Here is a 71,643-nt window from a genome sequence, read left to right on the forward strand (position 1 = left end):
GAATGGAATGAAAACCTCTTCAATTAAGTGGATAATTCACAACCTTTGTGACTAGTAAAACCTTACGATCAATTGATAAAACATGAGCAACCCTTTCAGGCCATAACTTAAGTCTCTTAAGCCAAATCCACAATTCTGCAGATGCCACTTTTTTCAGTATGAATTCAGTTTGTTTTATCATACACATGCACGCGTGCTCAGCCGCTTCAGTCCTGTCCGACACTGTGTGATCCCATGGACTGTAGCTCACCAGGCTCCTCTGTCCTTAGGATTTTCCAGGCAAGAATACCAGAGTGGGTTGCCATACCCTTTCCTAGGGAATCTTCCCACCTGGGACTGAACCCACATCTCCTATGTCTCCTTCATTGGCAGGTGGTTCTTTACCACTAGTGCCACCTGGGAACCCCTTATAGTACATGAAAACAAATATTTAAAAATCTTCAGAATACTATCTAGTTATTCTGAACATTTGCAAAAATATTTGTGAGGAAAGTTAAAATCTAAAGACAAAAACTGCAATTTATTTTGCTGTGTAACAGAAAGAAATGTTTATGCTTTTAATGGCTTGATTTTTGAATCAAGTAAGTTTTGAAACATAGTTTGAATGCTCTCAGAAGTCAGAATGAAGTCTGTGGTGTAGTACTGTACTAATGCTAATTTGTTATCTTTGATAATTGTGATATGATTATGCAAGATGTTAACATTAGGGAAAGTTGGGTGAACAGTGGTGTCAAGAACTATCTGTGTTATTTTACAGTTCTTCTGTAAGTCTAAAATTATGTCACAGTTTTAAAAGTTTAAAGAAATGCATAGGAAGAGCACTCTGGTATATGTATACTTATACATCAAAAAGAGTTTCCATCTGTGGGAAATTACTTGGGTTTCCTCCTTTGTCTCTACAGAATAGTTCAGTTGCCATGTTCTTTCTATTTCTCAGTCTTGGGATAATTTCAGAGATAGTCTAAATGGATTTTATTGGGATACCAACTGAAATTTGGTGGAGGTATAAAAAATATCTATGGAAAAGGTTTTTTGAAATTTGTAACATTTCACTTTTATCCTCTTCTTCTGTAAGTTTTTATTTTTATAAATTTTGAATAGGTAACATATTTACAAGATTTAAAGTTTAAAAGTGCGAAAGTGTATACAGTGACGAGCTATCCTCTTACTCTTGTCTTACTGCAGGCTAATTTTCTCCCCAGATTCAACTAATAATAGTATTCTTCTGTATCCTTTAGATATATTTGTTAACACAAGCAGGAAAATGCATGTCTATTTCATAGAAAAGGATAGCTTCGTTTACTTTTCTGTATCTTTTATTTTTTAAATATATTTTGGAGATACAGAGTCCATATCCGTGCATAACAGCCTGCTTGACCCTTTCTGAGGTCTGCATTGTATCTCATTATATGAATATAAGCAGTTTATCTCACTGATCCCCTTGGTGGACATTTAGATACTTCCTAATGGCACCCCACTCCAGTACTCTTGCCTGGAAAATCCCGTGGATGGAGGAGCCTGGTAGGCTGCAGTCCATGGGGTCTCGAAGAGTCGGACACGACTGAGCAACTTCACTTTCACTTTTCACTTTCATGCATTGGAGAAGGAAATGGCAACCCACTCCAGTGTTCTTGCCTGGAGAGTCCCAGGGACGGGGGAGCCTGGTGGGCTGCCGTCTATGGGGTTGCACAGAGTCGGACATGACTGAAGTGACTTAGCATTATAATCTGGAAGAGCATTATTATATGAACTTTTTGATAGGCAGTTATACACACAGTACAAAATGCAAAAGAACAAAAGTAGATGGTAATTCATATTCCTCTCCCCAGAGGTAACGTCTGCTACTTGCTTCTTGAGTATCGGCAGTATTTCTGGCCACTTTAACCCAGGTTTTTCACAATCTTTAACCAATGGGTTGGTACTTCCTTCCTGCCTTGTCCTCCTCTCTTTCTTCTCCTCTTCTCCTTTTTCTTCTTTGAAATTTCTATTTTAACATCATCCTTGATTACTCTAAGATGGCAAAATCAATGAAGGTGTTACTATATATATGTGCAGCCTTAAAACAAAACTTTTTTTACAATCTATCCAGTGAAGTGTATCCAGCTATTATTAACAGGCAGAGTGTTCCAGACCTGGAAATAAACTATTTCTTAGAAGTCTTTTCTCAAATAATCATTGTGTCACCTTTCTACATGTGCTGTTTCCATGCATCCCAATCATGAGGGCACGCTCATATTAACAGCTCTTCACTGAGTTCCCAAGGAAGGGAGGAATGCTACCAGGGCAAAGACTAATAGAGTTTTGCCAAGAAAATGCACTGGTCATAGCAAACACCCTCTTCCAACAACACAAGAGAAGACTACACATGGACATCACCAGACAGTCAACACCGAAATCAGATTGATTGTATTCTTTGCAGCCAAAGATGGAGAAGCTCTATACAGTCAGCAAAAACAAGACCAGGAGCTGACTGTGGCTCAGATCACGAACTCCTTATTACCAAATTCAGACTTAAATTGAAGAAAGTGGGGAAAACCGCTAGACCATTCAGGTATGACCTAAATCAAATCCCTTATGATTATACAGTGGAAGTGAGAAATAGATTTAAGGGCCTAGATCTGATAGACAGAGTGCCTGATGATCTATGGAATGAGGTTCATGACATTGTACAGGAGACAGGGATCAAGACCATCCCCATGGAAAAGAAACGCAAAAAGGCAAAATGACTGTCTGGGGAGGTCTTACAAATAGCTGTGAAAAGAAGAGAGGTGAAAAGCAAAGGAGAAAAGGAAAGATATAAGCATCTGAATGCAGAGTTCCAAAGAACAGCAAGAAGAGATAAGAAAGCCTTCTTCAGCAATCAGTGCAAAGAAATAGAGGAAAAGAACAGAATGGGAAAGACTAGAGATCTCTTCAAGAAAATTAGAGATACCAAGGGAACATTTCATGCAAAGATGGGCTCGATAAAGGACAGAAATGATATGGACCTAACAGAAGCAGAAGATATTAAGAAGAGGTGGCAAGAATACACGGAAGAACTGTACAAAAAAGATCTTCAAGACCCAGATAATCATGATGATGTGATCACTAATCTAGAGCCAGACATCTTGGAAAGTAAAGTCAAGTGGGCCTTAGAAAGCATCACTATGAACAAAGCTAGTGGAGGTGATGGAATTCCAGTTGAGCTGTTTCAAATCCTGAAAGATGATGCGGTGAAAGTGCTGCACTCAATATGCCAGCAAAGTTGGAAAACTCAGCAGTGGCCACAGGACTAGAAAAGGTCAGTTTTCATTCCAATCCCAAAGAAACTCAATGCCAAAGAATGCTCAAACTACCACACAATTGCACTCATCTCACATGCTAGTAAAGTAATGCGCAAAATTCTCCAAGCCTGGCTTCAGCAATACATGAACCGTGAACTCCCTGATGTTCAAGCTGGTTTTAGAAAAGGCAGAGGAACCAGAGATCAAATTGCCAACATTTGTTGGATCATCGAAAAAGCAAAAGAGTTCCAGGAAAACATCTATTTCTGCTTTATTGACTATGCCAAAGCCTTTGACTGTGTGGATCACAAGAAACTGTGGAAAATTCTGAAAGAGATGGGAATACAGACCACCTGACCTGCCTCTTGAGAAATCTGTATGCAGGTCAGGAAGCAACAGTTAGAACTGGACATGGAACAACAGACTGGTTCCAAATAGGAAAAGGAGTATGTCAAGGTTGTATATTGTCACCCTGCTTATTTAACTTCTATGCAGAGTAACACTGGACTGGAAGAAACACAAGCTGGAATCAAGACTGCTGGGAAAATATCAATCACCTCAGATATGCAGATGACACCACCCTTATGGCAGAAAGTGAAGAGGAACTCAAAAGCCTCTTGCTGAAAGTGAAAGAGGAGAGTGAAAAAGTTGGCTTAAAGCTCAACATTCAGAAAACAAAGATCATGGCATCCGGTCCCATCACTTCATGGGAAATAGATGGGGAAACAGTGTAAACAGTGTCAGTCTTTATTTTGGGGGCTCCAAAATCACTGCAGATGGTGACTGCAGCCATGAAATTAAAAGACGCTTACTCCTTGGAAGAAATGTTATGACCAACCTAGATAGTATATTCAAAAGCAGAGACATTACTTTGTGGACTAAGGTCCGTCTAGTCAAGGCTATGGGTTTTCCAGTGGTCATGTATGGATGTGAGAGTTGGACTGTGAAGAAGGCTGAGCGCCAAAGAATTGATGCGTTTGAACTGTGGTGTTGGTGAAGACTCTTGAGAGTCCCTTGGACTGCAAGGAGATCCAACCAGTCCATTCTGAAGGAGATCAACCCTGGGATTTCTTTGGAAGGAATGATGCTAAAGCTGAAGCTCCAGTACTTTGGCCACCTCATGAGAAGAGTTGACTCATTGGAAAAGATTCTGATGCTGGGATGGATTGGGGGCAGGAGGAGAAGGGGACGACAGAGGATGAGATGGCTGGATGGCATCACCGACTCGATGGATGTGAGTCTGAGTGAACTCCAGGAGATGGTGATGAACAGGGAGTCCTGGCGTGCTGCTATTCATGGGGTCGCAAAGAGTCGGACACAACTGAGCAACTGAACTGAACCATCGTTTTCAACATTGAAGTGCTGACCAAAAAAACAGCAGCTTTTACAAGACTCTGGAGCAATTCTGGAAAAACTACAGGTGATAAATCAGGCCCATTCACTCCTGGACTCCCTTTCTTGTTGGCAGGTGCTGACCTGAACGAGATAAGGGAGTCAATCTTGGTTACTCTGGGGAGCAACAAAGATGGTTGGGGTGAAAATGATATCCTGTGAGTGCCCAGATCTTCTGAATTTGTGGTTAAGTTGTAGAAATGATATATGATAAGGTGGCCTAAAAAGACCGAACAGTTGATAAAAATAATGGCAAAGTGACTGAAAATTAAACATGGATATATTATAACAGCCATAGAGAGGTGACAGTGGAAAATATAATTTTTAGTAGTGAGGAACCTCAGTACAATCATGAAGTACTCAAAAGTACCCCAAGGATCAGTATAAATATTGACACACTTGGGAAAGGAGAGAGGGCAAACACAGAGGTATGACAATTTTCACTCCCATGTCAGAATATAATTTAGGAAAAGAACTTCCACCTGCTTCATGTTAACAATAAACAACTTGCCCAGAGACCAATTTTCCTTTTCTAAACAAGTCTCCTCTGTTATACATATATTTTAAAAATTATTAACCTTAGTATCACTTGGATATGCACATATGCACTCATGCAATGATACAGTCATCTAAGGTTAAATAACAATACTTAAAGCTTTAAAACTCCAGCTCTTGAAACAACTTTATCAAGTATATCATCATTTGATGTTTATGTATATAATGGCTCATCAGGTAAAGAATCTGCCTGCAATGCAGGCCAGGAGATGCAGGTTTGATCCCTGGGTTGGGAAGATCACCTAGAGGAAGAAATGGCAACCCACTCCAGTATTCTTGCCTGGGAAATCCCAGGGACAGAGGAGCCTGGAGGGCTACAGTCCATGGAATGGCAGAGAGTTGGACATGACTGAGCGATAAGCATGCACATGCTTTTTTATCTTGAGTATTCTGAATAAAGTGTTCATGCATAAATGAGAATACATGTATAAAACCATGCATAGATATTATATAGGAACTATGAATTTCATTTTTTATTTCTCTCTATGTTGGGAGACCATTCTCCATGGGTTTCTCAGGATTCTGCACATCCTAAGAGCAGAAGCAATGACTTCCTTTGTTCTGAGCTATCTTTCAAAGATGTCTGTACAGTGAACAACCAGGAAATAGAAACTGTTTCTCCCTCCAGAGCAAAGGATGTGTTTTATTTACTGCCCATCATGATAATGTCCCCCTCCAGTATAAAGGTTAGATGGTCTTACTGCTGATTCTGAAATATCTGTGTTCTTTAAACTCAGGTGTCCTCTCTGGTAAGTGCAGTCCACTATGTGGGCACTGTAGGTGCATCCTGACCCTCTTAGTGTCACTCTGTAGAAACTGGCACACAGGAGACTGATGAAGTGCTGGGTTGCTGGGAAGACTACTGACTCTGACCCAAGCATCTTATGTTTCCTCCCAACGTCCATAAAACTGGGGATGACTAGCTTGTTGGCTGAAATTAGAGTAAAATCTTAGATTCTTCACAGTTCTTGGTTCTCTGAATTTTGATATTTTTTAAAGTTCGCAGAGAAATATTGATTCGTCTCAATAAACTATTAGTCCAAGTTTCCAAAGACAATCTACAATTTTAGACAAATATATTAAGTGGGCATTAAAGTCCAATGCTGATTTTAAATTTTTATCAGAGAGCTGTCATAAATTATAGGCTTATACATAAAAGGTAGTGGAGAAACTCCATAATAAATTACAGTATTGTCTAAGATTTTTGAGACTAATTTCTAAAGATACCAGTCATTCAAATAAAAACTCAATCCAGTTGTATGTCTATGTACATGTTTATATGTTTTAAGCAATAATAATTTATAGGGCAAGTGTTTAGAATTTTGGAACTTTAATTTAGCATTTTGTAAAATGTTGAATTTCTCACATGAAATAAAATGCTATGTTTGCATTTTTATTTCTCACAAAGCAAAACCAGGAGAAATACAGCTACCTTCCATATCCAGAATATATGAAATAAATTAGTAAACTATTTGAATAGTATTATATAAATCTGGCTTATAGTTTACTGTTTATTTACCTTTATTCATGTATTTTAAAAGTAACATGAAAACCGTAAATCTTTGTTAAAAGGATTTTTCAAAGTCTTTTCAGTTGGAAGCTGTATCTTTATAATTCATCATCTTACAAATGAAAGGGGTCTCCTGAATTTGTTTAATCTTTTCCTTCCCTTTTAATAACTATTCACTGTTGGCCTGTGGTCACTCTGCTATATTTTACATTATAAATTCTATCTCTATTTTTTACAGTATAAATAAGAGAGACAACAGTTCATTCAATGAAGTTAAATTTTCCTTTTTCTCATCTAAAAATGTTTTGAGAGTATTTATAGTAGAAAATGATAGTGTTTAAATTTGTATTATTAATAAATTATATTAAATTAGTATTAAAATATATAAATTATATATAAATTATTATTAAATTTGGATAAAAATTTAGTTATCTTTATACATTTATATGTTTTAAATTTTATTTTGGTTAGAGTTTTAACTCTCATCTAAATTAAAATTTTCCACTTGGAAGTTACCTTTTCCTAGAAAAAAGACCTTTTAAGTTTCAGTTTTCTGAAGACTGATGTTAACTTACTTGATTCCTTCCTATAAACTCTAGAGTGTAATTTTATTGCCAGGCACTTGCAGAGTGACAACCCAGCATTTATCTTTCTTCACAGCTTAGAGAATTTCCCATCAGGCTTAATGTTTCACTCTTTTTGGAGAATCTTCATGATCCTTTCCCTTAGACTCATAAGTCTTAGTGGTCTGTCACCAATTATAGGAGGCCCATTGAATTTGAGAAATTTAACTCGACTTCCTTTTCTAATTTCTTCCATGCTTGAGTCATCCTATATAATGCAAAGACTTCTACCGAGGGAGGCTCTTGTTCTCTGTCTCTTGTGCCATATCTACACTGGTCCTCCAGGACAGAAATCTTTTGCTGCTTCAGAAAGGCTACGGTGCCTTTCAGAGTCCTACATCTTCCTGGGTACATAAGAACTTTCATATAGGAAAAAAATCCACAGCATATGACAAAAGGAACTGGTGAACTCTTAGGCAAACTGAAATGATGCAGCAAGCAGCCCTCTAAGAACAATGAAAAGAAAGGATGGCAATACATTCATTAAAAAGAAAAAGCACTTTCTTCAAGTGGCCTTGAGTAGCCCGTGAGGCTCCTCTGTCCATAGGATTTTCCCTGACAAGAATACTGGAGTGAGTTACTATTCCTCCAGGGGATCTTCCCCATCCAGAATCGAACCTGCTTTGCAGGAAGATTCTTTACTGGTGAGCCACTACGAACGTCCCACAAAGACTGTCACTTCTGCATTTATCCTCTGGGAGGCAGCAGTTCCCCAAATAGGAGGAAAGAAACCAGGGGGAAGGTGAGGGCCACTTGTGCTCTTTAATTTGTTTCTCATTTTTCCTGGCCATGAGGGAAAACTTGCTTCTTACTGGGGCTGAACTCTCACAAAGAATCCTCACTCACTTGAATAAGATTTAAGCTGAATCACCTTTCAAATTTAGAACCACTTGTTCAGAAAGTACAGACTACTGTGAGTCAGCTGCTCAGATGAGTCTCCACCTATTTTATGGCTCTACCTTTTGTAGCATCTCTAGAGTAACAGCAACAACAAATACCATACTTACTGAATTTTCTTACCCGCTACAGTTCCTCAGCAGTGTATCATTATTAAAAAGTTGTTCATATATTTATCACATTTGTGAATGAATTTATGAAAATCAAATCTATGGGCATAAAAAGTGGTCATGATATATATTGAGTAAAAAATAGAGATTATATGTTATATTTACAAGATAATTTCCATTTTGGATTACCCATACCTTCAGGTAGTTGGAGAAAATATTTCTGAAAAGTCATAACCAAAATTTCAACAGTAGTTTCCTTTGGCTGATGAGATTGAAAGCAGTCAAAGTGTTAGTCACTTAGTCGTGTCTGACTCTGCCACCCCATGAACTGTAGCCTGCCAGGCTCCCCTGTCCATGAAATTCTCCAGGCAAGAATACTGGAGTGGGTTGCCATTCCTTTCTCCAGGGAATCTCTCCGATCCAGGGATCAAAACCGGGTCTCCTGCATTGCAGGCAGATTCTTTATCATCTGAGTCACTAGAGGAAGTCTGATGAGATGACAGGAGTTTTTATTTCTTGCTTACCTTATTCTGTATTTTCTACATTTTCCACACTGAAGTATGTTCTATAAAATAGTATATAAAAAGAAAAAATACAGATGTCAGGAACCTTAGAGAAAAATTAATAGTGAATTTCAACATTTATATGAATATTTGCATGTGAATAGCCTCCATCCTAGTCCTACATTTTCCTGTCTTATGTTCTGGTTTTTATTGGTAAATATTTACCTAGAACTAGCACATAGAACTTCGGTACAGTTGTTTAGGGCTTCCCTGATGACTCAACTGGTAGAAAATCTGCCTACAATTCAGGAGACACAGGAGACAATCCCTGGGTCAGGAAGATTCCCTGGAGAAGGAAATGGCAACTCACTCCAGTATTGTTGCCTGAAAAATCCCATGAACAGAGGAGCCTGGTGGGCTATAGTTTATGGGATTGCAAAGAATCGATACAACAGAGCACAAAGCAAAAGCTGTTTTGAGGTGAATAAGATTTTGGAATGAGGGTATAGATGTTCAAAACAGAGATGGAATGCGGGAGAGAGGTATCTGCTCATTATTAGTCTTTCAGGGCAGCTGAGCAAATGTCACTGCCTACCTCTTTCTCCTCTTGGTCCATAGGTACTAGATTGCCTCATTACAGAATTCTAGAATCTTGGAGGACAGTGAGCCATCCATGTCACTCTGCCCTGCCCGCCTACCCAGCTCAGAGACCCTTCCCAGAATACCTGTAACTTCTGACCTCTTCTTCAGCACCTCTGGAAATATGGAGCTCAGTACTTTAGCCTGAAATACTCTTTCCCTTGGTCTGCCTGGGACACTTCTATGCATCATTCAATATTCAAATCAGGTGTGCAGTTTCTGTGAGGCCCAGTCATTGGTCTTCTAAGTGTGGATTCTGAGGTCAGAAAGACAGTTCAATCCTGCCTCGCCTCCTAACACTTGCTATGTGATTTTAGCCATCTTATCTCACCCCTCTGGGGTTTTCTTACTTGTAAAATGGGGTTCACAGATTGAAAATGCGTATGGGCTCTTCAGATGTGTCCAGAACATAGCAAGCAAGTAATAAATGGCAACTGCTGCCATTAACATCAGTGGTTTCAACCCTGACCTGCAGATTAAAATAACCTGCAAAGCTTTTAAAACATGATTTAATAGGTCTGGGATGATGCTCTAACAGAGTTTGTATTTTCCGAAAGTTGCCCAAGCCTGCCAGGTTGGGAACTGTTACAACAGCAGTTCTGAAAGTCTGTTGCCTGAACTGGAAGGGCCAGCATCTCCTGCGAACCTGTTAGAAACTCAAATTCCAGGGCCCCACCACACACCCACCTTGTAAGAAACTCTGGAGATGGGCCCCCGCAATTCAGGTTTTAACAAGCCTTCCAGGAGAGTCTGATACATGCTAACGTTTATGAACCACTGCACTAGTTGGAAGCAGAACCGCTGTGAGAACCACAGTATGAGGAATTTATCTTAGAAATTAGACTTTACACCATTGTGGGAGGGGCTAGGGAAGTAAGATCCAGGGAAAGGGCAAGAACTGTTTGTCTTGTTCAATGTGTATGTATTTTTAGGGCTTAATGCTGTGCCATACACAAGTTCAATTCAGGAAATGTTGACTGAACACTAAATTTCTTTACGGCAATGTGCCTGGGCCCTGGCAATACAATGCTGTATGAGGCATCTCAGGTTGCTTATAGCCTCTCAGACTCAACTCTTCCTTCCTGCTGTCACTGCCCCTTAAGCACACCTCTACCTACTGCTGTAATCTTTATGCTGATCTATATACACTTTTTAAAAGTTATAATTTACGTTTATTTGATAATGATGGGTGTGATAAAAGCTGTATACTTTTCGTATGTTTACTGACCTTTAAATTTTTTATTTATTTTAATTGGAGGCTAATTACTTTACAATATTGTGGTGGTTTTTTCCATACATTGACATGAATCACCCATGCAGGTACATGTGTCCCCCCATCCTGAACCTGCCTCCACCTCCTTCCCCACCCCATCCCCCTGGGTTGTCCCAGAGAACCAGCTTTGAGTGCCCTGCTTCATGCATCGAACTTGCACTGGTCATCTATTTTACATATGGTAACTATATATACACGTTTGTATGTCTATGTCCACCACTAAATTGATCTTCTTAGGGCAGGAACAAACTTTATTTATTCCTAGGAGATGCTTAAAGCCAGTTGTATTCTTGGGCCTGGCTCTGTGTTCCAAAGCCGTGCCGTGGGTTGTGTTCCCCTAGTGAAAAAAGATAGGAGGGAAAAGCCTGGTGTATGAGTCAAGGTTTGATCAGGAAAGCAGAACCACTGTGAAGATTACAGTACAAAGAATTAACCTTAGAAATCAGACTTTACACCATGGTGGGAGGGGCTAGGGAAGTAAGATCCAGGGAAAAGGAGTTGAAAGGTTACAAATCAGCCCTCCTCAGGCACTGGTACTTAAAAAAAAAAGACCTATCTTATATTGGAGCATAGTTGAGTAACAACTTTGTGTTAATTTCAGGTGTATAGCAAAGTGATTCAGTTATACATATATATATACCTATTTTAAAACTTCTTTTCCAACTTTGATTATTACAGAATATTAAGCAGAGTTCCTTGTTCTATACAGAGGCATTGGTGCTTTTAGAAACCAGAACTTTTAGGGAAATCTGGACAAACATATTCGGCTGCCAGAGGGACAGTGAGGGAGAATTGGTGAAGACATCTGTGGAAGGTTGTGGTCCTGGTGGGACTCGTGTGGCTAGAGGTCCACATGGCTGGTATTGCCCGGGGTGGGGGTGGGGGGGCGGTGTCACATTCAAAGCAGGGAAGATGAGACCAGCAGGAGTGAGCAGCATCTCTGCGTCTTACCCCACAACTTTTGGGAGTCGCAGCACTGCTTCATTTCATTTTCTCAATTACAAATGAATTTCTCCTCTGAACAACTCTAGCCTAGAGCCACATAGCAAAGGGTTTTTTTTTTCTTTTAATAATTCCTATTTAGCCCAGTTGACGCAGTACTAAGTCACTCAGCTGGCAAATATTACTCCACTAAAAAACTTGTATTAATGTTCTCTCCAGGAGCTAGTGTTTCATCCATTTTTAAACTGCCGTGATAGAATAGTGTTATTTCCAGACACAATAGAGTACCATCTCCAAACGTCATGTAGTTAAGATAAAAGGCAGGAGAGCTGTTATAACAAAGGTCTGTTGCTAGTTTCGGGTTTCTAGATCAGTAGTAGAAGTTAAGGTTATTTTCAGAGAATGATCTCTTCATGTTCTTTTTGATAAAAGGAGTCACGTCATTGCAGGTTCTCATAAGTTTTCTACAGGCTTAGTCCGTAAAACTAAGCTATCTAATGCTACCTCCCCATTTATATGACAGGTCCCACATGGATTATTTCAATCCTAGTTAGACTAGGAAACCGAGTCCAAAATGGCGGTGGCTAAAAGACAAGGAAGGGAAAAGCCCGTGAAAATAGAACAAAGGAAGGTCAAAGGAAGGTCCGAGGACCTGAGTGAGGACCTCAGGTAGAACAAACAGCACTCCTGCTAGCCCTATTTACATAGGGCAGGCCCAGGGGGAGGAAAAAACAAATAAAAAGAGGAGCCAAAGCACAGGCTTTCTCCCTCTCCCTCTCTCTCTCTCCCCCTCCCCACCTCCACCCCCACCGCAGGCTGGCGCGCTCTCCCACTCTCTCCTCTTTGTGTCTTTGAGTCGGCATGCCCTCAGCCTTGAGGATGGATTCTCTTGCTATTTTCTAAATAAAATAGAGCTGTAACACTGATTTGTCTAAGAGCTATAACACGGTCTGTCTAAGACCTGAGAGCTGTGACGTGCTGAGGGCTTTAATGTCCGTCGCTCCAAATCTTTATTGTGATGAGAAAGAACCGAGGGGCATATACTCGCCTGACAAATCTAAACTCCCACTTGGTAGCACAGGGAACTATACTCAATATCTCTTAATAATCTATAATGGAAAAGAATCTTAAAAAGAATACATCTACCTATCTATCTGTATATATACACGTAGGTATACACACATATGGGCTTCCCAGCTGGTGCTAGTGGTAAAGAACCTGCCTGCCAATGCAGATGTAAGAAATACAGGTTCAGTCCCTGAGTTGGGAAGATCCCCTGGAGGAGGGCATGGTAACCCACTCCAGTATTCTTGCCTGGAGAATTCCACGGACAAAGGAAACCGGTGGGCTACAATCATAGGGTCGCAAAGAGTCAGGCATGACTGGAGAGACTTTGCACTCGTATATACACATGTCAATCATTTGCTGTACAGTTGAAAGTAATGCAACATGTTAGGTCAACTATATTTCAATAAAACTTTTTTTTAAGAACCATCTCACTTGGGCTTCATTTTCTCTCTCCACTTTGGTCCTTCCACCTCTTCAACATCTTCCCATCACATTAGTCAAGTTCACTGCTCCCCAAAGATGCTGCTTGGATTAAATATCTGTTCCCTATGCTTTGTCTTGGTTTCCCAAAGGGATTGTAAGCTCTTCAAGGGAAAGCATTCATGTCTTTTGAAATGTATTTCTCTTCTTTTTGCTTTGAGGCTCCCATAGGCTGAACATGAAGTGAAGTGAAGTGAAGCGAAAGTCACTCAGTCACATCCAACTCTTTGCGACACTATGGACTTCTTCATGGAATTTTCCAGGCCAGAATACTAGAATGGGTAGCCTTTCCCTACTCCAGGGGATCTTCCCAACCCAGGGATCGAACCCAGGTCTCCCGCAGTGCAGACGGATGCTTTACTGGCTGAGCCACAAGGGAAGTAAAAGAATACTGGAGTGGGTAGCCTATTCCTTCTCCAGCAGCTCTTCCTGACCCAGGAATCGAACTGGGGTCTCCTGCATTACAGGCGGATTCTTTACCAACTGAGCTATCAGGGAAGCATATAGGCTGAATATGTGAACCCAACTCGACTAAAGATGAGTAGAAGCACCAATCACCACACACATGCTCCGAGCACTCAGGACACCTCAAACATGTGATGAGCTGCCAAGTATTTAAACTAAGACTGACAAAAAAGACACACCCACTTCTGCCATCTTGATGGCATCTTCATCTTACTCTGTAATTCTTTAAAAAGATTGCACAAGTTTCTTTTTGTTGACTGCCTCTTCAGTCTGGACAGTACAATGGAGGGAAATGTCTTAAATAAAAACTCAACATTTAAGATACAATAAAAATATTTCTTTTTCTCAGGACTGACTATGGTAAATAGCTAATGCCTGTGCTTGGCTCTATTCTAGTTTATCATGAGCAAGACTCAGAATAGCACCAGATATAATGAAATATTTCATAAGGGTTTTGGAGTGAAATCATAATCATCCCAGAGTCAGAAATTATCTTGATGTGTTTTTCGTAATGACAATATTGATAATACTGTAAAGCCCCGTGATAACACAGTGTGATAAAGTTCAAAGGTCTGAGTTTGAATACCAGCTCTGTCACATATTAACTCTGTGACTCTGGGAAGGGCTCTATGAGCTACAGCTTCCTCATTGTAGAGGAAAGGTGATCACGGAGACCTCAGAGTGGTGGTGAGGATTAAGTTACACCACGAAAGGAGGCTTCAATACGTGTTTGTTACAGAAAATCCTAAATCTCTTATCTTTTATTCTAATGGTTTTCTATTTCTTTTCTTTTACCCAGATCAGAAAGATAATTTTACATTTTCTTTCAACTTTTTTGAGACTCAGTATTTTTTGATAATGAGAAGTTGGTAGATATATTAACAAAAGACTTTTTTCTTTTTTGGTAATAATTTAGATCATAAAAAACTAATATAAGACAAAATCTCTCAGCATTGGGTTGGGAATCAGGAGGAGAAGGAAGAAAGAAAGGGAGAGAGTCCTTAGATCCATGGTGGAAACATGACCCACTACCCCTTGATTGAGCACCCATGACAAGGTCTCTGTGATAGGGAAGCCCCAGCTAAGGGATCCTGCCTCAGTGAACAAGAATGCTCCAGGGCTGCACTGTGAGCCCCTAGGGCAAAGCCCTAGTGCTGGCTCTCTGATCATCTTGACTTGGCTGCAGGTTGGTTGTGACTGAAAGGAGACCAGCGTGAATTAACCAGGAGGGGAACATAAGGATGGAACTTTATTTCACTCAGTCACAGAGGGATAAAATGACATTCTTCTCTATTTAAATTCTACCCCATCTTCTTGTCCTTCCACGCAGGGCTGCTGACAGAGGTTGTCGGGTCTATTGTGCCAACCGTGGAGATTCTGCCGGTAAATTGACCTCACCCTGAGGTGCTGGCTCTGCCCCTGCCTCTTGAGGTCGGCCCTTGTACTCGCAGGACCTTACGTGCCTCTGTAAGTATAGTAAAACTCTGTTAATCTGAGGTTATCGTTCAAAGGGAGGAAGGTGAAGCCACTAATTGACAAGATGAGACCTTTTCCTGAGATCACTGGTACTTTATTTGCAAGTACAGATAATATTTGGAATGAAATAAAAACTCAGTGGCTCAAATGCATCCAATAAATTGAAGAAACAGTGACGTGCATCCGCAGGTGAGTGTAGGTATCCAAAGCCCTATTTCCCTAGGCAAAAGCACAGCAGGGGTTGTGAAAGACATGCCTCCCTCACATTATCAGTAAATTAAAGATAATCATATTATTCTTTCCTGCAAAAGTCCATATACTTCAATGTTATAGCAAAAGAAAATGCAAGTATAAAGGCTAGAAAGAATTTCTCACAAAATCTCTGAACAAAATTTGCATCACATCTCATGATATTCCCTTATCAATTATTAAAAAAAGATTTCCTCAAGCAGGCCAGCCTTTGTATTACTTCTGCCTTCCATCCTTATCATTAAACTCAGAGCTATTGAACAGTAAGGGTTACTCACTCTAAAGCTGGCAACATACAAACAGAAAACTCCTATTTGAAAGCCCTATTGCAAAGCATAGTTAATGAGTAAACAGAAATTACTGACTTACAAGAAACACTCTCACCCAGAAAGAGAATTATCAGCATAGTTTTGTCACATGGGAGTAACTGAGATTACTAGCCCATTTTGGAAACAGAAAGTCAATTTATTTTCTCTGTCCTCCCTTTGGCCAATCTGTCTTTCTCTCTTGTTCCTCTTTGACCTCTGGAGGTTTTTATTATTTTTTTCCCTCCATTAAGAAGTTCAGCATTCAGTCTCTTAACTTCTCTTATTGCCACATATGGACCAGATGTTACAGTTTATTCAAATGTCAAGAATCTTTGTATGAAAATTGATGATGTACATTTTAAGGTACACATTCATTATCAGAAAAGCAACTGCAGTAGGCCACAGTATATTAGTTTGTCCATTTTCTGTGCTAGGTAAGAAAACTTGGGAGGAGAGCTCAGAAAGGAGTTAGAATTCTGCACAAAGTTTTATGTCATCCATAGAGATTGATGTTGTTCCCATGGGGAGTCTCACCATTTATTTCTCTCTAGGCTGTTCTGAATGTTCATGGGTTTTAGTGTATTATATGAGGATCTTTGGACAATGGGGACAGGGGTTGATGAGATGTTAAAGAAATAACCCTGGCTGCCTAAATTAAGAAAGAGCATCAATGAGATCAAAATCATGAGACTCTTCCATTTCCACAGTTGGATTCACTCCATTAACTGGCTTCCAGGGGCGACCAGGACATTTGGGGGAGGTTGTTTCTGGAAAATCCGAAATCAATTTAAATGCAAGGCTATTTGGCTCTATCTGGATGTCAGGGATCCAGTCATCATCACTCTCTGTGGGAGGTGGTAGTGTATTAGGCATCACAGTTGCAATGAGATCTGAGTCCTGAAAGCCAGGAAAGGTCACGGCTACACCTGGCTGGGCTGGGGAAGGGAGTGTTGTCTCCTCTGTCTTCTCTCGCATCTGTGCAGAGGATGTAGTGCTATCTTCATAAGAACTTGCCAAATAGTGTGTCCTCCAATCATACTGCTTTCCATGGTTTTTTCCTTTGTTTTTATGTTTTCCGTGGCCATGACCATGCTTATGTCCATGGCCAAGACCATGCTTATGTCCATGGCCAAGACCATGACCCCTATGGCGCCCATGACCTTGCTCATGCTCATGTTTATGGCCAGGGCCAAGGCCATGTAATTTTATTTGCTTTTCATGGTCCCAGCCATGCCCATGAGTGGGTCCTTGTTCTTTTCCTGAATCCTGCTCTTCATCTTGTACAGGTGACATGGTAGAGTGGGGTAGACTTACAGTTGTTTTTTCTTCAGGTTTCATCACTTGTACTGATCGGAAAGGTGAAAAACCCGGAGGCCTTTTCATGAGTAAGGTCTAAACAGGAAATATTAAAATGAATGCATTACTGTGAAAACCACACTATCAAAGAAGAAAGAAGGGATGGGGGCCTGACAATGTTATCTCAGTTTACGATGGGGAATGTCTTTGCCAGATTTTAAGTGCTATATACATTAATATTCCATAAAGGATGAAAATGAATAATTTTTTCCTCTTTTGATTGACTTAATAATTTAGAGATATTGATTCTTGTTCCTAATAATACTCTAAAATAGAGTTTTTAATCAGGAAAAACTGGATGGTTAACTACATAATCTTTAGGGTACTCTCTAAGCCTATGATTCTATAAGTCATGGCGCATTATTTATTAATTGATACTATTTCTATTAGCACATTACTGCTTTTTATCCAAAAAGATCTTAACTGGTTTTAAGAATGGAATATATAAGCAGCGTATATCCACAGTCACTCCGTTGAATTGAAACACAGGATATATATGTTCACAAGCTTGAAACACAGCCTTTGTATAATGTTTGTATTAAACTATATACATACCTACATATGGCAAAAACCTAAATGCAGAACAAAGGGAGCAGAGGCAACTTGTATTGAAGCTATGGATTTGTGGGTCATTTCTACCTACACACTTACTACCTGTGAGAATGTGGTGGCTGGAGGCAGTGTTTGGTGATTCAAAGAGCATGGTCTTTGAGGTCAAACAAGCCAGCGCCTAGTAGTTCTCAGTATGATGGTGAACAGAGTAGGCTCTGATTTTACCTAGATTTGTATCTGAGCACCACTAGCTTCATTTTCCTTGTATGTAAAATAGGAATGATAAAATCACCTGCCTCGTAGGGTTGTCAGGAGAAAAATATGTCTCAATGTCAAGTCCTCAGTACAGGGTCTAAGATGGAGGAAGCACTTGATGAAGTTATTATCCACTTTAGGACTTTAGCATCTTTGTAATTTTTAGTGTCTCAATCTTGAAAGTAGGGAAAGTACTACTTACCTCCCAGGGTTCTTCTAAGAAGTAAAAAAATGATGCGACCTAATGCTTCTCAAACTTGCATATGGGTATCACTTTCCTGGGGACTGTGTTAAAATATAGCTTTTGATTCAGGAAATGTAGAGTGGGGTGTGCGACCTATATTTTTCCCAAGCTCCTTGGATGTGCTTCCTTAAGAGAACCTGTGATCTCACGGGACACTGGCCTTGTCGGAGAAGTGATTAAGGGGACAGCTGCTCTCCCTTTCTAGCCATAAGAAGAGAGATCAGCACAGAAATGTGTGTTCTCCCCATTTAAAAAAGATAGTCCTCTCCAACTCATGTAAATAGGGGTTCATTTTCAACCTCCAAATATGATTTTCAGAATGAGCATAGCTAACCCAAACCAACTGCAATTAGAATCATACCCGTCCAGGTGATTGACAGTTGACAGTAGGGTAAACTTTTTCCTCCCAAGGCACCACATAAACATCAGCATCACAGTTTAGAATTAGCTATCCATGAAAATTGAAGGCAAAAGAGAAAACAGTGTTATTCATGGGATACATATATAAGCATAAAACATCATACAGATTTCCAGGGAATCAGTAAGACAGCTGCATTATACTCACACCATGTTTATTGATCTCACAACTCTTGGTCAGCTCTTCATTACTTCCCTTAGAACATGTGGTTTCCCTTGCTATGAACACAATAGAATACTTTTTTCCAGCTACCACCTGGAAAGTGAATTAGCACAAAATAGGAGCTTAATTAATGCTGTGTAATAAATCATACATTTTTATCATAAGGGCTTTTAGGGGAGAATCTTGATATTTTAATTATGTACTGAACGAAGGAGAGTTACCCTCAAAATGCACAAATATTTGATAACAAAACCTTGTATGCACATTAAAATATTTGGCAATTGGGCTTATTTCCTTTTTTAAATGGGAAAAGAAAACAATGCTATAATTTTAATTTTTCTATTTTCCTGAGTTTTATTGTTCAGCAACTGCAAGATTCACCAGAAATTCAAAGGCTCAAGTCATAATATGTAGAATCTAGGACAAGTAAGAAGAAAACTTAAATATTTCCTTTAAACACACCTTTTTGTTCTACCAAAGCTTGAATCAGAGAAAAGCCTCTTGATGAAAGTGAAAGAGGAGAGTGAAAAAGCTGGCTTAAAGCTCAACATTCAGAAAACTAAAATCATGGCATCTGGTCCCATCACTTCATGGCAAATAGATGGGGAAACAGTGGAAACAGTGTCAGACTTTATTTTGGGGGGCTCCAAAATCACTGCAGATGGTGATTGCAGCCATGAAATTTAAAGACGCTTACTCCTTGGAAGGAAAGTTATGACCAACCTAGATAGCATATTCAAAAGCAGAGACATTACTTTGACAACAAAGGTCCGTCTAGTCAAGGCTATGGTTTTCCCAGTAGTCATGTATGGATGTGAGAGTTGGACTGTGAAAAAAGCTGAGTGCTGAAGAATTGATGCTTTTGAACTGTGGTGTTGGAGAAGACACTTGAGAGTCCCTTGGACTGCAAGGAGATCCAACCAGTCCATTCTAAAGGAGATCAGTTCTGGGTGTTCTTTGGAAGGAATGATGCTAAAGCTGAAACTCCAATACTTTGGCCACCTCATGCGAAGAGTTGGCTCATTGGAAAAGACTCTGATGCTGGGAGGGATTGGGGGCAGGAGGAGAAGGGGACAACAGAGGATGAGATGGCTGGATGGCATCACCGACTCGATGGATGTGAGTTTGAGTGAACTCCAGGAGTTGGTGATGGACAGGGAGTCCTGGCGTGCTGCAATTCATGGGGTCGCAAAGAGTCAGACACGACTAAGCGACTGAACTGACCTGAACTGAACTGCTATAGAAATTATGTGGATTAAATTATGTGATTAGCAAAGTTCTTTGGATTTCTAGCTTGCTTCTCTGAGGGTTTTTTTTTTAATATTAAGAAACTATTTTAAGCTCTAGCAAGTTTTAATCATTATAAATACTGCCTTCTGTTAATATTTGTGGCCTAATTTTTTTCTTTTTGGTCTAGAATACGTGTACTGTATTTACTTAAAAAGTAAAAGTCATTGTGTGGTTTTTGCCAATACACTGACTTCAACAAAATTGCAAGCACAGTTTTTTTTAAAAAAGCTTACAGCCTTTATATACTTGAAAAATATACTTTATAAAATGTTTTAAAATTATATATATAAATTTAAAAGGTAGTTAACGTGGTTCAATTTTCAGGCTAAGTTATTCAGCATTTCATTCTAGGATTTAAATGTGTATATGCATAATATTATACAGTTATCAAAAAGAATATATTATACATACCTGTTTCCTGGAAGGTTGACCATTATTGAAAAAATTAAGTTATGGAGTGATAGTATAATTCCATAACATAAGTCTTCCCTTTTTCTTTGTGTTTTTTGAAAAGCATGGAGGAATTACAATGGGGGGAGGATGAGGAGAGCAGAGAACAGGAAGAGCTAAACTACTCCTCTACCTTTTCTGGCATCGTTTTCTAGGTAAGCACAGTAAAATTTATAAGACAAATTTGATAACTTGTAAAACTCCAGACGTGTATAAGCTGGCCAGGGAAGTCCAAAAAGTGTTTTAGAGTATATCCATTGGTGATCATGAATTTCGTTGCTTAGTTTGAGAGTATACTTTAATCCAGTTTTCTGACATTGTTGTTGTTATTTAGTCACTCAGTTGTGTCCAGCTCTATTGAAACCCCATGGATTGTAGCCCACCAGACTCCTCTGTCCATGGGATTTCCCAGGCAAGAATATTGGTGGGTTACCATTTCCTTCTCCAGGGGATCTTCCTGACCCAGGGATTGAACCCCAGTCTCCTGCACTGCAGGTGGACTCTTTACCTCTGAGCCACAGTTGATTAATATGATGTTGCCTAGGAAAGTTGACAATATATGACAAAACTCACAGCTGTTGGCTCAATTCTATTCAAGGTCTAGAGGGGAGGAATAAAGTAGACCTGGTCATGGCAACCCACTCCAGTGTTCTTTCCTGGAGGATCCCAGGGACGGGGGAGCCTTGTGGCTCCTGTCTATGGAGTCGCACAGAGTCGGACATGACTGAACTGACTTAGCAGCAGCAGTAATATCTTGTGTTCAAGAACCTCAAAATTGCATCTATATTGCTGTTCTTATCAGAAGTCTTCCCTGCTTAAGTCTATCCTGTCCAAGTTTTGTTTTTAAAGTATAGAATACTACTTAGTAATGTAAATTCCAATGCCTAAAACATTTAAACTAAATAAGCTAGAAAGGTATAAAAAACATTCATCAGTTCTTAGGATGATGAGGCCTTTCATAGATGAAAAGCAGAGGAAAGAACCTAAAGGAAGGGGGAAAATGTCAAAATCTAACTAGACAAAAATGAAAACTGACTCTCAAATGTCACAGTGAATAAGGTAAAAAGGTAAACTGGAAAAAATATGATGTAGGGTCAGTATTCTTATACACAGAAAGCCCAACACTAAGGAAATGAACCAAAGACATAACCAGCTCTTTTGGAGAAGTTAATAAGATAATTACTATAATGAGAAAATAGAGAAATTAAGGAAACAATTCCATTCACTATTGCAATGAAAAGAATAAAGTACTTAGGAATATATCTACCTAAAGAAACTAAAGACCTATATATAGAAAACTATAAAACACTGGTGAAAGAAATCAAAGAGGACACTAATAGATGGAGAAATATACCATGTTCATGGATCAGAAGAATCAATATAGTGAAAATGAATATACTACCCAAAGCAATGTATAGATTCAATGCAATCCTTATCAAGCTACCAATGGTATTTTTCACAGAGCTAGAACAAATAATTTCACAATTTGTATGGAAATACAAAAAACCTCGAATAGCCAAAGCAATCTTGAGAAAGAAGAATGGAACTGGAGGAATCAACCTGCCTGACTTCAGGCTCTACTACAAAGCCACAGTCATCAAGACAGTATGGTACTGGCACAAAGACAGAAATATAGATCAATGGAACAAAATAGAAAGCCCAGAGATAAGTCCACACACCTATGGACACCTTATCTTTGACAAAGGAGGCAAGAATATACAATGGAGTAAAGACAATCTCTTTAACAAGTGGTGCTGGGAAAACTGGTCAACCACTTGTAAAAGAATGAAACTAGAACACTTTCTAACACCATACACAAAAATAAACTCAAAATGGATTAAAGATCTAAACGTAAGGCCAGAAACTATAAAACCCCTAGTGGAGAACATAGGCAAAACACTCTCTGACATACATCACAGCAGGATCCTCTATGACCGACCTCCCAGGATACTGGAAATAAAAGCAAAAATAAACAAATGGGATGTAATTAAACTTAAAACCTTCTGCACAACAAAGGAAACTATAAGCAAGGTGAAAAGACAGCCTTCTGAGTGGGAGAAAATAATAGCAAATGAAGCAACTGACAAACAACTAATCTCAAAAATATATAAGCAACACTTACAGCTCAATTCCAGAAAAATAAAAGACCCAATCAAAAAATGGGCCAAAGAACTAAATAGACATTTCTCCAAAGAAGACATACAGATGGCTAACAAACACATGAAAAGATGCTCAACATCACTCATTACCAGAGAAATGCAAATCAAAACCACAATGAAGTACCATTTCATGCCAGTCAGAATGGCTGCAATCCAAAAGTCTACAAGCAATAAATGCTGAAGAGGGTGTGGAGAAAAGTGAACCCTTTTATACTGTTGGTGGGAATGCAAACTAGTACAGCCACATTGGAGAACAGTGTGGAGATTCCTTAAAAAAACTGGAAATAGAACTGCCTTATGACCCAGCAATCCCACTGCTGGGCACACACACAGAGGAAACCAGAATTGAAAGAGACACGTGTACCCCAATGTTCATTGCAGCACTGTTTATAATAGCCAGGACATGGAAGCAACCTAGATGTCCATCAGCAGACGAATGGATAAAGCTGTGGTACATATACACAATGGAGTATTACTTAGCTGTTAAAAAGAATACATTTGAATCAGTTCTAATGAGGTGGATGAAATTGGAGCCTATTATACAGAGTGAAGTAAGCCAGAAAGAAAAACACCAATACAGTATACTAACGCATACATATGCAATTTATAAAGATGGTAACGATAACCCTGTATGCGAGACAGCAAAAGAGACACAGATGTATAGAACAGTCTTTTGGACTCTGGGAGAGGGAGAGGGTGGGATGATTTGGGAGAATGGCATTGAAACATGTATAATATCATATATGAAATGAGTCGCCAGTCCAGGTTCAATGCATGATACTGGATGCTTGGGGCTGGTACACTGAGACGACCCAGAGGGATGGTATGGGGAGGGAGGAGGGAGGGGGGTTCAGGATGGGGAACACGTGTATACCTGTGGTGGATACATGTTGATGTATGGCAAAACCAATACAATATTGTAAAGTAATTAACCTCCAGTTAAAATAAATAAATTTATATTTAAAAAGATCATTACTCCTGAACAAGTTGACCTTCATTAATAACCAAGGATAAGCACATTTAAAAAACTATAGAATATCATGTTTAACCTTGCATCTTGTCAAGGATAAAAAACAGAGATGACACCTGGTCAGGTGCGGGAAACATGGAATCTCAGTCACTGCTGGTAGTATTTGAATAGGTCAAGTCAAGACCATCAGCCAGTGTCTTACATCCACATGGTGTGAATGAAAATTGACATAATTGCAAATCATTTGATGATCTGTCAATTTGTATCATAAATCTTAAACATCTACATATTCCTTGACCTTTCTAGGACTTTTTGTCAAAGGAAAATTCCTGAATGTGCACCCATAGATCCTTGAAGTGTATTTATCTGAGCAGAGGCAGGGAAGAACATTGACAGCAGCCATGGGGATAGGGCAAAATGAACGGTATATGACAGAAATCACAACCATTCACATGAGGAAACAAAGGATTTATGAAATGTTTGGTATCTGAAATATGAAACCAACCTGGAATGGACATGTACCCAAATAGGACTAAACATGCAAAGCCAAGGCAAGACTAAAATTGTAAAACAAATTAGCAATTTGGCAAATGGGTCACTAAGAGACTGGCTATTGCAAATTCATTATGGTAAGCTGATTTCCAATAAATCAGCGGCTTCCACTAGGGCTGCCTTGAGTGACCAAATCGCTCTCTTTAAATGCAAAAATAAGTAAAGCGTCACCTCTTAAAAGTAAATTTGAAATTCTCACAATATTCCAGATTAGTTTAGCAAGTAAAGGGATGTAGCTTATTCTATTGTGGCTTTCCTTGGACCCTTAGCATAAACACATCCATTCTAGTATGTTGACTAATTTACAGAAAGAACTGGGACTACCAAGAGGACTAGATATACACATTGAGAATGAGTGGTTCTCTCCTGACAGCAACTCTTTGACATGCATTATGTGGTGGAGTACTGGACTGTTCCTGCATCAGTAAGAATAAGGGAATTTTACAGAAAAACAGAGTGAGAAGAAAAGCTGACAAAGACAAGAGCAGCATGAATTGGTACTCCTTTCAAGTAAGTCTAACATGGGTTATGTGCTAGTGAAATCAGGGAGAGGATATGGCATCCAGAAATAAGTGTCTGAGTAGGAGAGAAATCATAGTGTCAGTTTTGATTTATTTTAATACGGTTCAGTTCTTCCTCCCCACCAGCATATAAAACTAATACAGGAAATAAGGAAGATTACAATAAACAGCCCACTGTGATATCAGCTAAAAGCTATGAATAATCTGAGACATTTCTTTTCAGTACTTTTTTCTGTACTTTTTAATAACATGATCGAGAACAGAATGTTTATTCAATTTTATGGCCTCTTTTTGCATAGTATAACACAAGCATTTTCTACATCAAGAACTCCTCACAAAGATGGTTTAAAATTGCTGCTTTATACTGCATTGTAAGGATATGCTAGATACAATTTGATCATTTCTATATTATTGATCATTTTGAGAGTTTACCATTTTATTTTTTGCTTTTACAGTTAAAGCTGCGATGAATATTATTGTATTTAAAGACTTTTCTATTTTATATTTCTAGAAATTAAATTAATGAGCCAGAATTATGAACTTTTAAAGTGAGATTTTCTTTGTAGACTATAAAAATCATATTTTGTGTGTGTTAACCGCTTAGTCATGTCTGACTTTTTGCCACCCCATGGACTGTAGCCCGCCAGGCTCCTCTGTCCATGGAATTCTCCAGGCAAGAATACTAGAGTGGGTTGCCATTCCCTTCTCCAGGGGACTTTCCCAACCCAGGGATTGAACCTAGGTCTCCAGCATTTCAGGCAGATTCTTTATCATCTCAGCCATCAGGGAAGCCTATAAAAATCATGTATGTTTGCTATAGTAGTTTTATCCCTTTGGTCATGTTGCACAGCTTGTGGGATCTTAGTTCCCTGACCAGAGTTTGAACCATGCCCTCAGTAGTGACAGTGTGAAGTCCTAACCACTAGACTGCCAGGAAATTCCCAGTTTGGCTCCTTTCGATGACTTTTCTTTAGCTTGTATTTAGGAAAGCCAGTTCTGAGGTTCCATAATAGGAATCTGTCCATAAATACATTGGTCATATGCTGTTGGAGTTTGAAGGGATTTGGGCTTTTCTGATCCAGCCACAAAGGTTTCATGAGTCTGAATAACTGCCCAGGGTCACCCAGAATGTGAGTGGCAGATGCTGTTGCAGAGCTAGGCCCTCTGACCTCCAAACAAGGATACTCCTTCACCTCTACTGACAGGCATGGAAGGAGAGATGAATTTCTAGAAGGTACAATTGTAGAGGGGAAGGCACCGCAGGCAGGGAAAAAATGAGACGGAGATGAGTATGCAAAGAAAGTTTGGGCAATGACTGGCTGATGTGGCTGAGCCCAAGGCACTGAGTGATGTTATAATGAGAGATGGGTCTACAGAGGCAGAGGATAAGTCTTGTTTTTCCCAGCTCTCAATTTTCTTAATTATACAAGTTGCTAGTACTTATATGTCACTTTAGATTTTGAGAAGTGATTGACATATGTTATTTTTTTGACCCTTCCTATAGTCCTTTATGGGCTTCCCTTGTAGCTCAGTGAGTAAAGAAACTGCCTGCAGGGCAGGAGACCCGGGTTCAATCCCTGGGTTGGAAAGATCCCCTGGAGAAGGAAATGGCAACCCACTCCAGTATCCTTCCTTGAAAAATCTCATGGACAGAGGAGCCTGGAGGGCTGCAGTCCATGGGGTCACAAAGAGTCAGGCACTACTGAGCAACTAACACTTACTATAGTCCTTTATGGCTAGAAAATGGAGACAGTGCTTTAAATGACTTGTCCAAGATCACACATCAAGCATGCTGTGAGGTTGGGACTTGAAATTCAAGTCTACCAAATTCCATTTGTGAGGTATACTGTTTCCCAATCCAGAGCCAAGATCAGTGGCAACATTAGTAAACAATTTGCAATCACTATAATTTATAGACTATCACTATAATTTACAGACCTGTACTGTTGCTTTTTTCACAGTGTCAATCTTGAAATAGAAGGTTCCATTATTCTCTGCATTAAGCTTTGCAATGGAATGGTTCAGAGGCTCCTCCAGTTCTGGACTGTCAACAGGTATAGGTTTGGGGCAGCCAACACAAAGCTTGGTGGGTGGTTGTACAAAATCCTCCCCTGAAAGAGGCAGATTTCACGTCAGTGTGTGCCCTGAAGTAGCAATCTAGCCTAGTACCTTTTCCACATGGGATCCAGCATCCTCTGACAGAGGGCCACGTGGCAGCCCAAGATCCAGCAGTGGAGGTGGTCTGTCAGACCTCCAACTGCCTATCTCTCCTCTTTTCCTCTTCTAAAAGCCAAGTGTGTTTAGGGAAACTTTCAATCAGAAGGTGACTCAATCAATATGCTGCCCTTTTCTAAAGTTTTTGCATTTTTGATGGAAACTGTAAAAAGCAATGTTTAACATAAAGGAATGATTTTCTAGTGGGAAAATGTTAAATCCTGTGATTCTGGTGAGCAGGAAACTTCAGCAATGCTTCATATTGTGCAATGTACACAACTATCTTCCAAGTATGAGAAAAGCCAACTCTTGGTATAAGAATATTCAAGATGAGTCCAGATGTTCAAGCTGGATTTTAAAAAGACAGAGGAACCAGAGATCAAATTGCCAACATCCACTGGATCATCGAAAAAGCAAGAGAGTTCCAGAAAAACACCCATTTCTGCTTTATTGATTATCTCAAAGCCTTTGACTGTGAATCACAACCAAATGTGGAAGATTCTTCAAGAGGTGGGAATACCAGACCACTTGACCTGCCTCTTGAGAAATCTGTGTGCAGGTCAAGCCATGAACAGTTAAAAATGGACATGGAACAACCGACTGGTTCCAAATCAGGAAAGGAGTATGTCAAGGCTGTATGTTGTCACCCTGCTTATTTAACTTATATGCAGAGTACATCATAGAAATGCTGGGCTGGATGAAACACAAGCTGGAATAAAGATTGCCAGGAGAAATACCAGTAACCTCAGATATGCAGATAACACCACCCTTATGGCAGAAAGCGAAGAAGAACTAAAGAGCCTCTTGATGAAAGTGAAAGAGGAGAGTGAAAAAGTTGGCTTAAAGCTCAACATTCAGAAAACGAAGATCATGGCATCTGGTCCCATCACTTCATGGCAAATAGATGGGGAAACAGTGGAAACAGTGACTGACTTTATTTTGGGGGGCTCCAAAATCACTGCAGATGGTGACAGCAGCCAATTAAAAGACGCTTACTCCTTGGAAGAAAAGTTATGGCCAACCTAAACAACATATTAAAAAGCAGAGACTTAGCCAACAAAGGTTCATCTAGTCAATGCTATAGTTTTTCCAGTAGTCATGTATGGATGTGAGAGTTGGACTAAAAAGAAAGCTGAGCGCCAAAGAACCGATGCTTTTGAACTGTGGTGGTGGAGAAGACTCTTGAGAGTCTCTTGGACTGCATGGAGATCCAACCAGTCCATCCTAAAGGAAATCAGTTCTGAATATTCATTAGAAGAATTGATGCTGAAGCTGAAACTCCAATACTTTGGCCACCGGATGCGAAGAACTGACTCATTTGAAAAGACCCTGATGCTGGGAAAGATCGAGGATGGGAGGAGAAAGGGACGACAGAGGATGAGATGGTTGGATGGCATCACTGACACTATGGACATGAATTTGAGTAAGCTCCGGGAGTTGGTGATGGACAGGGAAGCCTGGCATGCTGCAGTCCATGGGGTCACAGAGCATCCGACATGACTGAGCTGACTGGTATAAGAAATACTAACTTGACCTTAAATGTGCACTATCACCCTTTCCGCATATTATAAGATGCAAAGGGAAAAAACCTATAATTGAAAAGATCTTATTCTGATTATTTAAAAATGAGATACAGCTTCCCCAGTTCACAATATCTGATGCAGAGAAAGCTGGTACACAAGAAAGACCAGCTGACGTAATCGAAGGGCAGCTTTGCCCAGAAAACATAAATTTTTCCTTCTGTCACTGTGTTCTCTTTGGCCACTTGCTGAGCAGTCTCAGGTGTACTTGCTGTAGCACAGCAGGGCAGGGATGGGACCCAGTGTTCCTAGTAAGGTCTGTGGGTCATGTAGACTTTATCATGGGAACCAAAGCACAATAGCTATGGAAAGACCCAGCCAGTTGTCTGGGACCAGCGTGAACACCAACACACATTATCCCTTACCTGGATAAAGGTCACATTTCTGCAAGAAGGAAGCAATTCTTAGCTGGAGATCCACATATGCCTTATCTGAACATTCACCAATATCCTGTTTTTTTTTAAGCATATAAGAGCATAAATTAAAAACGTTTTTAAGAATCTTTAAATGACTAGTAAAATTAAAAATAGGATGTTGACTCTGCAAATTATTGTATAGAGAAAAACAAAGCAAAACATAGTCTATATGCAAAAGACAAAAAAAAAGAAACAATGAAAAAGTAGCATCACCACCAACAAATACACACACAAACACACAGAGACATGAAATAAGATGACAAGAATACCTAATGTAGAAATAGTAGCTATACAAGTGAGTGGGTAACATTTTCTTTTAGCAAGACAAAGACTTTCAGATTAAGTTAAAACCAAAGTCAAGGTACTCCATCTTCAAGAATAATAGCATATAATAAAAAATATAATGAAAGATTAAACATAATGGCAAGGGACTTTCTGTGGTGGTCTAGTAGTTAAGTCCCCATGCTTCCACTTCAGGAGGCATGGGTTTGATTCCTGGTTGAGGAACTAAGATACTACAGGCTGGGTAGCACAACCAAAAAATAAAAAAAATTCAAAATTTTAATAGAGTAAAATAAACATAAAGGACAAGCAAAGCCATATGAAGCAAGGGTTAAGTCACTCAGTCATGTCTGACTCTTTGTGATCCCATGGACCGTAGCCTGCCAGACTCCTCTGTCCATGGGATTCTCCAGGCAAGAATACTGGAGTGGGTTGCCATTTCCTGCTCCAGGGGATCTTCCCGACCCAGGGATGGAATCTGTGTCTCTTGTGTCTCCTGCATTGGCAGGCAGATTCTTTACCAACTGCATCACCACCCAAAACACAGAAATAGCTTTATTCTAAAAGACATTAGTTGAGGTATTAATTATAATAAAAACAGAAACAACATATTTTGTTGCTTTTGAACACAGGACCAAAAATAGGAAAGTAATTTAAAAAGCAATCTATGGTATCTTCACTGGGATATTAAAAGTTATTTAAAAAGAAGTTTATCAAGAGTTCTGAAGACATAGAAAAAATGTCACATATAAAGTAATTACAACTAATAAAACACACACACAGAAACAGTCAAAATTGGCCATATTCCCCACCAAAAATAGATAAGAAGGATATACACTCAGATAACTTTGAGTGTTTGGATATATGATGTAACATTATTTTTTTCCTTTGTTTTCTTATTGTCTTGAAGATGCCTATAAATGTATATTTCCAACAAAAGAACACAGATGAATATAATAAATGTCATGTTTTTTAAAGATATAGGAAATACCACACTTACAATACCTTAATTTTGGATGGGGAGAAGTATACTGGAGGTAACTCAAAAGTTCTCAGTATCACCAGCACCTTTGGTCTACCTGAGAAACTTTTGATCATCTGACCCCAGACCAATTAAATCAGAAGGTCTGGGGGAATGGTTTGGGAATAGGTGTTTTTTAAAGCTAGGCTAGTGATTCTAAGGTAAAACATGACTAAGAACTACTTAGGAAACTCCTTAAATCTTTGCTTTTCAAATTTTAATGTGCAGATGAATTGCCTGAGAATCTTGTTACTGATAATATACAGATTCTCATTTAGTAGATGTAGGTGGACTTGAGATTCTACTTTTCTAAGAAGCTCCCTGGTGTTGCTGATGCTGCTGGTCTATGGACCACACTTTGAATAGCAAGGCCTTAAATCTTACCAATTGTGGGCAATATAATTCATTTGCATTTTATGTTCTTTAATTACTGTAATAACTCTGTGAGATAGATACTATTATTCTTCACAATTTTACAGATGAAGAAGTGAAAGCTTAGGAAAATTATACCAAAATCTGACTGGCTTTGTTACCTCAACCAGCCTGTGCATTTCTGTGTGGCAAAGCGAAAACTTAACTGGGGCTTTTATAAACAGATGGAGCAAGATTAAAGCTAGATTACATTTAGGCCCATATAACCTCAATTTGAAGCTAAGCATAAAAAACAGAAGATGTTATAGATGCTTAAAAGGCCAGATTCAATTCAAACTGACAAAGTTACACAGTGACTAGAACCTATGATTTTAGAGGGTTTCTCTCTCTCTCTCTTTTTTTTTAAACTATTTTTAAAAATTCTGGTAAAATATATATACAATTTGCCACCTTAACCATTTAAAACCAATTTATTTATTTTGGGCTGTACTTGGCCCTTGCTGCTGTACGGGCTCTCCTCTAGCTGCAGCGAGGGGGCTACTCTCTGGTTGCTGTCCAGGCTTCTCACTGCAGTGGCTTCTCTCGTTGCAGTGTACAGGCTTTAGGGAGCTTGGGCTTCAGTGGTTGCAAGTCCTGGGCTCTAGAGCACAGGCTCAGTATTTGGGGCACACCAGCCTAGCTGCTCTGCGGCATGTAGGGTATTCCCTGGTCAGGGATTGAACCCATGTCTCTTGCATTAGCAGGAAGATGGCTTTACCACTGAGCCACCAGGGAAGCTCCTTAACCATTTTTAAGTGTATAATTCAGGGACATTTTAGAGGATTGTGCAACCATCCCTACTATCTATTTCTAATAGTTCTCATCACCTAGAATGACTAGGCGAACAGACTTGCAGCCACCTCTTCCTTAAAGCACAGCCTTCTGCTAAAGTGCATATACCCCTGGGAAGGACCTCATGCCTGATCATCTTAACATGCATTAACTCCTGCTACCTTGAGATGCTCTCTTTTAACATAATTTTGGTTCCGTAATAAGATATCATCCTAGAAAGGGTCACTAAGGGAGAGAGACCAGGATGTATTTATTAAAGAGAAAAGTAGGGGAGGGAGGGTGAGAAAACAAGCAGAGACAGTTGGAAGTATTGTCCTGGGTAGAGTTCAGAAGCCTTGTCAGGCTGTTGAGCACACAGAAGGAAAAGGAGATAGGAAAGCATGAAGACATGAAAAGACAAACTTGACTGTGGCATCTTTTGTCTCAGGCTATTGTTAGTCCCTGGATATATCTGTAGATGCTTATTGCCAGATGTGTAGACTCTGACCCCTGGGTAAGCAGCTTGACAGGTGACATGAGCTTCAGATTCTCAATGGGACATGAAATGGAACTGTTGAATGTCATCTAAAATTTTAGTGACTGAGTCTTCCTGTACAGCTGAGTTCCCACACCTGTAAATACTGGACACAAAAGGCTAAGAACTTTATAATTAGATTTTTTGCCTACTTACACCATTTGAAAGGGACTTGCAGTCTGGAGTTAAGAATAGAAATTTCTCCTTGGAACAATTAGTTTGTGCAATTGAGTAAGTAATTTCATAGTTCCATCCAGCCACCACCTGAAACAATTTTGGATTGAATATTTAAAGGTCAGTTTAAACATTATTCACAGTGTTAGAAGGAGCTTAGAATAATATCTGGCATTTGGTAAGTGCTCAAAAATACAAACTATTATTATTACTAGGCAAAAGTCATTACCAAATTAATATTGAGCACTTTATGATGCTCACACCCTTCAACACAACACACACATACAGCTATACATCTGAAAATGAAAAGCAATTTATAGATAGAGTTACTGTATTTTCTTAAGTAAGACCCAGCAATATTTCTTCTGTGGGCAGCAGGAAAAAAAAGATCTGTTAAATTTTGTAAAATATTAATAATGCTTTTCTAGATGGATAAAGAAAACTCGGGAGCTGGAGTGGCTTTAACCAGTAGGTCCTTAGGCTCCCAGACGGCCGGGCAGTAAGATTTCTCCTGCTTTATCTGAGGTGGGTCCCACCCTGATAGCTGGATATGAACAGAACCAAAAAGAGCTTGCATCTTGCATGAAGGCAAGCTCCAGAAGGCCAGCTAAAGGTCAGTTAAAAGCAAGGAATGCTACTGACCAAAGTGAGTCCTCCATAATTAGAGCCTGAAATTCAAGGGGCCCAGTTAACTGTCAGTAAAGGCTTCAATGGAAAAACCGGATTTATTAATACAAGTATTTGCTCTTTTCTCTGATGAAACAGAGACTATAATTTAGAGGGTACCCAGCAACTGTGCCAACCTTTTTAGGTACATTTTAATATTGGGGGGTCATGTTTGCCTCATGATAGCTAGGTGATGATAGAGTCTTTTTAAACTCCTAAGGCTAGAATGACTTTTTTTTTTCACCAACGACTTTTCCATTTCACAGCACAGCAGAGCTGACCACCCATTCATTAAAAACAAATCTCCCAGGAAGGAAGTCTGATTGGCCTCCTTTCCCGTCTTTACACACTGCAGCATCCAAATCACTGTGCCTACGGAGAAAGCCTTTGTCTCCCCAAGCTGGTCATATGAGAACACGGAAGAGTTCCTCACCACCACCTGTGGAATCATGTTGTCCTCTGGCCAAAGATTTATTTTAGGTAAAGAAATTCTAAACCTTAAAGGTCTAACACATTTTAGCAATACTATGGCAAGAGAAAAATTAAAGAACAGACCTGTCTTTGGGCTCTTTTTACTTCTTTCAGATCAAAGAGGTGGGGATGATCGGTGTTGTTGTTAAAATGTTGGATGGCATGTCTCAGAACAGGCTCCAAGTCGGGGCTCGTGGTAGATATGGGATGCACACAGCCAAGGCAGTCATACTGGGCTGTCACCACGGGGCCCTCAGCTTGACAAACAGTAGGCAAAAGGGCAGCGTTAAGGAGCGAAACCTATATTCACATACATTGCCCTGAATAAGTCAGATAATTCGTCAATAAAAAGCCTTGATAACAAACTTTCCAGTAAATCCTAGTAAGCACTAGAAAAGGGAACCCAAGACTGCTTTTGAGTCAGAGGGAAGGCCAACCATTCGCTTAGGAACATCTTGTATGCATTCTGTTGTGCATGGTTATTTAAAATTTATTTTAAAGTCACTTAAAATTACAGAGTGATACATGAATCTCTCTTCATAAAAATCAAAACATTACAGATGTATTTTAATTTACTTTTCAGTGTTAATGAAAGCCGCTTGAAGCTGGACTCGGGGTGTAATACATTCTGTACCCTTTCTACCGAACAAACATGTATTTCACACCTGCTATAACATGTCCTGTGCTGAGCCTGGCTGTGTGGATACATAAATTCATTAGTAATGTTCACTGCCATGAAGGAGTTGGACAAAGTCAAGGGGGAGAGATAGAACTGGAGATGGATGATTTCAATATAATTCAGCAAGAACTTGGCAAGGCAGGAGCCCAGAGTAAGCGCAAGAAAGACTTTTCTGAGGAAAAGAGACTGAGCTAAGAAGGGTGAAGAGCAGTCAAGGTAACCTCACGACCCGAGGTGTGAGGCCTGAGGAGAAGGGACAAGAGGGTCTGGATGAAGCAGGATGAGGCAGGGACAGAGGTGTGGGACAAGGGGTGCGCGCATCTTATCAGTTTATAGCAGGAGACAGGGAGGGGTGATTTGAGGTCTGAGCAGTCGGCAGGGAAGCAGGGGCTTCCCTGGTAGCTCAGCTGGTAAAGAATCCTCCTGCAGTGCAGGAGACCTCTGGGTCGGGAAGATTCCCGAGGAGATGGGATAGGCTTTCCACTCCAGTATTCTTGGGCTTCCCTAGTGGCTCGTGGCTCAGACGATAAAGAATCCGCCTGCAATGCTGGAGACCTGAGTTCCACAAAGAGTCGGACACGATTGAGCACAGAACTCAGCATTTAGTAGAGAAGCCTCTGGTGCGCAGCCTGAGCTGTGCTCTGTAGGCCTGGATTCCCATCTCCCTGGGTCACCCTCTCCTCTGACGACCCTGATGTAAGCTATGGCGCCCTCTCCTGGAAGAGGCACACATTCACAACTTTCTCCACTCAGCTGGGGGCCTTCCTAGACCTTCTGAAGGGAATTAAGAACGGAGTGCAAGCCCTTAGGGCTTCCCGATGGCTCAGTATTCTTGCCTGGAGAATTCCATGGACAGAGGAGCCTGGCGGGCTACAGTCCACGGGGTCGCAAAGAGCTGGACACAACTGCGTGACTTAGGACACTTTTCCTGTAAGAATGGTCAGCCACTGAACGTGTTTTGATAAAACAATGTAAAATGTGTTTTAAAGGAGAGAGTTTGTATTAGATTACCAGTGTTCATAACAGACAGCCTTCACCCCTGATCAGTGACAGCACATGTGGCAAAAAGGGGAAGTAATGGAGTCCTGGGTCCCTTGACCCTGGGGCTCTCACTATCCAAGGGGGTAAGATCCCTCAGTCAGCAGCTCAGCACAACCCCCTTTGCAACTGTGTGTCAGCTTTCTTAGCATAAACGTGTCAGGAAAAGACTTACTGGGAAATATTTATAGCTTTACCCCCTCCTTTCCTTGTAGAAGTTAGATTGAATCAGGGTAACAGGCAAAGTTAAAAAACCCGAGGGGATTACATGAGAAAGATGAGAGAAATTACTGATGTGAAAACAAACAAAAATAGATGAACACAGAAGATAAAAGGAGCAGATGGAGAAAAGCCCAGAGGCTGGTTTGCCTGACCTCAAGGGCAGCTCCCAACTAGGGTAGGGGAAGAGATGGAGCAAACTTCTGAGGGTGAGAAGAGCAGGGAAAGATGCAAACTCAGTTTTTCTGGGTAACAGAATGATTTTCCACTCCACCCTGCCCCAATTTCTAGAGAGACTTTTAAATTAAAATAAAGATTTAAAATTTTGAAATTCCAAAACATATCTGGCCAAAAATGATTCAGATAAAGGACTGTGGACCTAGCAATAATTTCTGAAGGTGTGGCAGAGAGTATTTTCTCTCATGGTACATATGTGCTGTGCTCTGGATAATGTTAAAATCTGCTTACAATATAGAGTTCTTAACCTGAATAATAAAAAGCTATTCTCATCAGAAAACTTTAATGACTTGTGATTTCTGTTTTGGACTATCTTTCTTTGAATGCAACTTCTTGCAAGAATGGGAACTCAAGGGATGTAGTTTTTGTGGGTATGCTATGGATGATTAAGGCTAAAACAGAAGAGTCACCACGACGGTGAGGTTCACCAGGGTGGCTGAAGATGCTGTGCTAGAGCTCACTTATAAGCAAAGGCCAGTTCCAGGATGGCTTTTGCGACTAACATCACCTAGGTGTGTCCATCCTTCTGAACCTGGCACCTCTGCCACAAGAGGGAAGGAGCTAACAGTGGTTATCTTCTGATAATCTGCTCCATACTTAGAATCTAAAGGAATTTCATTTATGAAGGGTCTATTCCAACCACTCTGCTAATTACTAGCTGTGGGATCTTGGGCAAGATACTTGCCTGCTGTAGGCCTTAGTTTCTTCATTTGTGAACTGGGATATTACTATTTGACTCATAGAGTTGTTGTGAGGATTAGATATGTTACTGCATATGAAGTGGTTAGAACTGTGACTGGTAATAAGCGCTCAATAAATGTTAATTGTTACTACTTTTATCTTGACTTCATTAATACATTATTATGATTATATCTTCAGATGTATCATCTAGCTTCATCCAAAAGAATGGTACAAAGTGGAAATTATTGTTATCTCCTTTTACAGGTAAGGAAAAACGAAGAAAGTGAGAGCTTTGAAAGATTCCAGGCCAGATCTGACTCAAAACCTGTGCTTTTCTCATGCTAGGGACACTACCTACAGTTGAGGCCAGTTCTGTCTTCTCATTCTTTCCTGCACACCTAATACAACGCAGCTCCTGAGGAAGAGAATACGGATAACACCAAGGGGATGATTGGCATGAGCCTGGGCACACCTCAGGAGTCTGCCGCTCCACCCCTCCAGCGCCCCCACAAGGTTTCAAATGGTATCGCCACTGCCGCCTTCAGGTAAGAGTTTTTGGCACCATATGGAAAAGGTTCATTTCCCCCCAGGGCAGCTCCAGCAAACACATCAGCTACCTGGAGTGATCAGGCAGGTCTGGGTAGCCACGGAGAACTTCATATTCCCTCTCTTGGCCACGGTCACTGTGCACTCTCCTGTGGCCTAGGGGGGAAGAAAGATTGAAAAAAAAGATTTATTCTAATCTTTCAGATGAAATCCACTTAGTACTATTGCTAAATATGGCTTTCCTTTTTAAAATCTTGTCAAGATTTTTTTTTTTCCTAAGCAGAGTTTTGAGACACAAGGATAAGTATTTTTTAGCCAAATCATTATTTTTTAAAAGTCACCAATATTCATGAGATAGAGGAGAGGCACTCTAAATGACGAGATTTTAGAGTATGAATCTTTGTTTTGAGCCCTGGAGATATTTCCTTTCATCAAGATGCACACCATGGCTGTGAATCAGTCTGCTAAACTCTCCTCTTGATTAACTTCTCAATTTCAGTGTTCAAACTGCATCCCGGAAGCCAGGGTTTTGACACTGAAGAAATGGCTCCCTGGATTATGAGCAGACTGGCTTGGTTTCTGGCAGGCAGCATCACAATCTCCCTCAATCATTATGGGCAAACCAGCAGCTGTGCTGTGCCAGGGCAGGGTAAGCATTAGGTTAAGACCCCTTGTTATTAAAACAAAACCGTTTGCATAATGTGTCTCATTTTTTCCTTCAACAAGATCATGAAGTCAATTTGATTGCCCCTTGCAAGGCAGCACACTGATTGCAGCTGGTGGAAGGTAGAGCAGGATTCGTACTCAGGACTGTTCAGTTGAAGCAGCCACACTCTCCACTCACCAGCCCCAGATCTCAGCCAAGTATTGATCTGTTGCCTCTCTGGGGCCTGGCCCACATATCCCTGTCAGTCATTAGAGTCCCCTTCCTGTGGGACAGCTTTCTCCATGTTTAGCTGAGGGCTTCTCTATGCCCCTTCTACCTATGTGAGAATACAGACATCAAGCATTTGACTGTTCTACACCGTTGAGGGTGTATGTGCCTCCTATAAAAGCAGCCAGCAATATGAATCATCTCCCGCACTGTGGACAAGTCTAGCACACTTGGCAGAGAAAAATGGAGCCTCAGGAACGGTCAACACACTCACAGCTTGTGCAGAGTCCTTGTAGTCACAGTCCTGCCAAGTTTTGTCACTTTGAAAAGGACAGTCGCCCTCCTTGATTTGGTACTTCAAGGAATAAAATATGTCAGGATTATCCTGAAAAACAGCAACCATGGATAGGTAGGTCTCATCTAACTGACCCAATAGCACATCATTTGAGATCTTGTACAGTTATGAATATTTGACCTCTATTTGATTCAATTAAGGCAAAAACATTTATTAAAATATTAAAAAAATATTGAAAGTTTATAAATATTTGCTTGGAAGAAATTCATAATATACTATTTACAAATATACATATTTTTAAGTTACAAAGTAGATCCAAAGTATTAGCCTATTTTTGTAGAAACCAATTTATACATAAATATATGATTTTTTAAAGTCTGGAAAACTATGCAATGAAACTGTTAAAATATGTGTCTTTCAGTGGTGGGAGTAGAGTTCTCTTTCGGTTTTCTCTTTAAACAAACATTCCTGAATTATCTATTTTTAAAAATTAACATCTATCATTTTTACAGTTAGAAAACAAACCATACACCTTTTTAAACTTTCCAAAAAAAGTAGCAGTTATCTGGATGGTGAGATTAATTATGAGTAATTTTAGTATTTTTGTTTGCATTGTTTTGCTCTTTAGTCTAGCATGTCATGAAATAATAAATAAACCTTTTAAAGTTTAAAGGTGCTGAGTTAGATGAGCTTCCAGATGCAAAGTCTGGGACCTCAGAGAGGATGTTGCCCAGCTTTTCAGTTGGTAGGTGAGAGTAGGGAGGCCCCAGGTGGGTGGCATATGGCTTAGGCAGCCTCCCCACCTTGGAAAAGCAGAGTGAGCCTGGGATTGCAGGTCTCTTGACTCATTGGAAAGTGCTCTCTCCACAGTATTTGCATCAACAAAATAGACTCTGAAGTTCCTTCCAGGTTTCAGATTTTAATAAAACCTATGTGATCATGGTATAGGCAGTGTCCACATGACAAAGTAAAGATGAATAGTGATTCTATGGACATTTTAGAATAAACTAGAATAAACCACATTTGCCATGAATATCAACTAATAAAGACAACACCAATAAACTGTTGCTAGAGAACCCTAGGACTCACATGTGTGCACAAGTCTGTGAAACAGAAAGACTGGATTTTCAGAAAACAACAACAAAAAACCTCTGTCCACTGGACTTTTTCCTTTTTCCTTATCGTATCAAATAGCCATTTTTTTTTTCTCCACCAAAGTAATCAATTGCTTAGCTATCACAGAAACACAGTGTTTTATAGTGAAATTCATTTAAATAAACTATTGAAAGATTTGTATTTCTTAAAGTCACACACGCTGTCAGGCTTTGTCTCCATCCTGTGTGTGTCAATCAGTGATTAAAAAAACAACAAACTAAAACCCAGCTGGAACATGGCTGCTACCTTGATGCAATGAGCCACACTGATTTCATGAGAGATATTTGGTTCAACACAGCTGACTCCTCTTAGACAAACCTTCCCTTTCCCCAAGCATAACTGAGGTTTAGCTGACAAATAAAAGTTGTATGTACATTGTGCAATGATTACCACAAACGAGCTAATTAACACACCCATCACTTCACATAGTTACCTTCATTTTTGTAGTGAGAACACTTAATCTTTTAACAAATTTCCAGTAAAGCTTTAATAGCTGTAATCACCGCACTGTGCATTCGATCCTCAGTACCTAGTCATCTTATAACTGGACATTTGTGCCCTTTGACCAGTGTTTCCCCATTTCCTCCACTGCCCAGTTCTGGCAATCACCATTCTACTTTTGGTGTTTGTGAGATGGAATTTTTAGATTCCACACAAATGAGACTGTATATTTCTTAGATGTACTGCTTTAAGAATGGGCTTTCCTGGTGGCTCAGTGGTAAAGAATCCAGGAGATGTGGGTTTGACACCTGGGTCAGGAAGATTCCCCTAGAGAAGGAAATGGCAACCCACTCCAGTATTCTTTCCTGGGAAATTTCACGGACAGAGGAGACTGGCAGGCTACAGTCCATGGGATCGCAAAAGAGTCAGACGTGACTTAGCAACTAACAACCACAAAGCTTCCTTTTTATTGTCAGTTCTCTGGTGACTGGGGTGCGTGTGTGGGGGTGGGGTGGGGTTGGGGGTGAGTGAGGCCTGGGCTCCAAGTGACAGCACAAATCCCAAGTGACCTCAGGGTTAAACACAGCTCACTCACCATTCTGCTGACCTCGGTTACGCGGTACAGTACAAACTGGTTGCCACTTTTGTTTCCACTGTTATATTTCTTCAGAGCAGTGTCCACAGCTTTAAATACATCCTGGTCGTTGCAGTCGATTTCTTGAGAGGACTCTTGAGTTAAACTTGGTAGCAGCCTGGAGCAAAGGAAAAGGATGGTGATTAATTTCATGATTTAACAGTTTCCCTTTAGGAGTTTCACCAGGAATTGGGAGCCAACTGGGAGCCAAGACAGTGATTTTAACTAGCTTCAGCCTCTGTCTCCTCTGGGCTCTGCTCTCTCTGTCTCAGTGCTCCGGGACCCTGGCTGATTCCTGCTGCCATGCACTATTTGCCCTATTCCAAAAGGACAAAGGACCCTGCTGGGCTATCCAAGCAGATTTCAGGCTAAAACATTACAACACTGGGGTGGTTGGCCTGCTTGTTTGCATTTGGGGCACATGTAGGAGCACAGAGCTCATTTCCCGGTGATTGCACAACTTTGTTTAGCAAATCAGAGCAGACTCTCATAAAGGAGGAGGAAAAAACCCACCAGTCACCTCTGTTATTCCCTTGTGACTTTCCCAAAGCCATTTATGAAGGTCACTGCACGTGACAACAATGCCAGAGTAGGTACAATGTGCAGACACCTTTCAGTAAAATTTCTCTGCAGGATAACTAGCTGCATAGAAGTAAGCTGCCAGCAGTCATATTGCAGGCCTGGAGAACCCATGCACAGGGACATAGTGGGTGCTGCGGGCGGGGGGGGTGGTGTCCCACATCAGGATATTGGTGCAACTAAAAATAAAACATGGACATCCTTTCTGTGGTCTGTGGTCAAGACAGGCTCTCTCTCCACTCACTTGCATTAGTTCTAGAAAGGAAAATGCTCCCCGAGGGTGGAGGAGACAGAGAAGAAGCCTAAGAAGAGATGAGTTGGGTGAAGCCCTGCATCCCCAGTCCTTGCTTCTGGTTTGGTGGCTGTGGGTGTCCTTCACTGCCAAGTCTCAGCCACCTGTCTGAGAAGGATCAATTATTCGGGGAAGGGTGGTTTAAGAGTAGGCTAAAGATGAGGGCTAGTCCCTACAAGATGTTTACCCTCAAGTCTTCTCCCCTCCCCCACAAAAAAGATGATTGCCTTCTTTGTCACTGATAGGGTCTCTAGCTCAGCAATTCGGTCTCCCCAAGAGTCCTTGGAAAAGAGGAGTTAGTGTGGACTGAATGGTGGCCTTGCAGCAGAGCGGCAGGAACATGACACTTGATTGTCACCCGAACTCGAGTCCAGACTAGCTCTGCTCCTTCACTGCTCTGTGATCCTGAGCCAGTTAGGGTCTCAAAACCTTTCTGAGCTTCAGTTTCCTCCTCTGTAAAATGTAGACTACTATCTTCACTTTTTTTTTTTTAAGAAGTGATTGTTAATATAACACATGCACAGCACCTGCTAATTAGTTCTTACAAATTATAAATACATTTAGAGTAGGGTGGTTAAGAATCCATGACTTATGGAAGCAGTTTCAGGTGCATGGTGATGGTATATGTGTGGTGTGGTGTGTAGCGAAAAAAGCTAAGGGTGAGAGAGACTTGGGTAAATTCCTAGGCTGAGAAGGAATGGTAAAGAAGGAGACGTGGGTTTGATCCCTGGGTTGGGGAGATCCGCTGGGGAAGGAAATGGCAACTCATTCTAGAATTCTCACCTGGGAAACCTCATGAACAGAGGAACCTGGTGGGCTACAATCCATGGGGTTACAAATGGTCAGGTATGACTCAGCAACTAAAACCAAAAACACATGAGATGATGGAAGTTAACTAAACCTATTGTGATGACTATTTCACAGTTATGTAAATCAAATCATCATGCTATACACCTAAAATTTATACAGTGATGTGTGTCAATTCAGAGAAGGCAATGGCTCCCCACTCCAGTACTCTTGCCTGGAAAATCCCGTGAACAGAGGAACCTGGAAGGCTGCAGTCCATGGGGTCGCTGAGGATCAGACATAACTGAGCGACTTCTCTTTCACTTTTCACTTTCATGCATTGGAGAAGGAAATGGCAACCCACTCCAGTGTTCTTGCCTGGAGAATCCCAGGGACAGGGGAGTCTGGTCGGCTGCTGTCTATGGGGTCGCACAGAGTCAGACACGACTGAAGTGACTTAGGAGCAGTGTGTCAATTATTTCTTAATAAAACTGACAGAAAAATTAAAAACGCAGGACTTGGCAGTGTATGTGCACATGTGTGTGTGCAGTCACACAGCTGTGTCCACTCTTGCAGCACCATGGACTGTAACCTGACGGGATCCTCCGTCCATGAGAGTCTCCAGGCAGGAATACTGGAGTGCGTTACCAGTTCTTCCTCAGGTGATTTTCCCCACCCATGGACTGAACCCATGTCTCCTGCATCTCATCTCCTGCATTACAGGAAGATTCTTTACCACTGTGCCACCTACAGGAAAAAAAAAAAACAGCAAAGGGTGTGACTTTGGATGAGGTCGACCTGGGTTGTAATCCCAGCCCCACAATTTACTTACTGTAAGATCCTAAAAAAATAATTAAACTTCTTTGGGCCTCATCTTTCTTCTCTAAAAATTAGTCATCATGGACGCCTATTTTCCTTTTCTCCTTGAAATACAGCTAGGCTTCATTTCCTGAAGCCACAGTGATGGTGCTAGTATTCAATACTAGTGTTTAATAACGAGTACCATGAAAACACTGACCAAGCAGACCAGATACAACTCATCAGGAGAGTCATCAGTGATAGACAATTAGTGGAACACCCCACTGAATGCCAGCCCTGCAGAATCATATTTCTCCATGAAGGCGTGGACACAGTGCTGGCAGCCTAATTAGAGAGTAGAGAAAGGTGAACTCCAGGAAGACCAAAAACAAAACAAAACAAAACAAAACATAGCTTAATAACTCTCAGAAGCATTTGAGCAGTATTTTATAATTTATTAAGTCTTTTCACAAACATTGCTTGAATTATTAAAACAGTTTCCTGGAAAACACAGTATTGAGTCCTCTCAATTCATTTCAATTAAATGCATTCATAATATGCAAACAGTTGATACAGGTGAAAAAAGGGGTAAGAAAGGATTCCTACTTTAGGGATTTTACATTGTGCTAGAGGTTTGGACAATATACCATTGATTGCTTCTTGTCTAGATGCTTTTTGTTACATGATAGCTAAAAAGTACGTGAATGTTTAACTTTTGCTATAATTAGTAAATTGTGGGGCTGGGATTAGAATCAGATCAACGACCTTCAAAGTCACACTCTTTCTTGTCCGTTGTGTATGTAACTATACGGGCTTCCCAGGTGTCTCAGTGGGTAAAGAATCCATCTGCAATGCAGGAGATACAGGAGACATAGGTTCAATCCCTGGTTTGGGAAGATCTCCCTGGAGGAGGGCATGGCAACCCACTCCAGTATTCTTGCCTGGAGAATCCCACGGACAGAAGAGCCTGGCGGGCTACAGTCCGTGGGGTTACAAAGAGTCGGACAGGACTGAAGCGACTGAACGTACATGCACGCGCAACCTGTATATACAGGCAAATCCTGTTGAAACTGGACCCTTTGGGGCCTTCCTGGGACAAAACCCCACCCCGTGCCCTCTGCCTGCCTCTTGTTTGTAAAAAGTTTCCTAAACCTTCCCTGAGTTCCAAAGAGCAGATTCACACAATTACTAACTAGGGAAGTGAGGTAGTACAAAAACAAAGGAAAAGCAAGCCCAATATAATCTTAAACCATGACTTTTATTTTAAACTGATACCTTGCTTTATGACCCCAAATTGCCCTGTGTCTTTAACCAACTGGCTCCAAAAGGGCTTAAAATATATGACACTGGAAGGGTGGAGTGGGGCGGTGGGGGGAGTCAATTAAGAACTGAAACTCCTGACCCATCACAAAGGCCCTAAGAAATAATAAAATGCCTCAATCATTGCTATTACTCTCTCCTAGAGAGAAGTTGAGGGATCACAAGACATTGATTGACTGATTTGCTTTGCAGGAACCCATAGATTAATCACAATCACTGAGAACACATCTAGCCACAAGACAGTGCCAGGGTATCTGCAACTGAGACATCCTGAAATCACAAAGATCCCCTCTCCTTTACCTTTTGTGCCTTCCAGAACCTTGTGCCCTGGGCAGTCAGCAAGATAAATTGAATTTGACACAAGTCTAGCTCTCCCATCATCTATGTTGGTGCCGCTTCATCTAATAAACCTTTCTTTGATCCAAACTCTTTTTTGGCCTCACAGTATGTCAGGCACACAAAGTTAGGTTCAACAACACTCTAGGCGGGACGGGGGTTGGGGGGGCGGGTAGGGAGGGGTGGGGAGGGCGGGGGTGGAGGATGCAGGGGGAACAGTTGCTTTTGCTCTTTAACATTTATTTTTATTTATTTGTTTGACTCATCGGGTCTTGGTTGCGGCATGCAGGACCTTCTGTCTTCTTTGCGGTATGTAGGATCTGTAGCTGCAGCATGCAAACTCTTGGTTGTGGCATATGATCTCTATGTGATCTCCAGTTCCCTGACCAGGGATTGAACATGGATCCCCTGCATTAGGAACGTGGAGTCTCAGCCACTGGACCGCCAGGGAAGTCACTCGACAACACTGCATTTGAGTCTTCACTTGAAATACCACCATCATCAGCCTGTATTCCATTCCAGCTCTTGGACTGTGCATCTTCAGTGACCTTCTTACGCTTCCAGTTTCACCTTCTCTATCTTTGTGCATTTCTCTTTCTTCCCAGCTTAAGAACTTGGTCTCTTTCACCCTTAGCTTTTTTCCCTGCCCCTGACCACCCCGACCCCGCCCCGCTCCGTCCCCCAGCCTCACCATTAGAATCTACCTCCTTCTGCCAAACCCACACACCTGAAAGTGTTCATTAAGTTAGGTGGAGAGAATCTGAAATCTTGTTTTTGTCGTTCAGTCTCTAAGTCATGTCCCACTCTTTGCAACCCCATGGACTGCAGCACGTCAGGCTTCTCTGTCCTTCACTCTCCTGATTTTAGCCTGTGTCTGAACACTTGATATTTTCCCTGGTGGTTCAGCAGTATAGAATCCACCTTCAGTGGTGGAGAGATGGGTTCAGTCCCTGGGCTGGGAAGATTCCCTGGAAAAGGCAATGGAAACCCATTCCAGTATTCTCACCTAGAGAATTCCATGGACAGAGGAACCTGGAGGGTTACAGTCCATGGGGTCGCAAAAAATCAGGCATGACTTAGCGGCTAAACAACAAAAACAAAATACTTGAGACTTGATGTGGGAAGAAGGGAAAAGAAAGATTTGAGTGTGAAAAAGGAGTCTTTTGGCAGTGAAAATAAAGTGAAAAGAAGCTCTTATCTGAGACTACTCTGGGGAGAAGATAGGAAAAGGACAGCAGAGGGCATCTCGGTCCTGCTTTCTAGAAACGTAGCCTGGAGGCAGCAGGATCTCAGGAACAGAGCCATATGACCATATGGAATGACCTCCTGGCAGTCATTCCATTAACTGTCTTACAGAGATTCCTGTATCACCAGTCTGATATAGAAAAAGCAGGTAAACTAGACCTAAAGAGTCATGTGAACAGAGCAGTAAGCATTCCTCAGCAGGGGGACCTGGTGGGCCAGTGGTGAAGAATCACGCCTCCTTCTCATGCCTACCACACAAACACCTTGGCACTATGAGAGTAAAACCCTAGAACTGCTTTGTGTAGGGAGTAGCAGAAAGTCCAAGAAGGCCTGAGGTTAAATTTCCCATTAGCTCAGTAAGGATGCCAACTTCAAATAGAAATTAATTTGTTCCAAAAATAAAGTAGTATTTTTTGTGCACTTGAATTTATGGTTACGATTCATGCTGGCAGCCTTTTTTTTAAAAAAACAATTTATAGCATGAGCTTTGTTTCCTTAATAATTGAATTGAGAATTTGTTTTCCCAAAAGGAAATTTAGGGGACTGGATAACAAGTGGAAGAGAATTTGGATCACTTTTATAAAAATAATCCTTTTAATGATAGTAAATTCCTTCTTGGTAGGTCCAGCCTCAGCATAAGTACCAGTAAAGGAAAAATGCCGGAATTAAAGGAGTTTAATCCAAGAAAGAAATTTTGAGGATCAGAGATTTGCTTCAAGTGATATAGTAGCCAGTGATGGACTTAACTTCCAATCTGTAGCACTGATATCTTTCCTCTCCTTTCCTTTTGTCTGTCTATTCTTATGTCATTTCCTCCCCTATCCACATTTTGCCCTATCCTGAGTATGAAAGTAAGGTTATAATAACTTGCATTTTGCATATATTACTGGTCACATTTTATTTATGGTTCTCATTCAGGACGTGACTTATTTTTCCCCATCAAGGATTTTATTTTGGCAATGTATACGCAAAAAACTTTGAGATATGTAGAAACTTAACATTGAATGTCCCGGGACATGATTCAGAGGCTGACTGGGGGAAGGCCTGAATTTCTGGCTGTAGGGGATTATTGTGGTTTGGCAATGAGAAGCTGGGAAAATTGGCTTCTGGAAGAGGGAGAACTTCACCTTTCTTTAGTGAAGGAAGTCGGTGAATATATCCAATTGGTCTCCAGTGGAAGCGAAGGTGTCCTTCACCTGGACCTCTTTTTTTGGAGTGCCAAGGTGGTGGGCCACGGCCTTGGCGATGGTGGTCTTGGGGACCTTGGCTATGTGGTGGTGGGTCACAGGGTCCATGGTCGTAGAAATCATGGTCATGGGGGTGGTGTCCATGAGGATGGTGTCCATGGGGATGATGTCCATGAGGATGGTGTCCATGGGGGTGGTGTCCATGGGGGTGGTGTCCATGGGGATGATGTCCATGAGGATGGTGTCCATGGGGGTGGTGTCCATGGGGGTGGTGTCCATGGGGGTGGTGCTCATCAGAACTATGGTCATGAGGGGGCCTATGTTTACCCTTGGTGCCAAAGGGAGGGTGAGGACATCTTAACCCTGGAGGGGGAAATGGTAGAGGAACACTTGCTTGAAATGGTGGACTGTCTGAGTGATTTTTGTGTTCTAGAGGAGATGGGCATCTAAAGTTATGTGACTCATGGGGATGACCATGATCTTTAGATCCACCGGGCTTAAATGGAGGCCTTCTAGCAGGAAAATGCTCATGCTCGCCAGAGTGGAAGGGACGGCCCAAATGATGTTGCACACCACTGAAGTTTCTATGTTCCTGATGATGGAAACAGAAGAGTGGATATCATCATGTAACACAGAAAGAAGCTGGATGTTTAATTTAATTTATGTCAATAGCACTAGATTTTAGATTCCACAACTATTTTTAAAAGTAGGATATCAAAAAAGGATTTCTCAAATTCTTATCTGGCCAACTCTCATTCAAAATACAAACAAAATCAAAATACAAACAAAACTATCATTTACTACCATCATTATTTCACAACAGAAATATTTTAATAATCAAATAACATTTGATTATTTTAATATTTTTGTTATTTTCTGACTCTTGTCAGAGTCAGAAACTTAATCTCAGAGTAAAGAGTAGTCCTTTAGATGAAATAAATGTTATGTTGTGAAAACACTCATTATTATCCTTCCCATCTCAATATAAACTGATGAAATTATACTATAAAATGATGCTTATCTATAGATCAACCTTTGGAAAATTAGTGCCTTATAATTTATATTCTCAACAAGTCAAGGTTTTATGGTACAAACATCTCCTACTCCTAAAGAATGATCACTTACCACTGTGTACTTCTCCTTGTTCAGATTTTAATTTTTAAGAAATCTGTGGAGCCCTGTTCATGGTGACAAGCCTGCCCCCTCCACTTGAGGTGGTGCTGGTACATGGGCACTTGGATTATGCTCAGGTTTTGTTTTTTTTTCTGATATAAAAAACACTGTGAAGAATATCTTGGTATCGAATAAAAACTTTCTGGGACATATGTAAACTACTGTTTTGAGTCTTATTTCATACACCTTTATATAGTAGATTTTAGTCTCATTCATTTTTTAGGTTCTATGCCTAATATTGAAAGCTAGGAATTAAGTGTCAGCACTGGAGTTCTGACTACGAGAGCTACTTTCAATTCATTAGAGGTTGGTTGAATTAATCATGATTTTACTTTTCCGGCCAGTCTTACCCTTCTCAATTCTTGGAGGGTGGGGAGAAATCCATATTTTTCGTGTCATATCAGCAATTTGTACTGTCCCAATTGTACTTTCCCTGTTCTCTCTGTATTTCTCCTCCTTGTCATCCCTACTGCCTCATCCACCATCTCTCTTTCTCCCTCTTCTGCCCCTCTTACACATACACACACAATACACACCAACAACCATAAGAACAATATATGCTGTGTGTGTGAAAATATCACCTAGTTTGGCGCTGATCATGACAAAGCCTACTTAAGCAACCCACCTTAAGGTTGAAGACTTCACAGTTTGTGACAATGGTTTTTGGGGTTTCCAAGTCAGAGGCTTCCACATCATAGAACAAATCTGCTCTGCAGAATCCAAAGATCTGTAAAGAAATGATAAACCTGTTAGGGTGTGTGCGTTTGAGTGTGTATGTGCAGGTGGTAGCAAGGTATCCAGCTTTGTTGGGAACTCCCAGACATTTGGGAAAGGAAAAGAGGCTCTAGAAAAATCAGGGTGATTGTTGTTTAGTCATTAGGTTGTGTCCTGAGGAGGGTAAGATACTCCAGAAAATAAGGAGATCTTCATGCAGATACCTGAGTATCAAAGGATAAGTGACTAGGGGAACAATCCCTTTGCTTGAGCATCAGAAAGACTGGATTCTAACCTCAGCTCGGTTGTGAACATCAGGCAGGACCCTTTGCTGAGCCTCAGTTACCTCTTTGTCAAATGGAGTCACTGTGAAGTGTAAATGAGGTGACATGAGTGATAGTGCTCTTGGGTGTCAGTTCTTAATACAAGCTAGTTACTTGTTTTAGTTTAATCCTAATGGGTAAAAAAAAAAAAAAAAAATCCAGTGCTAAGTGTAGGTAAATAACATGAATAATTTTATAATATATGTGATACTCTCACAATTCACTTAACCGCTCTGTGCCTTAGGTTCCCCGTCTGTAAATCAGGAATAAAAGTAGTATCTACTTCGTAGGGCAGCAGCGAATTAATAAGGTAATATATGTAAAGCACTTAGAAGGATGCCTGGCACATAATAAGTGGCTTCTGAATGTTACCTAGCACTTCACAGACACTGATTATACTCACATGAGAGTGTCTGGGAAAGTGGTGACTGGAACAGTTCCTCACAGAGAAGTCCAGGAAGTAACTGGTACCTTTCCCTCCTCTCTAGAACAAATTGAATCCAAGCAGTTTCAAGTACATAAAAAGTTAAAAAAAATAAAAGCAGTAGATGCTTACTTTCCAACATACTATTAAGTACTATGAGGATTCAAAATCTCCAATATGCACCATTTTTCTCTGCCTTTAAAAATTTATCACATGAGTGATAAGGTGAATACTATTTCATTGAAAGTTTCAACTAATAAATACAGACATAACTAAGGGTAGTGTGAAAAATCAACCTTTGTGCCTCTCATTCTCAGAGGTACCACTATCATCCACTTGATGGATTCAAGCCTTTTCCTAAATATGTTACACATATACACATATACCTAATTATTTAACATAAATGGAATCATAGTCTTAAGTATTGTTCTGTAACCTACTTTTTCCATTAGCAATGTATCTTGAAACTCTTTCCAGTGCATAAACATTCAAAATGTTGTTTTCAGTAACTGTGGCGTGTCCATTTCATTGTTTGCATGCACCATAATCTATTTAACTGCATTTACAAATGCATGACCGACATCAACTAGCTGCTGTGCAAGGCTAGCTTGGGTGGGAAGCGCTGAGGTCCCTGGGCTGGGAGGCAGAACTGTCTCACTCCAGCCACACCACTAGGAGTGGTGAGGTGGGTGCTCTGAGTCTCTGTTTTCCATCATAATACAGGAGATTAGGACCAGATGATTATAATGACTCACGTAAGCTTTATTATCCTCTTCTGTCTTTCCCTCTTCCTTGTTTGGGTTTTTCCTTTTCTCTGTTCAATATTGACACGCAGATACCCACAACTCCAAAGAACTGAAGGAGGGAGCCTCAATTTAAAAGGTCTCAAATTAAAAGGTCGAGTGAGGGCAGCAAAGAGGCTCAGGGCTGCTAAGCTCACACCGGCTGTGCTGGACTCTGGGCCCTCGGTGCTAGCTAAACATTAGAGGAGACTCACCGCTCTCACAGCCCTCATCACTTTGTCCACTCTGAAAGGAGCAAAGTCACTGTTCTCCCTTTTGTACTTCTCCAGGGCGTTGTCAGCTTGTTCTCTGTAGAGCTCAGTATCCTCAAAGAAATCGAAGAGCACTGGGCTGTCTATAGTATTGGTCAGTGCCGAAGAGACTGGAGAAAGAAATGGGCAGTTTTGCGGTTACTGAGTTGGAAGCAGTAATGTCAATGTTGGGACTTGACACATGTCAACGTGATGGCAAGAATAACAATAGCTTCCATTTTACAGATGGAAATTGAGGCTTAGAGAGGTAACTTGTCCAAGATCAAGTCAGTCAATCAGTGGCTGAGCTAAACTTAAACCCAGATCCTTCTAATGCTCAAGTCTCTGTTGTGACCCCTATTCATGACAACCCATCACTCATTAAGTGCTAATATTTTAATGAACCCTTCCCCGTCTCTGCCGAGGAGAGAGGCATCGTTAACACAAAATATTGCCCAGAGAACAGAAGATGCAGCTCAATCTTTCTTTATGGCAACCTTGTGTGGGAGTTGCTTGACTGTCGAATTTTTATATATTGAACCATGTTAAGATTAATTATTTTAAAAGAAATTCTGTGATAATTATTTTGAAAAGGTGAATTTAAAAGGTGTGTAATTTAGAGTCAGTGCCGGTCGAATAGGGTCATGTCTTTGCCACACTTTGGCTCTGTTCCCCAGGCTGGGTCATTGAAACTCCTTGAGGTTTATTTTATATCTAAAATAGAAAGTATTATAATCTTTATTTCATAATCTTGTGAGATTAAACAAGTTAATATACGTATAACTGCTTTGTGAGCATATGTAACTTTCAGTCGTTGAAGTCAATACTTGAACACTAAGTACTTTGCAAAGTATACTACACAGGCTATCTATTTAATTCTGGGAAGAACCTGAAGGGATAATATTATTGTTATCCTCATTTTACAAAGGAGGAAAGCTTGAAGAAGTAACTTGCCCTTAAAACCATACAACTAGTAAGTGTTGAGGTTGGGGTTCAAACTCAAATCGGACCCCAGAGCCTATGTTGTCTACAATGATGTCATACAGCCCCTTGTAAATTTCTGTTTTTAGATGTTGAATTTCTATAAAAGAAGATGTGCCAGTAATAGGGAAAAATCTTCTCTTCTCAAGAGAGCAAGTGATAATTGTATCCACAAGGGCAGGAACCATTTCTGATACATACTTCATAGACTTCTATGATGAATACCACTGTTTGATTGAATTTTGTATGAACCTAGAATTAATTATGTAGGGAACAAAGCATAAAGAAGGTTGAGAAGTGCTTGCAAACGAGACTCTCAACCAGGGCTGAACATTCTTGCAAACGAGATGTTCTGCCCAGTGTAGGGAACTAGGTTTAAAGAAGGTTGAGAAGTGCTTGCAAACGAGACTCTCAACCAGGGCTGGACATTCTTGCAAACGAGATGTTCTGCCCAGTGTAGGGAACTAGGTTTAAGGAAGGTTGAGAAGTGCTTGCAAACGAGACTCTCAACCAGGGCTGGACATTCTTGCAAACGAGATGTTCTGCCCAGTGTAAGGAACTAGATTTAAGGAAGGTTGAGAAGTGCTTGCAAACGAGACTCTCAACCAGGGCTGGACATTCTTGCAAACGAGATGTTCTGCCCAGTGTAGGAACTAGGTTTAAGGAAGGTTGAGAAGTGCTTGCAAACGAGACTCTCAACCAGGGCTGGACATTCTGCAAACGAGATGTTCTGCCCAGTGTAAGGAACTAGATTTAAGGAAGGTTGAGAAGTGCTTGCAAACGAGACTCTCAACCAGGGCTGGACATTCTTGCAAACGAGATGTTCTGCCCAGTGTAGGGAACTAGATTTAAGGAAGGTTGAGAAGTGCTTGCAAACGAGACTCTCAACCAGGGCTGGACATTCTTGCAAACGAGATGTTCTGCCCAGTGTAGGGAACTAGATTTAAGGAAGATTGAGAAGTGCTTGCTAACGAGATGCTCAGCTAAAAATCCTGTTTGTTCCCGTGGGAAAAGAACATTGCATTGCACACAAGGATGTTTCTCTGATTCCTCAAAAGGAACAGACCTTGGGACAAAACGGATTCTAAGTTGATAAGGAAGTTCCCCCAAACAAAGTCTTAGCTGCAGTAAATAAGCCAAGGTAAAGGTTATCTCGCCCTGCGCCTGCGCACTGTATAGTCTCTGAATCGTAGTGCTTGGCAGCTTGCCCTGTAGGTTGTTGTGCAAAGGATATAAAAATTAAGCAGCTGTAAGAAGCAGTTGTTAAAATATAAAGATTTAAACCACTCTGCAGTGTTGGTGTGTCATTCCGTCGCCGACATAATTAGCATTTTAACAGGCAATCATACCAGAACTTGTGGTGCAGTTAAAGTCATTCACTCTAAGATCCTCAGACCCAGCCAAACGTGTTATAGCGATTACCTTACATTGTCCAATCACCTGTAAGAAAGAGAGGTTTATGTTATAGCCTACTTCTTTCCTTAGGTTCACCTGAGGGAACAAAAACGTGGGGCAGCATGCTCCTACTATCCATTTGAAATTATTGTGCTTCCTCTCGCCAAACCTTCTCTCAAAAACCTGTATTTTCTTAGCATAGTTCTCTGGGCTGGATATGCTACAAGCAAAATTCTCATGAGAACCACAGAGAAAGTGTTGAAAGAGATAATGGCCATATCCCAAACACTTTCAAGGGAAAAAAAAGCTAAAACTGCTGGATATGTAGTCATCATATTTTCTGGAACTGAAATCTTATATCTTTGCTCATTTATCTTTGCATCTTCCTCTGTGGCAGAGAACCTGGGCTCTGAGAACCCATGTGCAATGTGCAGAACAAGACTCCATTCCTTATGGTGACTGCAACTAATCCTTTTGGCCATTTCTGTTAGGGAAACCAGCATTCACAGTTACAGGTTCAGAGGTTCTTAGACATTAGGTGATTTGCCCAAGGTCTCACAGCTGGTCATGCTATGACATGGGACCATAAGCCCCACTGACTTTTCTTGAACTGGATTCCCGGTATGGCTCTCAAGAAAATATTACTCGAAGTCAACATAGTCCTTATAAGCCGAGACGCAGAAGTTTTGCTCTTATTGTTTTAGTGTGTAAGCTCAGGTGTGCAACCACCCTGGGCAAGAAGATATTTCTGCTTCTTTCTATCTATTGATAGAAGTCCGGAATGCTAACAGGAGAGGAATAGTAGCCGGTTTACTTACTATTTCAGATGGATGACGAGAAACATCCGGCTCACAGTCATCCCAGTGCTTCCTGAATAGGACTGGACAGTCAGATTCTTTCACATCCAAGACTAAATAGTAGACAGCTGTGGATTCCTGGGGAATGCCAAGAAAGCAATGGCTGGGTAGTATGTGGAAACCCAGAGTTTTCCAATAAAAATAAGCTCTTTATTTCTTAAATGGAATTCCTGTCATTCCTGTCATTCTACTCCTCTCCAAGTCATTGCAGGTGCCCTACCTTTATATCATGTGATCTGTTTATTTAATAGAAAGCATAGAGAGTTTTTAACTGGTCATAATATTGCTTCTGCCCATGAATTTTAAAGAGCAATCACAAAAAGGCAGTGTTGGTTTGGGGGGAAGTATTGAAGGTACAAGACTAGAATATAAGCAATACCAGCCATATTATGGCCTCCATTCTGTATGTACAGCTGTGTCCTCTCATCCAGTTCTATTCCTGAACTTGGGCTTCTTGTCTTTTTTTTTTTTTTTAATAGATTGACTCTTTTTTTTTTTTTTCCCCTTTGGCAGCATGTGGGATCCTAGTTCCCTGACGAGGGATCAAACCTGTTCCCCTTACAGTGGAAACTCAGAGTCCTAACCAGTGGGCCATCAGGGGAATCCCAGATTTCTTGTCTTGATTTCAACTTGCCCAAAGCTCAATTCACTCTCGTCGCTTACAAACTAGCTCTGTCCCTCTACCTCCTTTGTCTAATCAGAGATGCCATTATTTATTGCCTTAGTCTTTGGCTTAAGGAATGTCTCTCTTCCAAGATGATGGCTGTTCCAAAACCCACAGAGAACCTCTGGACCCCCTCTGCCTTTGTTCTGTTTCTCCATGCCTTCCTTCCAGATTCCCTACACACAGAGAGGTGGTGTACCAGGAATTCCCCTAGAAGGCCATTATCCAAGCCATTATGCTGTTCAAATCCTGCTCATTCTTCAGGATGCAAATGAAGCCTTCTCCCATCCATTATAATTGATCTTCCATTTGATCCCTCCAGCATTTATTCCACTCAGTCACCTGAGTATATCCCATCTTACCCAGTTCACCTATATGTGTGTGTGAGGTGATGATTATTTCCTTGAGAGCAAAGCCCATAGTTTATTATATTCTTCTTCTTATAGCAGTTAGCCATTGATTGGGCTCTGCATAAGTGCTTATAAGTATTTAGAGGCTGATCAAGGACATAATGACTGTGCTCAGTAGCTTCAGTCATGCCCAACTCTTTGCGACTGCATGGACTGTAGCCCAGCAGTTTCCTCTATCCATGGGATTTTCCAGGCAAGAATCCTGGAGTGGGTTGACCTGCCCTCCTCCAGGGGACCATCCCGACCCAGAGATCGAACCCACGTCTCCTATGTATCCTGCATTGGCACGAGGGTTCTTTACCATCAGTGCCACCTGGGAAGTCCAGGACATACTAGTAACAGATATTAATTCAAAGGATAAGAGAACAGTTAGAGCAGCCCTGAGGGCTTCCCAGGTAGCACAGTGGTAAAGAATCTGCCTGCCAATACAGGAGATGCAAGAGACACGGGTTCGATCCCTGGGTGGTAAAGATCCGCTGGAGGAGGAAATGGCAACCTACTCTAGTATTCTTGCTTGGGAAGTCCATGGACAGAGGGGCCTGGCGAGCTACAGTCCACGGGGTCGAAAAGAGTCAGACATGACTGAACACAGTACAGCACAGAGCAGCCCAGAAATGAAACCAACAACCCTGACCGAAGACAATCCACCGTGCAAAGTGGCAGGCTTAGGAGCTAGCGTCTCCTCTGGCCCTGGTCCATCACCTCCCCACTCAGCGCTGCTGTGGGAAGCTCCTCACCACTCTTTCCAAGTGGGCATCAGCGACCCGCAGCAACTGGAAAAGGTAGCCATCCCACCGTCCTTTATTGATCAGGTCCAGAGCTTTCGCAGCCACGGGCTCAACGGCATCGCAGCCTGTGGGACTCACGGCACAAGAACACTGCTGTGTGATCAGAAGGATGGACAGCAGTGCTGCAGGGAGTGCCCTCATCTTGTTAAAGTGTGAAAAGCACCCCTTCCTCTGGGATACCGCGGCAGACAAGTTTATACACATTTTCCGAAACGCACACACAACTGATTAAGCAAGATTTTATACATTTTTGTTATGTAACTGGGGATGTTCACCTTGACCCCTGGTTCAAATATCTGTCAACACTCTGTAAATGATTAGTGGGCCCTGGAGACAGAAAGCTGAAACATGCCATGTTTATAAACATTCCTCGTTTTGAGGCTAATGCCCTCAAAACCACGTGTCCCAACAGGGGGAAGACAGTGAGATGTTTTATAGTAATTGTTCAGAGACAGTGTGATCAGCTTGTGGTCATTCTTCTAATGGGTTTGAGGTGAGGTAAGTAGGAGTCAGCATCATCAACCCTCAGGCCTGACAGGTCTGAGGTCTGTATGTTTGGAGGCAGCATACCATCATTAATTGTTAACTTCTCCCACCTGGAGGGGGTTTCAGTATCTGCAAAACAGCTTAAAGATATTGTTGTGTGTAATGGTTGAAGAGGAAATGACCTAGGCTCAAGGCTACTCTTGACTGTTTCTCCCTGTGCATGCTAAGTCACTTCAGTCATGCCGGACTCTATGTGATCCCATGGACTATATCCTGCCAGGCCCCCTGTCCATGGGATTCTCTAGGCAAGAATACTGGAGTGGGTTGCCATTTCCTCCTCCAGGGGATCTTCCCCACCCAGCGATCAAATCCGCATCTCTCTCTTACATCTCCTGTATTGGCAAGTAAGTTCTTTACCACTAATACCACCTGGGGGTCCCCTCCCTTTACAAATTAACAACTGCTTGAATTCAAAGTCAGGGAAGGTCATGGAGGCTAAATGAAGGCTGTTCCCTGTAATCAAAGGAATGGGGGACACAGAAAAACTGTATGCCCAGGAGCCCCACAGGGTCCTGCTCAGTACCACCTGGGAAAAAGTTGGGAGCACACTGTCATTCTAGTTCTTTGTGACCCTTGAAGGATGCGAAAGACAATTAGTTCATGTGGAAGAGGAAGGTGGTGAAGGTAGCCGCCAAGTCATTCGATGCCCTTCCCAGAGATAGGGTTAGAGGGCATATACCATTGGGTGAGGGACCCAGGACTGGGGGATAGGGCTGAGATTAAGCTAATCCCCCACCTGCACCCCTCCTGAAAAAACAGTATGAGTGCACAGATCAGTCATGCCAGTAGAGCCCAGCAGCATCAGAAAGGATGAGGAGAAGTCAACCCAGGCTGCCTCCCCACTACCAGTGACTTACAGCACCTGCCTTCCTCCCCAGTCTTCCTGCAGTGTCAGAGTCTACGGCCATGGCTCTCAGCCTTGAATTCGTACTGGAGTCACCTGAGGAGCTTTTCAAAATCCTTATGTCCAGGCTTCCCCCAGAGCAACTAAACCAAGGGCTTTCAGAGTGGACCCAGGTGTTGGTAGTTTTCCCAATGTGCAGTCGAGGCTGAGAACCGGTTGGGCTTTGGACACAACCCCAGGGAATGGAAAGAATTTGAGGAGAGAAGCCATGGGGAAGGTGTATGGAATGAGACCTCACTTCCCAGAGTCGTAGTCTGATGTAGTGAGTGTTAAAAGGGGAAGAAATCCGTCTTGAACTATATTTGAGATTGTACCTTTAATATTAGTAACACTAGCTTTTAAATATCCAAACCAGACGGCTTCAGTGTAATTTAGGATGACAGGAATAGTATGGAATCTGGCCAAGGTGTTACTTAGCGGCTCCAACCCAGGGAGGGAGGGGAAGGTCATTGATTAGAACACAACCGTATTATGTTTCAATGGATTTCAGGTTGAGCTCCTTAATTAGGCTTTTCTAGTATTGCTACACTGCCCACACCCAATATTGAGTGCCCTGGGTGAGTCAAATGCTGGTGGAGGGAAAGAGACTGGAACATTGAGGGGACGGAAGAGGGCGCCGACAGTGAGAATCAGCTTTTCCTGAACACTGTTGTAGAAGGACTGATGCTGAAGCTGAAACTCCAATACTTTGGCCACTTGATGAGCAGAACTGACTCATTGGAAGAGACCCTGATGCTGGGAAAGACTGAAGGCAGGAGGAGAAGGGGACGGCAGAGGATGAGATGGTCTGATGGCGTCATCGACTCAATGGGCATGAGTTTGAGTAAACTCCAGGAGTTGATGATGGACAGGGAGGCCTGGCGTGCTGCAGTCCATGGGGTCGCAAAGACTCGGAGGCGACTGAGTGACTGAGCTGAACTGAACTGCTGTGTTAAGACCTAGGGGCAGTCATGAGGGCCATGCATTCTCTTCTTGCTTTATTTTTTGGCCGTGCCGTGTGGCATATGGGCTGTTAGTTCCCTGACCAGAGATTGAAACCGTGCTTCCTGCATTCGAAGCACAGAGTCCCAACCACCAGACCACCAGGGAAGTCCCTTCCCCCTGCTTTATCCAACCTTAAAGACAAATAGTGTACTAGCGATGTGTTATGCTTCTTGCTAGACCCTGACTGAAATAGGGTCAAAGACATCAACTGATACCCCGACTGAGTCATTTTTCCATCTTAAAGGAGGCAGATAAGGGTAATAGTGTGTGAATGTTGTCTATTGCTCTTAAGCAAATTATACCAAGGCATATGAACCTCTTCTGGGAAATAGCTCCCGGGAGGGAGGAGAAGAGTCATATCTGCGAAATCCCTGTCGTATGAGTTTGCTAGGACTTCCAGAACAAAGTACCATAGACTGGGTGGCTTAAACAATAGAAGTAATTCTTTCATAATTCTAGAGACTAAGAATTCCAAGATCAAGGTGTCAGAGGACTGGTTTCTTCTGAGGCTTGCACATGGCCATCTTCTCTCTGTCCCCATGTGTTCTTCCCTCTGTATGCTAAATCTCCTCTTCTTATAAGGACACATACTGAATTAAGGCCCACCAATGGCAACCCACTCCAATACTCTTGCCTGGGCAATCCCATGGACAGAGGAGCCTGGTATGCTGCAGTCCATGGGGTCGCTAAGAGTCGGACACAACTGAGCGACTTCACTTTCAATTTTCACTTTCATGCATTGGAGAAGGAAATGGCAACCCACTCCAGTGTTCTTGCCTGGAGAATCCCAGGAACAGGGGAGCCTGGTGGGCTGCCGTCTCTGGGGTCGCACAGAGTGGGACACAACTGAAGCGACTTAGGAGCAGCAGCAACAGCAGCTAATGGCTTCATTGTTAACCTAATTACCGCTTTAAAGACCTTACTTCCAAATACAGTCACATTCTGAGAAACTGGGGACTAGGACTTCAGTATTTGAATTTTATGGGGACACAATGCAGCCCATAGCACCTGTCCAATTTAAAAAGATGTGTGTGTGTATATATATATATGTGTGTGTGTATATGTGCAACCACATATATTTGTGTGTATATGTGTATAATATGTATGTATAAACATTCATTATTATATATAGTTTTTTAAATTAAAAAATTGGGAGTAAATGTTATCTGGTTCCTTAATTTCTGCTCTGGGAAAAAATTTTAAAGGAGTCAGAAAGTTCCCCAACTTGAGACAATGTTTTGTTCTCCCCAGGCTTAACCACAGGCTACAGGCAAATGTCATTTCCATCTACCCATCACTAAATTTATCAGGTTCTAGGGCTTGAAGACAATTCAGATGTGAGAAAAAAAAAAAATCCACCTTCAAGTGGAAGGTTTTGCAGACAATATCTGACCAATACTTGGTGTTGAAATGACTGTGGAATAAAGGAGTGAAGTTCAATCCCATGGACGGAGGAGCCTGGTGGGCTGCAGTCCATGGGGTCGCTAAGAGTCGGACACGACTGAGCGACTTCACTTTCACTTTTCACTTTCATGCATTGAAGAAGGAAAGGTCAACCCACTCCAGTGTTCTTGCCTGGAGAATCCCAGGGACAGGGGAGCCTGGTGGGCTGCCATCTACGGGGTCGCACAGAGTCGGACACGACTGAAGGGACGTAGCAGCAGCAGCAGCAGCAGCAGTTCTGATAAATCCCAGTCTCTTGATATCCTTTAATTTTCATATTATTTGATCAAAAGAATCACACTATGCTTTTGTGAAAAATTAACAGAAATCTCAATTACATAGAATTGGGAAACCAGAAGGGGGAGCACTCATGCCCTGTGACAACTGCTGCTGCTAAGTCGCTTCAGTCGTGTCCCACTCTGCGACCCCATAGACGGCAGCCCACTAGGCTCCTCTGTCCCTGGGATTCTCCAGGCAAGAACACTGGAGTAGGTTGCCATTTCCTTCTCCAATGCATGAACTGAAAAGTGAAAGTGAAGTCGCTCAGTCGTGTCCGAGTCTTAGCGACCCCATGGACTGCAGCCTACCAGGCTCCTCCATCCATGCGATTTTCCAGGCAAGAGTACCGGAGTGGGGTGCCATTGCCTTCTCCAGAGCCAGAGCCCAACAAACAAGAAGAGCGACTTCTGTCCTGGCAATGGCTCAGCCAATGAAAAGTCACAGACTCTGTTTACTACAGCTCTCTCAACTTTCTTTTCCTCTTTATAAAAGTTTTCCTTCCCTTGCTGTCTGGGGAGTTCTCTGCAGCTCTCTGAGTTTACAAACCCTAAATTGCAATTTTCTGCTGATCCCATCTTCACTGGAGAGATAGCTGGCAGTGTATTTGTTTCAGACCAACATTTTGGTGGCCTGTACAAGGCCCAGAGAAGATGCCCAGCAGCTCCAGGTTTGGTGAACAAACAGGTGTGGTATCCAGTTGGACCAATTGTTGCTCATGGCTTTTCTTGCCCAGGAGTTTGAAGGTATAGCTTTCTTCCGGATTTGAGCTTATACCTTCTTTGCTTTCTTCAGTTCAGTCGCTCATTTGTGTCTGACTCTCTGCAACCCCATGGACTGCAGCACGCCAGGCCTCCCTGTCCATCACCCACTTCTGAAGTTTACCCAAACTCATGTCCAAGCTTGAGTCAGTGATGCCATCCAACCATCTCATCCTCCATCATCCCCTTCTCCTCTTGCCTTCAATCTTTTCCAGCATCAGGGTCTTTTCCAATGAGTCGGTTCTTCGTATCAGATGGCCAAAGTATTGGAGTTTTAGCTTCAATATCAGTCCTTCCAATGAACACTCAAGACTGATCTTTAGGATGAACTGGTTGGATCTCCTTACAGTCCAAAGCTCCAGACTTTATTCAGCATCTATTTTAAGGTTTCCCCTTTCTAGTTGTGGCCTTGTTCAGCATGTGAAGTTGGCTCTTCTGCCTAGCTTGAGATCAGGCTGTTTCACTGAACCTGGCTAGGCTTCACCTATTCCCTTTGGAACAAATGTTGCTTCAACAAAGGATACCTGAAGCTGGGTATCCTTTGACTCATTCCTCAGGGAACAGGGGATTTTCTTCTGAATCAGTGCAGAGTTTTTCAGCCTTTGGCATACTCCTTTGGAAGCACTGTCTTCTAGAGACTGGCTTTAAAAAGCCTTCAGTCTGGATCCTTCAGACTTTCAAGGTGTCTCAGTGGTAAAGAATCTGCCTGCCAACGCAAAATGATGCAGGAGATGTGGTTTGACTCCTGCATGGGGAAGATCCCCCGCAGGAAGAAATGGCAACCCACTCCAATATTCTTGCCTGGAAAATCCCATGGACAGAGGAGCCTGGCGGGCTATAGTCCATAGGGTCACAAAGAGTCAGATACAACCAAGCACACACACACACACACACACACCCACACACACACACACACAGATACTTATACTGGATCCTTTAGGATCAAGCTATCTCCTTAAGACTGGCTGGGATTGGCCTGCTAGCTGTTTGAGCTATTTGTGCCATAAGATATTTGAGTTGTTTGAAATTGTTCTTTACTGTAGAGGAAAAACTCTAAGAAATGGGATCTCAGTTATACAAGTATTTTTTCAAGGTGCTCCCCATTACAGAGATTCCTGCTGATTTTATGTCTCAACACCTTCTCAACACATTCATTTCTAACTAAGTAAATGGACTTGACCAAGGCAATTTAGAATGCCAGTGGCAATTGTGGGGGACTTTTGAAATTCACAAATTTAATTTCCTTAAAATCGAACCGGACCACAAGAGGTCAAAAATTTCCAGAACTGAGTGGAATGCTAATTTCACTTGTTATTTTGAGACCTCTCAACTGTTATCAGGAGTCTGAAATTGCCTCTACAAAAGATTAACTGAGGCAAACAAGTGATGGAAGAAAGGTAAAAGGGCTCCCAAAGCCTGAAGCTCTTCTTCCTTGGTTTCTTTGTCCCAGGCGTTGCCTCTGGCATCATATTCTTCTTTCTTTTCTATGATGCCTGTGCCTCCAATATAGCTTCCAATCCCTCAGACAAATTCTCCCACCAAACCTTCCTTTTCCTCTGAAACTGCCCCCACTCCCTTACCAGCTTGGTTTCTCTGACTTTTATCAGCTAGTTCATATGCTCATTGGTGAAGACCAGCTCCAGTTTTGGATGAAAACCACTAACTGGGGAAGGCCTGAAAAGTCTCTAGAATTGCAGCTGGGAGTCTAGTCCACTGACTTATCATAATATATGATCAGGCTTAGGCAATCTCTAACAACTTCATTAAAAAATTCCCAGGGATTTTCCAAAGTCTGTTGATGGGAACAAAATCCAGGCTGGCAAACAAAACTCTGATGAACCAGTTCATGAATATCACAGTAGACTTTGGATTCTGGTCTTTCATACGATGTTGACTCCACATGGGTAGCTTTTAACTCTATGTTTATTAATGGGCTGAACCAGGATCTTTCCCTCCTAAAACAAGGATCAGGATAGAATGCAACTATGTATGCTCAGATTTATTGAATCTGGCAAACCAGCTCTCTCATTCTCTAGATGAGTCACCTCCAAGGAAGATAGCCAAAATCTTAATATTCAACTCCAAAAAATGAAGGCACCTAAATGAAATGAAAACCTTCCTGGCTTCCTCTACTATTGCAAAGGATCAGGACTTTGGAAAAGAGATTGTTACAAATTTAACTGCTTTAGGTACCCTCAGCCCTCTAACCAGCCTTTCCAGCATCCTCCTGATTGTCGATGATGAAGCTCCAAGGAACTATAGGAGCTCTTCTCAATAATCCCTCTTAAATGCCTTAGAGAAACATTTTTCTGGATTGGGGGTGAATCTTTTCCAGTCCTAAATGACACTAGAGCCATACTATTTTTGTACTTAATATATATGTTTTATTGAAGTATATAGTTGACTTGCAATAGAGCCATACTCTTTGTTGTTGTTATTCAGTTGCTAATTCGTGTCCAACTCTTTGCAATCCCATGGACTATAACATGCCAGACTCTCCGGTCCTTCACTATCTACTGGAGTTTGCTCAGACTCATGTCCTTTGAGTCCGTGATGCTATCTAAACATCTTATCCTCTGTCACCCACTTCTCCTGTCCTGAATCTTTTCCAGCATCAGAGTCTTTTATAATGAGTTGGCTCTTTTCATCAGGTGACCAAAGTATCGGAGCTTCAGCATCAGTCCTTCCAATGAGTTTCTGGGGTTGATTTCCTCTAGAATATACTCTTGTACTCAACCCAAAGCTATAGACAGGACTTTCCTTGAAGCACTAAAACAGTTCAGACAGTGGGGCACCCCAGCGAGCCTCAAGAGGTTCCTGTGTCTGAACTCTGAACTCATTCCCTTTTGTTTAGGCCTTTTGAGAGATATTCACACTTTCCCATTAGTTCCTCTCAGTCATTTCAGTCACTCAGTTGTGTCTGACTCTTTATGACCCCATAGACTGCACTACTCCAGGCTTCCCTGTCCTCTGCCTTCATTAATTTATTAGAGGCTCCTTAGAGAAGTATACTGGAATGTCTCTCTCCAAAAAGGGGGGCATAATTCTAGAAAACTGACAGTCATCATCAAAGTGACCCATGAGGTGAATTAAATGATCTTTTGATCTTTTATTTGTTCCATCTCTGACAGCAGTAGAGCAGATTCTGGAAACACTGATCATTTGTCTCTATTGAATCAGCTACCACTTTCCTTATGGGCACAATCCATAGTATACTTCCCATCAAGATTCAAGTAGATCCCTCAAAACTTCTTCCCAGAATTAATCAATACCCTATTTGTAAAGAAACCCTTCAAGGCATAAAGCCCATAATAGAAGATTACAAGGCTCAAGGCCTCATTTTCCCTTGTACATTAATAGCTCCTGCATACTTCCCATATTACCGGTAAGAAAATCTAAGGACCAAGCGTTGAGATTTGTCCAGGAACTCTGAGCAATAAGCAACATTGTTAACCCTCATACCTTACTAACATCCATTCTCACTGGAAGTAAATTTTTTTTTACTGTAATTGATTTATGCCGTGCATTCTTCAGTATTCTAGTTAATGAAGCTAGCCAGTACCTTTTTGTCTTTACTTGGGAAGAAAAAATTTCACCTGGAAAGCAATGTCTCAGGGTTATACTGACAGTTTTCTGAAGCCTGATCTAAAATATTCTTTCTTTATTTTGATTTTTGGCCATGCCATGGGGCTTGTGGGATCTCAATTCCCTGACCAGGGATTGAATCCTTGCCCTTGGCAGTGAAAGCGCAGAGTCCTAACCAGCAACTGCCAGGGAATTCCCTGGGCTGAAGGCTGATCGGGATGATAGAAAGTTCCCTAGGGGTTTTACTTTGTTGTAACAGGTGGATCCTTTTCTTCTTTGCTGTCTTTCTTAAGCCTTTTCACAGGAAGACAGCATCCACTTGCTAAAACTTTTAGCCTTAAAGGGACTTAAGGTTGTCAAGGAAAAATTGTAGTTTGTCCAAAACCAGGTTTGATATTTAGAGCATCTGATAACAGAACAAGGTCTATACTGAGATCCAGAAAAGACCTCACAGTGTCCTAAGTCCTATCAGACCTAAAACTAAGCACAGCTGTAAGGTTTTCTCAGGCTAGTTGGTTATTAATGAAATTAGATTCCAAATTTCTTTCTTATGGCCAAACCTCTATGTTTTATTCAACAATAAAGGTTGCAGTTTTGTGGGAAGAACTGACAACACAGTCTTCAAGGCCTTAAAGGAGAGTCTGATGAACTCTCACTTGACTTCAGGCATCCCAATGATCAGATTCCCCTTTGCCTTTTTGTACGTGAAGAGGAGGGGAATGCCTTAGGGGACTCACCAAAAACACAGGGACCACCTTCGACTCGCAGGGTATTGTGGCCAGCAGCTGGATCCTGTGGCAGTGGGACACCTCCCTTGCCTTAGAGCGATTACAGCCACTGCCCTTTTAGTTAAGGCCACTGAGAAAATTGTCTGGGATCCTTGTTTTTGTACTTCACACAGTTGGAAGCCTCCTGAACTCTTATCATGCTCAACATTTCTCAGCCAGTCACCTCACCTCTTACGAAGTCCTTTTGTTAACTGTTGCTCACATAACTCTTTTATGTTGTAATAGCCTTAACCTGGCTATGGTTCTGCCCTCACTGACGAAGTCCTTTGGGAGTGCTTAATGCTGATAAAGCTGATCCCTCTAAAGACCTGTGGGAAATTCCACTGGGAACACTAGTTTCTCACGGTTCGCTGATGGGTTTTATTTGAAGGTGACAATGGCAAATATTGTCCTGGGAATACCTTTTGTTCTCCTTTCCATGGGGTTGAGGCAGCATCTTTACCTAAGGCTACTTTGGCCTACCAGGCTGAATTATATGCTCTTACACAGGCTTGTTCTTAAGCCAAGGACAAAACTGCCATTATTTATATTGATGGTAGCTATACTTTCAGAGTAGCTCATGATTTTAGAATCTCATGGGGGAAAATGCAGCTTCCTTACTTCTCTGGAAATAAAATGTTTTAATGGCTCCTATGTTTAGGAATTATTAAAAGAACTGCTTTAACCTATTGCTTTAGCTATTATTAAGATCCCTGGGGCATTCTAAACCTGACTTTCTAAGAGAAATTCACCTTTTTGAGATTTCTGCAAGGAGTGCTGCCCTTAAAGGGACCAACAGCAGCCAAACCCCTGTCATGGTCCAAAGGGATATTTCGCAAGTGATAATTTAGAAAAACTAGCTACAGAGGCCCCAAAACTGGCCTCAGAAAAACAAAAAACAAGATTTTTCAGCAACTGTCGGTTTGGTAGAAAGAGAAATCTCTAGTGTAGACCAAATAACAGCCCAGTTCTACTGGCAACTCTAAAATTCGCACTTCTCACCACTGTACGTGCATTAAACCGTTGGTATCCTTACAAAATAACTTCATGAACCAACACTGGGTTTCAGGCAGCTTGCTCCATCCAATGGATATAAGAATATTTCAGTCATAGTTTGCATGTTTTCACACCAAACTGAAGCCTTCCCTTGCAGACAGGCTACTGCCTCTTCTGCGGCTAAAGTCCTCCTACGAAAGATTCTCCCTATCTGGGGAGCTCCTCTTAAACTTCAGAGTGATTGAGGAACACAGTTTACTTGCCAGGCGTTTTGATAAATATGTGCTGTTTGGTCGCATTTACACTGTCATTGTGCTCACCACCCTCAATCCTCTGGCTTGAAAACATCGTTAAGACTCATTTGGACAAATCTGTAGAAGCCCTCCAACTACCTCGACCAAAAGCATTGCTATTGGTCCTTCTAGATCTCAGATCTGCCCCTTTTGGAACTCAAAATTCGCACCCTTTGAGATGGTCACAGGACACCCAATGCACTTGGCTCCTGCCTCTTTGCACCCACAGCTGATAAAGGAGAGATATTCCAATACTGCAAAGGGCTAATTGTTTCTATTAAAAATATCCATGTTTCGGTAAAGCAATCTTTTCATGCTGTGCCCTTAGGGAAAAAAAAAAACCTTAAATATCATACCTTGCTGGAGATTTTGTTTGGTTTGAAAAGACGTCATCGGAGGAACTATCCTTCAACCTTATGGAAAGGCCTCTATCAGGTACTGCTAACCAGCTCTTGTGCCACCAAACCCCAGAGAAAAGACTCTTGGATTAACATGACACATCTAATGAAAGTGCCAAACCCTAATTGGACCTGCCCATCATCTGGTGACCTGAGAGTAAAGATTTCCCAGAACGGAAGCAAATGATGTCTGATGAGACAACTTTCCAAAGATACTCAGACCAGGCCTGTTGGAAGTTTGTTAACAGAATTTTGATGATATAATGCTTCAGATGATCTGCAATGTCTAGGATCTTGACAAAATATTAACTTTAGATGAAAGGACCTGAGAGTTCCCTACCCTTTTATGTCATTTAAATGCAACCTAAATAGGTTTGTAATCTTTGTACTTTCCCTCCAATCTGAGACACTACACTCAGGAGAGCTCCTTCCTGACACTGAATGACAAAAAGCCATGAAAGTCAGAAAACCCGACTCTTGATCAATGGTATTTTCAGAGAAAGATCTTGATCAAAAGGGGAGAAATGTAAAAAAAAATAATAAACCAGAAACCTCAATTAAATAGAGTTGGGAGCCAGAAGGAGGAGCTCTCACCTATGACAACAGCACAGCCCAAAAGGAAGAAGAAAGACTTTCCCTTCCTGGCAACAACTCAGCCAAGGAAAAACCATGGACTTTTTGTTTAGTGTGGCCCTCCCAACTTCATTTTCCTCTCTATGAAGGCTTTCTCCTTCTCTTGCTGTTTGGGGATTTGGTGTGGCTCTCCACAGTTGCAGATCCCAAATCGCAATCCTCTACTGTCCCTTGAATCATCTTTGCTGGAGAAATATCTTCAGTCTATTTGTTTTAGGTCAACATCAGAATGATGAAGATATCTGTAAGGCCCTACATCAGAGACACTTGGCTAAAAGCAAGAAGTCATTACAAAGAGAGAAGCATCTATGCATGGCATGAGGCCTTGGATGGTTTAGGAAGGGGGTAGCCCAGTGTGCAAAGTGAACAGTTGAGCTTTATTCCCATTTCTGGCCAACATGAGACCAAGAGGAGTCCCAAAAACTTACTTTATTAGCCTGCTCTGTTCGAACTGTTTTTCTGTCCCCTTTTCCCCACCACCTCACATCTCCTGCAGGACAGTACTTCCCCAGGAATCCTCTATATGGTTCTCATGGTGGGAGAATAAGAGGGTTGTCCTTCTGAGCTGGTCCTGGACACTCAGCAGAGCGCTTTTCTTTTGAGGGGAAGGGCAGGACAACCAGCTTCACCTCCATGGGCTCCAGGAAGAGGAAGGAGACATCCAGGGGTTCTCCTTGGGGATTGGTGGTTAGATCCAGCTGCACAGGGAAGGTCTCAACAGGGTCCTTTTCCTGGGAACCTTCACTCTTCTTATCCCAGTCAGGAAGGTACTGGACAGACCCTTTGAGCACAGCTTTGGCGGGTGAGTTGGTGGAAGCTGTGTTTTGCTGTTGGGGCTCTTCTGCCTTGGAGGGGTTTGCAGGTCTCTGGTTTACAGCAGCGTTTTCACCTCTAGGGGTGGGAGCCTGAAAAGAGAATGCTTTCAAATAAGGGAATGTCCTCCAGGAAAGTCCCTGCTATGCCTGGTACTAGATTATGCTGTTTGATACCTTTCTGATGGAATTCTCAAAAGGAGATTAGCTAGATGGGCCTCTGATAAAAGGGATAAAGGGAATTCCCTGACATCTAGTGGTTAAGACTCTGGGCTTTCACTTGCCATGGGCCAGGGTTCAACTTCTGGTTGGGGAACTAAGATTCTACAAGCCATGTGGCCTCCAAAAATGTTAAATAAATAAAGGGTTAAAAATCAGAACAGGTAAGGGCTAGGGGAAACCAAAGCCTTTGGAAACTAGACTGTAAATTTCACAAATTTTGGAGCTGAACAATGATCCAGAGAGATAAGATGGCTTGTTCAAAGTCCCTAATAAGCTGCCTCCCCACTCCTAGTAGTGGTGGCGGAAGCCACCTTTACTGATTGCTTTATTCTGTGCCAGGCCGAGAGCAGTCCCCTTCAATCAGATCCTCTGACCTATGTCTCATGGGGATCTGAAGAAGCTAGGTGTTGCAATCCCATTCTACAGAGAAGGCATCCAGGACTCAGTGAGGTAGGAACTTTTCCATGTCCACATAGCTTGTAGGAGGCAGAATAGGATTGGAACCCAGGTGGCCTGTCTTAGCCACCTCTCATATATACCAGGCTGCCTCATGGTAAGTGCTTAACAAATACTTGCAAAAAGGGATTCAGTATCTCCCTGGGAAGAACTTCTACCTATGGTTCAGGATAAGACTCTTTGGGACACTGAATTTAATGTCACAGAGGGCTGAGCCATTCAAGCTAAATGAGTCTTACTTATGCTGTAGGGAACATGCTGTAACTAAAAGAAAGTGTAGTAGATCTTCAGTCAGCTACCTTGTGGATGTGGCCTTAGGGCATCCTGAATAAAGTGGTGATCATGGATTTCAGGAAAATAAAAGGAGAATGTAGGGCAGAGGCAATTAAATATAGATCATCTGCTCTTTTATTCACAGAAAGACAAACAACTTGACTAAAAAATACCTGTGAATTAAAGAAGGAGCAAGTTACGGAGATCGTCTTGCCCGGGTTTCCTTGTGATTGACTCAGAGAACCATGGCAAATACCAACAGGCTAAAGAAAAAGAAAATACAGTATTATATGTGCACATGTGATCATAAGTGGAATCAACTTCATTTTTGCTTAGACACACAGCCAATCAACACTTTTATGCTGCCATGTAATAGGTGGTGGTGGTGGTGGTGTAGTCACTAAGTCACGTCCAACTTTTGTGACTCCATGGACTGTAGCCTGTCAGGATCCTTGGTCCATGGGATTTTCCAGGCAAGAATACTGAAGTCAGTTGCCGTTTCCTTCTCCACTTGATCTTCCTGGACCAGGGTTGAATCTCTGTCTCCTTCATTGCAGGCAGATTCTTTACAGACTTAGCCACAAGGATCTGAGCCAATTCTTTTGGAGGAAGAAATGGCAACCCACTTCAATACCTTTGCTGGGATAATCTGTGGACAGAGGAGCCTGGCAGGCTACAATCCATGAGTCACAAAGAGTCAAACACAACTGAGGACTGAGCACAAGCCAACTCTTAAGATCATCCCTACCAATCAATCACCCAGACTAGGCTAAATTGCCTCCAACGAGAGAAACTCAGGATTTCTTGAGAAACGAACTCTATTGGAAAACTCTTTGTATTGAGCAGAAACCTATGTCTATAGGACAGACACAGAAATCCGGATCTCTTTCTCGGCCATACTTCTATCCTTGCATCAGCTAGAAAAATCGCTTTCATCTCTCATGCAGCAGCCCTTTATGTAGGTTTCCCCTGAGTTTTTGCTTCTCAGACAAGACTACTCTCAGCTCCTTAAATTTTATTTTAAAATAAAATGTTTATTTTCTTATTATAAATGTAATAGTTATTTAGAATAGGATAAATAAGAAGAAAATGAAAAGATGCATGAAAGAGATCCATTTCCTACAGTGATTTAATTTCTTTTCTTCTTACATTTTTCCCAATGAATACACACTTTTTCTTCTAGAAAAATAGAATTATACCGTACATAATATTTTATAACTCTTTTGTCATTTAATATGTATAATGAAAATCCTTTTTATGATACTGCATAGTTTTTCATGATTTTCTTTATAATGGCTACCTAATATTCCTCTGTGTTATTTAACAAGTTCTCTTTTGTAAGACAGTGGATTAAATCTAAATTGTTGTGTTTAAACATTTTCACATATCCTTAGGGTACATTCTTAGAAGATAAATTTTAGACTCATAGAGCATGTACTTTTTCAAGTGTAAACAGAGGGCCAATGCAAAGCAAGAGAAAACTACAACTACAGGTCCAGTAATGTGAAAAGAGGAACCAGAGATCAAATTGCCAACATCCACTGGATCATGGAAAAAGCAAGAGAGTTCCAGAAAAACATCTACTTCTGCTTTATTGACTATGCCAAAGCCTTTGACTGTGTGGATCACAATAAACTATGGAAAATTCTGAAAGAGATGGGAATACCAGACCACCTAACCTGCCTCTTGAGAAACCTATATGCAGGTCAGGAAACAACAGTTAGAACTGGACATGGAACAACAGACTGGTTCCAATAGGAAAAGGAGTACGTCAAGGCTGCATATTGTCACCCTGCTTATTTAACTTATATGCAGAGTACATCATGAGAAACGCTGGGCTGGAAGAAGCACAAGCTGGAATCAAGATTGCTGGGAGAAATATCAATAACCTCAGATATGCAGATGACACCACCCTTATGGCAGAAAGTGAAGAGGAACTAAAAGCCTCTTGATGAAAGTGAAAGAGGAGAGTAAAAAAGTTGGCTTAAAGCTCAACATTCAGAAAACGAAGATTATGGCATCTGGTCTCATCACTTCATGGCAAATAGATGGAGAAACAGTGGAAACAGTCTCAGACTTTATTTTTGGGGGGCTCCAAAATCACTGCAGATGGTGACTGCAGCCATGAAATTAAAAGATGCTTACTCCTTGGAAGGAAAGTTAGGACCAACCTAGATAGCATTTTCAAAAGCAGAGACATTACTTTGCCAACAAAGGTCTGTCTAGTCAAGACTATGGTTTTTCCAGTAGTCATGCATGGATGTGAGAGTTGGACTATAAGGAAAGCTGAGTGCCAAAGAATTGATGCTTTTGAACTGCGGTGTTGGAGAAGACTCCAGAGAGTCCCTTGGACTACAAGGAGATCCAACCAGTTGATCCTAAATGAGATCAGTCCTCTGTATTCATTGGAAGGACTGATGCTGAGGCTGAAACTCCAATACTTTGGCCACCTGATGCGAAGAGCTGACTCATTTGAAAAGACCCTGATGCTGAGAAAAATAGAGGGCAGGAGGAGAAGGGGAGGGCAGAGGATGAGGTGGTTGGATGGTGTCACCAACTCGATGGACATGAGTTTGGGTGAACTCCAGGAGTTGGTAATGGACAGGGAGGCCTGGCACGCTGAGGTTCATGGGGTCACGAAGAGTCGGACACGATTGACCAACTGAACTAAACTAAACTGAATGTGAAAAGACTTTAGACTCTTTTCTCTAATCCTCTCTTATTCTTCTTGAAACTCAGAAGAGCCACAATTAAATAAAAGATTTCAGGAGGGGTAAAAAGAACAAAAGGACAGGCCTTGACTCCTTCTTCACAGCAGGTCCTAAGCTCAAGGTCAGGCTTGAGCCTCAGAGAGGAAAACGCTTTGAATTGGATATGAGATAGAAGTTTTGATTTAGAATTGACTAAAAGGAATTTTTTAATAACTAAAAGTGAATCTTAATAATCTAAGTGAAATCATTCTTAATA

At 41.4% G+C, this 71,643-nt stretch overlaps 3 protein-coding genes across 5 annotated transcripts in view; all 3 read right to left on the minus strand.

Moving 5' to 3' along the window:
• Nucleotides 1–14,956: 14,956 nt before the first annotated feature.
• On the minus strand, nucleotides 14,957–40,271 carry KNG1 (kininogen 1). 2 transcript variants are annotated; one of them, XM_004003058.6, is made up of 11 exons: nucleotides 39,984–40,271; nucleotides 37,772–37,882; nucleotides 36,695–36,779; nucleotides 33,308–33,480; nucleotides 32,069–32,176; nucleotides 28,842–28,926; nucleotides 26,621–26,793; nucleotides 18,726–18,833; nucleotides 18,522–18,608; nucleotides 17,068–17,145; nucleotides 14,957–15,185 (listed from the first exon to the last, which is right to left on the minus strand). In XM_004003058.6, the coding sequence occupies exons 1-11, from the start codon at nucleotides 40,173–40,175 to the stop codon at nucleotides 15,075–15,077; spliced, it is 1,311 nt and encodes a 436-aa protein (XP_004003107.2). In that variant the 5' UTR covers nucleotides 40,176–40,271; the 3' UTR covers nucleotides 14,957–15,074. The 2 variants fall into 2 exon arrangements, with proteins under 2 accessions (XP_004003107.2, XP_004003106.2); XM_004003057.6 differs by having other exon boundaries at nucleotides 14,957–17,145.
• Nucleotides 40,272–42,911: 2,640 nt separating this feature from the next.
• Nucleotides 42,912–55,541, minus strand: HRG (histidine rich glycoprotein). 2 transcript variants are annotated; one of them, XR_009601612.1, is made up of 8 exons: nucleotides 55,277–55,541; nucleotides 53,427–53,543; nucleotides 52,563–52,653; nucleotides 50,197–50,363; nucleotides 49,179–49,259; nucleotides 48,364–48,465; nucleotides 45,210–47,157; nucleotides 42,912–44,955 (listed from the first exon to the last, which is right to left on the minus strand). XR_009601612.1 is itself a non-coding variant. In XM_004003060.6 (7 exons), exons 1-7 carry the CDS (start codon nucleotides 55,529–55,531, stop codon nucleotides 46,327–46,329), a joined length of 1,644 nt encoding a protein of 547 aa, XP_004003109.4. In that variant the 5' UTR covers nucleotides 55,532–55,541; the 3' UTR covers nucleotides 42,912–46,326. The 2 variants fall into 2 exon arrangements, 1 of the variants encoding a protein (XP_004003109.4); XM_004003060.6 differs by having other exon boundaries at nucleotides 42,912–47,157.
• An 11,728-nt stretch (nucleotides 55,542–67,269) lies between these two features.
• The window catches only part of FETUB (fetuin B), a 14,874-nt gene continuing 10,500 nt past the window's right edge, over nucleotides 67,270–71,643 (minus strand). The window contains exons 6-7 of the mRNA XM_004003061.6: nucleotides 68,850–68,939; nucleotides 67,270–67,818 (exon numbers count right to left, since the gene is read on the minus strand). Of these exons, the coding sequence (XP_004003110.1) occupies nucleotides 67,444–67,818; nucleotides 68,850–68,939 (465 nt within the window). The 3' untranslated portion in view covers nucleotides 67,270–67,443. The remainder of the gene's footprint in view (nucleotides 67,819–68,849; nucleotides 68,940–71,643) is intronic.

This window comes from Ovis aries, chromosome 1 (assembly GCF_016772045.2).
Source record: "Ovis aries strain OAR_USU_Benz2616 breed Rambouillet chromosome 1, ARS-UI_Ramb_v3.0, whole genome shotgun sequence".
In the NCBI taxonomy this organism is placed as follows: domain Eukaryota; kingdom Metazoa; phylum Chordata; class Mammalia; order Artiodactyla; family Bovidae; genus Ovis; species Ovis aries.

Bases quoted from the DNA above. Each gene is read 5' to 3' on its own strand.
- KNG1 (XM_004003057.6), bottom strand. From the start codon at position 40,175: ATGAAATTAATCACCATCCTTTTCCTTTGCTCCAGGCTGCTACCAAGT. The intron at 32,177-33,307 runs GTCTGTTCTTTA...AAATTGTTTCAG, and splicing joins TAAAAAGAGCCCAAAGACAG to GTGGTGGCTGGATGGAACTA. The intron at 18,834-26,620 runs GTCTGTAAATTA...TTCACTTTCCAG, and splicing joins TGAAAAAAGCAACAGTACAG to GTGGTAGCTGGAAAAAAGTA.
- HRG (XM_004003060.6), bottom strand. From the start codon at position 55,531: ATGTGTATAAACTTGTCTGCCGCGGTATCCCAGAGGAAGGGGTGCTTT. The intron at 53,544-55,276 runs GTGAGGAGCTTC...GGCATTCCCCAG, and splicing joins ATGCCCACTTGGAAAGAGTG to GAATCCACAGCTGTCTACTA. The intron at 50,364-52,562 runs GTATGATTGCCT...TTCTTTCTCCAG, and splicing joins TAACTGCACCACAAGTTCTG to TCTCTTCGGCACTGACCAAT.